This window comes from Aotus nancymaae, unplaced genomic scaffold (genome assembly GCF_030222135.1).
Source record: "Aotus nancymaae isolate 86718 unplaced genomic scaffold, 86718_ANA_hifiasm-v0.15.2.pri h1tg000062l, whole genome shotgun sequence".
NCBI classification, from domain to species: Eukaryota; Metazoa; Chordata; class Mammalia; order Primates; family Aotidae; genus Aotus; species Aotus nancymaae.
In genome coordinates this window covers 16,212,839-16,284,927 of record NW_026988476.1, presented here as the reverse complement: position 1 = coordinate 16,284,927, position 72,089 = coordinate 16,212,839, and positions in this window count along the sequence as shown.

Genomic DNA, 72,089 nt, shown 5'->3' with positions numbered 1-72,089 from the left:
AGGGGGCGTAGTTTTAAGGGCAAGAATATCTCAGCGCCACGCCCCTCCCGTCTCTCTTCATACGGGAGATTTAACGGTTTATGTTTGAATTTCGCAGGGTACGGGAAGAAACTGAGAGTCAATCACTCCAGTGGAAGTTTAAAGGAACTCCTTTCATTGGCCAGAGGAACTTGGGAAGGTGGGAATTTCTCCCAGGATAAATTCCCCTGCTCCTTCACCCACACTGGATTTTCAGCTCTCTGGGATCCCTTCCCACATAGTGGGTGCTCTCTTTCCACTCTTGGATTTCCCCTCTGTAATCCCCTTCCACACTCTTCATAGAAGTCTTTCTCTTTTTCTCCTTTTCTTCTCTTTTCTCTACCTAAAGAAAATCACCTTTCTGCAACACTTCTTGGGTCTGATAATTACTTTTATGAGCTTACCGTGCACCTGCAGTGGTCCCTTCTCTTATCCTTAAGAGGGTGGGGACCAAGAACCTACAACATTCTCTGGGAGGAGCTGTGCCTCACCAACACCCAAAAAAACTCGGTTACAATTTTATGTTATTTATTTTTTTGAGACAGAGCCTCACTTTGTCACCCAGGCTGAAGTGCAGTGGCAAAATCCTGGCTCACTGCAACCTCCACCTCCCAGGTTCAAGCAATTCTCCTACCTCAGCTTCCCAAGTAGCTGGGATTACAGGCATCTTCCCATACCAGGCCTGGCTAATTTTTATATTTTTAGTAGAGAAGGGGTTTCATCATGTTGGTCAGGCTGGTCTTGAACTCCTGACCTCAGGTTATCCACCTGCCTTGGCCTCCCAAAGTGCTGAGTTTACAAGGTATAAGCCACTGTGCCCAGCCTCATGGATATAGACTTTTAAATTCATGCATATATCAAAAGAACTGTTTTGCTTTACAAAATTCAAATGAGCCTTATTCTACAACATAAGTCAATGCATTTCATTTAAATGCAAGCTTAGTAAATTTCCCTAACAAAACACAAACTATAGTCATATTTACACACAATTATATATTAGGTTCTGTTCTAGGTCATTTGAAATTACACTATACTTTAGAGATAGCTGAGTGTATAGAAAGGCCGTTTTGTTACAATATAAAACAATGAAAAGAAAAAATGAATACATAAGAAAATGACTTGCAATTTTTGCGCTGACTGTAATTTTTGCATTGACTGTGGATGGCAACTTTAAAAAGTGATCTTTTTTCTTCCACATTAAATGGAAAGAGACATATTTATAACATGTTACTTATAGCGTGTTACCCCCACCACAAACACATAAGTGGGACTTGGTACAGGATTTAGAATGGAGAGATGGGAACAACATAAATACTGGAATCTGAGTTTTAGAAATGAGGCATTTCTATCAATTTTGTGCTTTGCACTCTGTTTTGTAACATTAAAAGTTAACATGATATATGAGACCCATATTAAAGAGTATGTATAAGTAAAATTCTAGTAGAATCTTAAAGAAAGGTAATAGGGCTCAGACTTTTCTTTCTTAATTCTTCCTAATTTTAAGAATATATAAGTAAAAGAGGGTGTTTAAAATCTGACTCTGGATCCAGATTTCCGGACTTAACTGAGGCCCTGCTACTTTCTAGTTGGTTACATTGGACAAATTGAATCTTTGCCTCCAGTTTTCTTTTCTATCAAACAAGGAAAATAGCAGTAAGTTACAGCACTGCTGTGAGGGATAAACAAGTTATTGCAGGTAAAGCACTTAGAAGAGTGCCTGGCACCCAGCCAGTGTGCGATAAACGTAGGTAAAGTGAAAGACACAGTTTATCACAGCATTTTCATAGTATTTCAGAGTAAGGCAGAGTATTTTATGATGATTAGTAGTATTTTACCAGGTAAACTATATATTAAAGGCCACAAGAGAAATGGTGACAAAAATTTTATGGAAAGTTGTTTATTGGAATGGTGCTGGCCAGCTGGTATTGGGAAATGTATGGTGGTGTTATAGGGGGTTGGAGTTGTCTTCCTGAATGAAAGGGAGGGTGATTGGATACTTGCTACTGTCATTTAATGAGTAGAAACATGAGAGGCTAACAGTCCTGCAATGTGTAAGAAAGTACAACAAAATGATAAATTGTTCTGCCCCAAGTGCTGGTATCTCCCTCGTTGAGAAATATTACTATAGGAATTAAGGTCTAAAAACAAGGAGAAGGACTTTGTGGCTATAAAGGTATGTTTAAAAAAAAACACATTGATACCTTACATAAAGTTTCTGTTTATTGAAGTAATTATATCTCAATTATTATCTGATTGTATTTATGAAACACCTTAATTGAAATGGAATAAATAAAACATGTTTAGCAAATTAGTTATTTAGTATTCAAAAGGAATGATAGCACTCAATCTAGTCAAATAAAAGCAGAAATTCAACAATCAAACTGATAAATTATCTTTAGCCATAATTAAAGTTATTTAAGGTTATGAAAGGTATGTCTTAAACTGAAGAAAAGACCTTCTAATATGAAAACAGATTAAATGATATGTCACAGAAGAACATAGGTAGGCTTTATACAATTCATTTCAGCTAGGTGCTCAAGAATAGTTTTCTTGCACCACTTTAGTGAGTTGGGAAAATAAATAGTTGAAGTTTATAGTGGTGACCATGTGTCTGCAGCATGACTTACTATGTCTACTGGTTTTAAAAGTAAAACTGAATGGTCAGTCTTTAAAAAACTAAGTAGATAGACAAATACATTTTAAAACTATTGGAAAATCAAACATTTTTAAGAGTACAACATTTTTAATTTTCCTAAAAAATATTTGTGTTGTGTGAAGTGATTTATAGTCACATTTATTGGGAGGCTTTTCTCTGATCCTATTAACTGATTTCCCCAGCTACTGAGACTTCCAAGACCAGTTGGTGCCTATATTTGACTTAAAAGCTAAGAAATAAATAAGCATTTCTTCGTTCTATGAATAAGACTGAGTAAATGTAGAGGGAGAAACTATTTGTCATTGTTAAGACACAGGTTTTTCAATATGTATAAGCGGTTTTTTAAGGTAAGAGGTTTTCTATAAGGTCAACTCTAGAAAAAAAAATACAGAACAGCATTGTCCAACAGAAATATATTATGAGTCACAAAAGAAAGCCACAAAAGTAATTTTAAATTTCAAGTTTTAAAATCTTCTAGTAGCCATCTTAAAATGAGCTAAAATAAATGAGTAAAATTTTGTGGTTTCAAAATATGCTTCTTATATCCAAAAGACATTTCAAAATATAATTGATATGAGCGTATCTCGACAGCCATTAACAACTGGAACTAAACACATCTCAAATGCTCACAGCTGCATGTGGCTAAGGACTGCTGTATTGGACGGCACAGATCCTGAGTGTCTTCTTCATCCCCGTCAGCCTCTACCAACTCTACCTGAACCCTGTGTCTCAGTGTGTTAGTCCAAACTGATACGTGCTTTAACTGTAAAATATACACTGGATTTTGAAAACTTGGTATAAACTAATGTAAATATAGTAATTTTGCATTGATTACATTTGGAACAATATTTTGGGTAATTTTGGGTATAAAAAAGAGATCATTAAAATAATACAATTTAATCAATTTCACCTGTTTCTTTTTCATTTATTTTAATATGGCTATTTTGTCTTTTTTTTTTTTAACACTAAGTGTAAGAGTCTAGTGAACATGATGTGACAGGGCTTTTTCCTTGAAAAAAATGATAATATATTTCCCCTGCCTTTTATAACAACTTCCTATCTATTTATATTCACTCATCAAATCATTTCTCTTCATTAGTGTCAATAGAAATTTATCTTACTTCCAAAACCGTTAAATAAAATTAAATATTTATTTTAATAATCACCTGAAACTAGGAATTGTAAAATATCTATTTTATATGAAACATGTATCTTGAAATAAAAGCCAATACCAGCAATCATTCAGAGAACATTACAAAAAAAGAAAAGTCATTAGAAATAATTTATTCCCAAAGAATTACTATGGCATCATTATCCTTTATTTCCTATTTCTCTAATTAGATGGTAGATGATGATGTTCTATTGTTAACCATATCAGGTTCTACAGAAGAATTTATGCATAAGTAGTTCCTCCTCGTTCCAAATCTTTATACTACATTTTTGCCATTGCCCACAGTAATTCTATTCTGGCCGCGCCTATAGAGATTCTTCACAACAAGTGAAGAAAAATGTTGAATGTAGTTACACTGTGCTGTTTCTACGATTTAATGCTTATCTGTGGGAGGTATATGTGAATGTATGTTTTATTCAATAGTTGCTCAAAGCCTACAAGAAGTAAAGAGATATGTTTGCATCTCACACAAGTAGGGAGCATGCTTGGGGGCTGTCTTAGTCTGTTTACTATTTCTATAACAGAGTATGTAGGACTGGTTAATTCATAAGGAATGAAGATTTATTTCTGACAGTTCTGGAGCCTGGAAAATCCAAGCCCAAGTGTCTGGCATCTTGCTGACAGCCTCCTTCCTGTGTCATCCCACGGAGGAAGACAAAAGGGCGAGAGAGTGTGTGGTGGGGGGTGGGGTGCGGGGAACCCATCCTTTCATCAGGAACCCACTCTGCTGATAACAAACCCACTTTTGCAGTAACAGCATTAATTCGTTCATGAGGGTAGAGATCTAATGACCTATTACATTTCAAGGGCCCCACTTCTCAACCAAATTGTACTGGGGATTAAACTTCCAACACATCCACTTTGGGTACATTATTAAAACAATAGCACTCACACAACTTGGGATTAGAATGCCAAACCCTAAAACGAGACTGTTTTGTTGTACTTGAAGTGCAAAAGTCTAGCTTGACCTGTCCTGCTGAAGTTTCCTATAGTATTATTTACACTGAATAAGTAACGCTTAGGGTACATACTCTCAGGTACGTACTGGCTCTCCCAGATAACCTAGGCATCAGGCATGAATTGGGAAAAGAGACCAGATCATATGGCCACATTACTGTGGGTAAAAGGTAGGGTTACCCAAAGTGGGGAGCGGGTAGAGACTCAGAGTCTTAAGGAAGAAGGTCCTCTTTAAGAGGAAGAAAAGCCTACTGGTAGAGCAGCATGGCTAGAAACTGAGATGAATCTACAAGAAAATTGCTCTCAGAGGGGTTTAACCTTCCTGTGACTTGACATTATAATAAGGAAACAGTCATAATTAGCAGTTTTAAATGTAGTATTTCCTTTAATTATCTCCAGCTCCTCAGTAAAACTTAACATGCCTTTCCTTTCTTTAGCATGGGAGTGAAGGAATCAAACAGAAAAGAGGAATGTGGCTGCCTCATACCCATTTCATCTTCCGAGGCCCTCACAGAGGGAAGGGAGTGCCTCTTTGCAGAATATTCAGCAGACCAGAGAGACCAATGGGTGAACAGGAGGATTTTATTAAGGTGGTCACTGGTTCAACAGATTAGTATCCCAAAGATGAGCAAAAGGAGAAAGAAAATGGGGTACTTTTTATACATCCAGGATGACCTAGCAGCTAACAGGTTTACAGAAGCCAGAAAAAAAAAAATCTGTAACATGTCTTGTGATATATGTTACATTTCAAAAACAGCATTTTTAAAAACACATTGTACATTCTTTGGGTGTTATCCTGCCCTGTGACCTTGCAGCTGGTCAACAAGAAAAGCAGGAGGCTTGAGATGCCTGGGAACTTTGCTGAGAATGTGGAGAGAACAGATAAGGTAGGTTTTACAGGGAGTTCATTAATTTTAAGCAGAGCTGGGGGTTAGGTCTTATATTAAACAGCATACAATGCAGCAACATTTATTATATAGCAACCATAAGTTATAAGATTATGTTTCTACTATTATTGCTATTATTTAATGCCCTTCTTCATAAAGGACTGCCTTGTATTGGCAGTAGAGCATAGGACAGCCACCACGAAGGAAGACCCAGGCTACAGTGATGTTAGGAACAGCATGGATGTGCATGAGCCATTGGGATGAGCCAAAAATGGTTATAAAACAATCCCTTTTCTCCTCATATATCCAGAGGAGGGTGCTTTTGTTCAAGAGAGATAATGGCATAGTGTGTACAAGAGAGGCTGGAAAATAAGATGCATAATTTTTATAATTGTTATCCCAAAGACAAGGAAGAGACCCAGAAGTTGGACTCTGAAGTCAGATAAATCCATGTTTGTATCCCATAACTACCTCTCAAGAGCTACGTGAACTGAGGCAAGCGCCCTCTCTTACCTTTGCAAAAATAAACTGAAACTAATATTAATATCTCATTTGTAGCATAAGAAATAAATTACACAATGCATATAAAGATTTTAGAAATGTCTGTCAGAGAATCAAATTTTCATTTCATAGTTGTTCATATTTTAATCTTTGTATTTTCATGTTTATGTACTATTTATTACTTTAATAATCACAAAACAATTTAGTATAACACTCAGAATAAGGACATTTCTGTGCTGTGAAAATAAAACCACACACTCGTCATAAAGAAGATGCTGTGAAATTTTAAAGTAAAATGTTGCTACTTTCAGATCAAGGTTATGGTAAGTAGTAACTCTCTAGTCAAGTTTCAAATCATTTTCAAAACATATTTAATTTTTAATTATTCAATTATCACTCATCCAAAGAAAACTTGATACATATACTTAGCAGTCATTTTTAGAGAGGTCATAGTTGAAATAGTAAATAAAAGCTGAGGAAAAACCTCAGATAAATTAAGGAACATGAGGACTGCCAAGATTTAATAAACAAGAAAGAGACTAGAAGCTTCAAACAGGTTGGAGACTAACCGGAGGCGCAATATGTTCGAAGTGAAAAGGAACGAATTTCAGGAGAGAAAAGATAATCAGGGCCAAATGCTACACAGAGAAAAAGGAGAACTGATTAGTAAATTGAATTTGGCAGCATGCCAAATTAAAAGACTTGTGTAAATGTCAATTTCAGGCTATTTTTCCAAAAACTTTGAAAAACGTCAAACAGTGAAAGAGCAAATCAAAGTCAGATGAATAAGGAAAAAGATTTTTTCCTACAGAAAAGCTGTTCAGTTTGGAGACAGAAGGGAAATTTGCAGATACCTTTATTGGCCCTAAGACATTAAGGACTTCAAGTGTTTATAATTCCTGGAGGGTTGAATCATGAGAACTCTACAAAACTGACCCAACATCCCAAGGTAGAGTCTTGGAAACAATTCAGTTAGGAAAAAGGAGCTAACATATGGTCTTCGCCCTCTGTTCAGCGTGGGCAAAGCTGCATGAGCTCAGTACAACAGCTCCCCAGTCACAAACTAAAGCCATCGGTATCATTTATAGACTTACAATTTCTGACAAGGCTGTGCAGACCTACAGGCCCCTTCGTTTCCTTTCTCATTTCCCTGTTCTGGAAAAGGGAGTGGCTACTCCTGACAGTCTTTCTCTTCATTAAACTGGATTTAGAGGGAGACTATCTGAAACATTGCTCCTCTGAGCTGGATCTTTCATCTTTGACTCCTGTAAGGTACCCCAAATATGCAAAGTTTCTACAAAGCATTAAGGAAATTTCTCATTTTACCCCTCTCTCCATGCCAATACTGATGCCAATGTGTTTTTACAGAAATATCCTTAGGATCATCATCATCATCTTACATGTTTATTCCACCTTGGTATCTCTGTTTTAGAAGATGAAAACTCAGAAAGAGCGAGTGAATTGCCCAAGGAAATTTGCTAGTGGGTGTCAAAGCTCTTTATTGAACCTATTTTCTAATTACCAGACCAAGGCTTTTTAAAGTGAATCATATCGTCTGTTAATCTTTGTGAAGACCAAGTCTTAGTAGTACAAAGCAACAAACTGTGGGATGTTTTACTGAAGAAATTAGCTTTCCTTTTACATCTGAACTATTTCTAGTAGGCGTACTCTTTCCAGTTACATGTAAAATCCTTCTCTTTTAACTGATCATTAACAATTATGAAGGGATTTATATGACAAACTATTTTTAAGTAATGTTTCCACTCACATAAATAGAAATGACTTAGAATAAATGTGACTTTTCATACCAAAGCATATATTACGCAACTTTTACTCTACATTGAATGACAGGACTTGAAAAAGAAGCCAAGTTTAGTCCGGTGTAACTCTTTTTCTGGATAAATATTAGAGATTTAGTTACTCTGCCTAGAAATTGGTATGTTTATGTTTGAGTAAGAGAAATTGAACTAGTCTTTGAGTTAAAAAAAAAAATTAATATTATTTCCATTTTAAATTTTGGAACTAATAGAGTCAAATTTTGAAAATTAGGTTTTTTTTTTTTACTTTTAAAATAAAGTTTACTATGAAAATTTAATTCCCAAAATAAAGTCTTTCTGAAATTAGAAGAAACCCTTGGACAAAATGTGATTAGCATACTGAATTGCCATTCTACTCTTTAGTTATTTAAAAACTTTCTTTTCCATATGTTCCAAATGTTTTATTTATGTCTGTCCTTAATCCATAATTCTCTGAAACATTAGCGAAGATTTTCTCACTTGTTCATTCCATGCCTTCCTCAGAACTCAGCAATAGAGAGTCCTTACTCTTCAGTAGTGCCACTGGTCACCTTCCTAAATTGATTCCTTTCTAAATTCTCCTGAGAGTCTCAGTTTCCTTCAGTGGCTACTCTAGATTATCCTGTGCCCTGTTTTCAGTGGCCACTCTTCCCTCTCAATCCCGTCTTTCTTGAAAGACTTCTAAGAATATCATGGTGATGACTCATCTAAAATTTGAGTAAATTCAAGGGCTTTACTCTTCTCATCTCTCAAATACATACACAAAAAATTAGGGAAGCCTCTCTACCTAATGTACAATTTGGCATACGGTCAAAGTTTTACAGACTTTTCCACTGCCACTGAAAAATTCAGCATAGTTTACAAACTAATTACTTACTTTTGAGAAACTGAGACCTTTTTGTAAGCCGGAGATACAGTGAATCACATTAGTAACAACAAATATCCAAAGTTAAACCAAAGTTTAATGCACATAAATTGAAAGCAGTGTTACAGGTTGTGTATTTTCCCCCTCCAAACCTCATGTTGAAACTTGATCTCCAATGTTGGAAATGGGGCCTAATGGGACGTGTTTGGGTCACAGCAGTGGATCCTTCATGAATAGATTAATGAGCTGGAGGGTGTACAAAGTGAATGAGTTCTCACTAGATTCATTCCAATATGGGTTCCCCTAATAGCTTGTTTATGAAAGGAGCCTGGCACCTCCCCTTTCCTGCTTGCTTTCTCTCTTGACATGTAATCTCTTCAAATGTTGGCTTCCCTTTCACCATGAATGAAAACAACTTGAGGCCTTCATCAGAAGCAGATGCTGGGGCCATACTCCTTCAACAGCCGCAGAAGCATGAGCCAAAGAAACGTCTTTTCTTTATAAATTACCCAGCCTCAGGTATTCCTCTATACCAACACAAAGACACTCAGATAAATGTGTTAGTTAAGATAAATTACCAATTAAGTGTCCGTAACCCATGTACAGCCTGGAAAATATGGAAATCATTAACAGAATAGTATTTTTTATGAAATCATAATCATACAGTTCAGATTTACAGTAGGTATATAAACAAAATTTGTTTCAACTTCCTTCTAAAGATACTAAAATATCTGCACCATTTGCTAGATGACCAAAAGCAATCAGTCGTTTTACTGATCACAAGACATTTTTTTAAACAAGAGCCTCCCATAAAATGAGTTAGGGAGGATTCCCTCTTTTTGCATTGTCTGGAATAGTTTCAGAAGGAATGGTACCAGCTCCTCTTTGTATGTCTGATAGAATTTGGCTGTGAACCTGTCTGGGCCTGGACTTTTCTGGTTGGTAGGCTATTAATTGCTGCCTCAACTTCAGACCTTGTTACTGGTCTATTCAGAGATTCAACTTCTTCCTGGTTTAGTCTTGGGAGGGTGTAAGTGTCCAGGAGTTTATCCATTTCTTCCAGATTTACTGGTTTATGTGCATACAGTTGTTTGTAGTAATCTCTGATGCTAGTTCTTATTTCTGTGGAATCACTGGTGATATCCCCTTTGTCATTTTTTACTGCATCAATTCTTCTCTCTTTTCTTAATTAGTCTGGCTAGTGGTCTATTTTGTTGATCTTTTCAAAAAACCAGCTCCTGGACTTAGTGATTTTTTGAAGGGTTTCTTGTGTCCCTATCTGTCAGTTCTGCTCTGATCTTAGTTATTTCTTCTGCTAGCTTTGAATTTTTTTGATCTTGCTCCTCTAGCTCTTTCAATTTTGACAAAAGTGTGTCGATTTTAGATCTTTCCTTGCTTCTCATGTGGGCATTGATGGCTATAAATTCCCTCTAGACATTGCTTTAAACGTGTCCCAGAGACTGTGGTACGTTATGTCTTCATTCTCATTGCTTTCGTCAGGACATACGCATAGGCAAGGACTTCATGACTAAAACAACAAAAGCAATGGCAACAAAAGCCAAAATAGACAAATGGGATCTAATTAAACTTAAGAGCTTCTACACAGCAAAAGAAACATTAGAGTGAACCCGCAACCAACAGAATGTGAAAAATTTTTTTGCAAACTACCCATTTGACAAAAGGCTAATATCCAGAATCTACAAAGAACTAAAGCAGATTTACAAGAAACAAACAACTCCATTCAAAAGTGGGTGCATAATATGAAGAGACACTTTTCAAAAGAAGACAATTATGAGGCCAACATATGAAAAAATGCTCATCACTGGTAATTAAAGTAATGCAAATCAAAACCACATTGAGATACCATCTCATGCCAGTTAGAATGGAGATCATTAAAAAATTTGGAGACAACAGATGCTGGAGAGGATGTGGAGAAATGGGAACACTTTTACATTGTTGGTGGGAGTGTAAATTAGTGCAACCATTGTGGAAGACAGTGTGGTGATTTCTCAAGGATCTAGAAACAGAAATACCATTTGATCCAGCAATTCCATTACTGGGTATATACCCAAAGGATTATAAATTGTTCTATTATAAAGACACATGCACATGTATGTTCATTGCAGCACTGTTTATAATAGCAAAGACCTGGAACCAACCCAAATGTCCATCAATGATAGACTGGATAAAGAAAATGTGGCACATATACATCATAGAATACTATGCAGCCATAAAAAAGTATGAGTTCATGTCCTTTGCAGGGATATGCATGAATCTGGAAACCATCATTCTCAGCAAACTGACACAAGCACAGAAAACCAAACACCACATGTTCTCACTCATAGGCAGGTGTTGAACAATTAGAGCAAATGGGCACAGGGAGGGGAGCATCACACACTGGGGTCTGTTGTGGAGTCAGGAAGATAACACTGGGAGAAATGCCTGATGTAGGTGACGGAGGCTGGAGGCAGCAAACCACCATGGCATGTGTGTACCTATGCAACAATCCTCCAAGATCTGCACATGTACCCCAGAACTTAAAGTAAATCAAAAAAAGAAGAGCTTCTATACAAAAACTTATCTAAAATCAAGAATCCATGTCTCATCATTATCTCAGGTTTGCATTTTTAAAAAGCATGTTTTATAGACAGTATGTCTGTCACTCATGCCATTAGGATATTGATGATGTGATATGTGCAATTAGCCATTTTTAGCAGATAGCTAACAGTTGTTGCTGAGCACCCTACTGGGTACGGATGGATTAGTTGGAGATGTACAAGACTCCTCAAAGACTATTTCATTGTAAAACTAGTCAATAACAGGGAATCATGGGTAGATAAGTTTCAAGATAGAGGCCAGTATAGAATATTCCTTCCTGATCCAGATTATTTTTTAGACTATAAATCAAGAACATACATAAAATAGTTACCATCCAATACAAAGTCAGAAGTTCTCAATGTATTAATTTATTTATGTACAATCATTCATTGAAAATAAGAATTAAATGACCATATGCCAAGCCCTAGGGATCCAAAAATAAATAAGATTATTCCTAGGTACAAAGATCACATCATGGAACATTTCTTCTTAAATATTTACTTATCTGGTAAGACACAAAACTGATGGCCCATATGGGATATGTGCTATACAGCTGTATAAGACAGTCTGAGAATTATGGATAATCTTGGGCCACAAGCTATAATTTTTCCTTCTTTACAATTTACAAATTCATATGGGAATACAAGTGACTGAAACTGTTATTATAGGAATAAACTTAACTCTACTAGCTTATTCACAAATGTCAACACCATAAATTATCAACCACAATGTTCTTCACATATACTTCAAGAAATGAAATACTATAAGAGTTGATACAGAATGACTTCAACAGGAGGCAGGAGACAAACAGCTGTAACTTATCTTGTTTTTTATTGTACTTTAAGTTCTGAGGTACATGTGCAGAATGTGCAGGTTTGTTACGAAGTATACACGTGCCATGTGGTTTCCTAAACCCATCAACCTGTCATCTACATTAGGTATTTCTCCTAATTCTAGCCCTCTCCCAGTCCCCCACCCCACTACGGGCCCCAGTGTGTGCTGTTTCCCTCCCTGTATCCATGTTTTCATTGTTCAACTCCCACTTGTGAGTGAAAACATGGGGTGTTTGGTTTTCTGTTCCTGTGTTAGTTTGCTGAGAATGATGGTTTCCAGCTTTATCCATGTCCCTGCAAAGGACATAAGCTCATTCCTTTTTATGGCTACATAGTATTCCATAGTGTATATGTGCAACATTTTCTTTATCCAGTCTATCATTGACAGGCATTTGGGTCAGTTCCAAGTCTTTACTATTGTGAACAGTGCAGCAATAAACATACATGTTCATGTGTCTTTATAGTAGAAAGATTTATAATTTTTGGAGTATATACCCAGTAATGGGATTGCTGGATCAAATACTATTTCTGGTTCTAGATCCTTGAAGAATCACCACACTGTCCTCTACAATGGCTGAACTAATTTACACTCCCACCAACAGTGTAAAAGTGTTCCTATTTCTCCACGTCCTCTCCAGCATCTGTTGTTTCTTGATTTTTAATGATCACCATACTAATTGGCATGAGATGGTATCTCAATGAGGTTTCTATTTGCATTTCTCTAATTACTAGTGATGATGAGCTTTTTTTCATGTTTGTTGGCTACATAAATATCTTCTTTGAGAATTGTCTGTTCATAACCTTCTCCCACTTTTAGATGGGTTTGTTTGTTTCTTGTAAATCTGTTTTAGTTTTTTGTACATTCTGAATACTAGCCCTTTGTCAGATGGGTAGATTGCAAAATTTTTTTCCCATTCTGTAGGTTGCCTATTCATTCTGATGATAGTTTATTTTCCTTCACAGAAGCTCTTTAGTTTAATTAGATCCTATCTGTCAATTTTTGGCTTTTGTTGCATTTGCTTTTGGTGTTTTAGTCATCAAGTCCTTGCCTATGCCTATGTCCTGAATGGTTTTGCCTAGGTTTTCTTCTAGGGTTTTTATGGTTTTAGGTCTTATGTTTAAGTCTTTAATCCATCTTGAGTTAATTTTTATACAAGATGTAATGAAGGATTCCAGATTCAGTTTTCTGCACATGGCCAGCCAGTTTTCCCAACACCATTTATTAAACATGGAATCCTTTCCCCATTGCTTGTTTTTGTCAGGTTTGTCAAAGACCACATGGTTGTAGATGTGTGGTGTTATTTCTGAGGCCTCTTTTTCTGTTCCATTGATCTGTATGTCTGTTTTGGTACCATTACCATGTTCTTTTGACCACTGTAGGCTTATAAAATAAAGTCAGGTGTGTGATGCCTCCAGCTTTGTTCTTTCTGCTTCGGATTTTAAGGACTACATGGGCTCTTTTTTGGTTCTCTATGAAACTTAGAGTAGTTCTTTCTAATTCTGTGAAGAAAGTCAATGATAGCTTAATGGGGATAACATTACATCTATAAATACTTTGGGCAGTATGGCCATTTTCACGATACTGATTCTTCCTATCCATGTGCATGGAATATCTTTCCATTTGTTTGTGTTGTCTCTTAATTCCTTGGGCAGTGCTGTCTCTGTTTACAGATGACATAATTGTGTATTTAGAAGACCCTATCATCTCAGCCCAAAATCTCCTTAAGCTGATAAGCAACTTCAGCAATGTCTCAGGATACAAAATCAATGTGCAAAAGTCACAAGCATTCCTATACTGCAATAGTAGACAAACAGAGAGCCAAATCATGAGTGAACTCCCATCCACAATTGCTACAAAGCAAATAAAATACCTAGGAAAACAAGTTAACAAGGGATGTGAAGGACCTCCTAAAATAGAACCTTCTTTTTTTTCTTTTCAGTGTTCCTGTGACAGACATCAAAACAAGGAAATCTAATCTTCATGCATCACTCATTCAGAGACTCAATTCCTAATATTCTACCCACATATCTTTAGAACGAAGTATTAAAATCGCCTTTTGAGTTCCACAGAAGTCATTAGTTAAGTGATTAATCATACTGCTTCTTTAGTTTTGTTCATTTAAAAAGGTCAGTAATTATAATTTACCAGTTAGAAATAAATTGATTCAACAAAGGATTTATAATTATTTATAAATAAATCTAAGCTAATACACTGCCTATTAAAAATGAGAATAAATTTTAATAACTCACCCGTAAGTATTCTAATGTAATTCAAACAGAACGTATTTGAAGGGTAGCAGCCCATGCACAAGAGTAGTAAAGGAGAATAACATCGCTAATGGTTTGATGGATAAGTGGAACATCCATTTGAGGTTTAAAAGGTAGTGTGTTGCAAATGGAATGCATTAGTGCTTAAGCACTAATATCACTCTGAATAAATCAAAGTTTACAACAGTAGTACAAACCTGAGGAACTCCTTTTGCATATATATAATTCATGTGATTCTGTGTAGACAAGGTGACCTTATATACCTTTTCTGCTTGAAACATGCTGCTGACTAAATGAAACAAAACGTATGCTAGCATTTCCTACCTAAGCTAAAAGGAAGCACATGCAACAGCTGTGCAGCTTCTAACTAATAAAGAAATAAAGGCATCAAGGGAAGTTTTAGTTTAGTACTTTAAAATTTTGCTTCAATGAATCAGACTTATAGTAAATTATTCCCTTTTTTCCCTAATTTGCTTATATTGGAATTAGGGATATTTAGTGTTCTCTTGTCAATAGACATGTATTTAAAATATGTTACATCCAAAGACATTGCTTTCACATTACCAAATAATCAGTGCCCTTTTTCATAAATTGTTTAAATATTTTTACTTAACTTTTACTTTCAACCAACAGAACAGTTAATACTGAATTTTCTTTACCATGAGAAGCAAAAAGTTATAATATCAGAAAAATGTATGAAGCCAAGCACTGTTGTTTCAAATGACAAGCAGCATAGTATTATTTTACTTGAAAGAAGAAAAACTCAACAGCCATCGCTTGATTGTTCTTTGATCACTCTGACCTTCTGCCTGGGTGTACTTTACTGCTAAGAAACAGGGAAGTGAAGCCTGAGCTGAGCATAGGTATACTGGGAAGATGAGGTGTTCACGTAAGGAGTTCCAGTTTTGCTTAAGTGAATGGAACAGATAAGTCTATTTAAGAAGACAGGAGTGCATGTCCCAGAACACTTCATGGAATAATCACTGTGGTGCTTTTCTGAAAGAAGGGTCCATATATACAAATAAAACTGGAGATACCAGAGGTTGAGCAGTTCTGGAAGATATCAGCCTTCCAGTCTACCTTTAGTTGAGAGACTTCACTGAGCATATCGGGCATTCAGTCTTAGCCGAATGCCAACCTTTAGGAAAGAATTATGTCCTAGAGTAAGGATCTCCACTAGGACTAAATTCAAAACAGTAATAAATCCATCCTATCAAAGAATACGAACAAGACATACAAGCCAGAAAAAAATAAGCTGCTAGTGGTTTCACTGCCTACAAGAACAAATTTTAAGGAGATAGCATAATTTATATTCTCTGCAATCTTTCATCAGTGATGTCCAACAAACCCTCAAAAATTACAAAACATATTAACAAAAAAAAAATATGACTCACATTAAAGAGAAAAGCAAGGAAATTTAAAATAATCATGAGATGAGTCAGATATTGTAGTTAGCAGACACAAGCTTTAATATAGCAATTTAAATATGTTTAAGAATGTTAAGAAAAAATATAATCATAATGAATGAACAGATGGGACATTTCAACAACATAAAACTGTATAATAAATTTGAAATTCTAGGGTTTTTCCAGTATAATATCTCAAATGAAAAATTTACTATATAAGCCTAACAGTAGATGGAAAGTGACAAAAGAAAAAAAAAAGAACTTAAAAAGATGGCTCAATAGAAACTACCCAATTTGAAAATCAGTAAGAAAATGATTGAAAATAAATGAGAGTTTTAGTCACTGAGGGCACAATATAAAGAAGTCTACTTAAAGGAAAATTGGGGTTTATCAGAGAGGGAAAAGAGTATAAAAGGCAGAACTATTTGGAAGAAAAATTGGCCCAAATATTCTCAAATGCAGTGAAAACAAACTTCTGACTCAAGTAGCTCAGGAAGCCTCAAGCAGGGTAATCAAAGAACATTGTACCTAAGTGCAACAGAATTAAACTATTAAGGCTAAATAGAAACAAAAAACCTTGAAAGCAAACATACTGAAAAAATACACATTATACATAGTAAACATAAGTGATGGCTGACTAAATATAAAAATATAATCCAGACTACAATAAAACATGTATTAATTGTGTTGGGAAAAAAATGTGGCCAACCTAGAATTTTACACGCAGCAAAAAATGTCTTTATAAAGGAGCTCAAGTAAGGACATTTTCAGATGAATAAATAAAAACATTTTAGATAAAACTAAGGTAATTTTTTGCTAGCTGACCTGCACTGAGAGAAATTTTTTTTATGATAGTTCTAGTTTTAATTCTTGGGGGAAGATCCATACAATTTTCCATAAGGGCTCTACTAATTTACCTTTCTACCAACAGTGTACAAAGGCTCCCTCTCTCCTCAGCCTCATCAACACTTCTTATCTTTTTGATAATAGCCATTCTACAGGTGGGAGGTGATATCTCATTGTGGTTTTAATTTGAATTTGAGAGAAATTTTAAAGTTTGTCTGGCTGAATGAAAATGATGCTAGATACCAATCTGAATTTATAGGAATAAGTAAATCAGAAATAATAAACACATTAGTAAAAATAAAAGCATGTATTTAAAATTTCTTTAACAAGACGTAACAAGTGGACACACACATATATACCACTATTTTGTAAAGTTGATATTATATGTAGATAGATGCAATAAAAATAGCACAGAGTTCAGATCATATAAGAAACTATACTGTTGTGAGAGTCTTATATTTTACCTGAAGTAATACAATATTAACTTTTTATTAGACTGTGACAAACTGAGACTATAACCCATGGGGGAACACTACATATTTTACATAAACAATATACATATTTATATTTATATTATAAATATATTTTAGCTATGCCTCTTTATTATATATAATATATATTTAGTTATATTTATAATATAAATATATAAATTTAATTTCATAAATATATATAATATAAAGAGACATAGCTAAAGTAAATAAAGGAATAAAATTAGAATACTCAAGAAAAAGTATTTAACTCAATAGAATACACAGTAGGAGGAACAGAGGAATGTCTGTGTTCTCCCTGAAGTCTTAAAACAACTTCCAATGCAACAGTATTAAGAGGTGGTGCTCTTAGGAGGTGACTGAATCATCAGGGCTTCCCTGTCATGAATGGGATTGTGACCTTTTCAAAAAAGCTGGAGGGAACTAGCAAGGCCCCATTTACCCTTCCATCCCTTTTGCCATTTGAAGACAGAGTTTGTCACTTCCAGGTGACACAGCAACAAGGTGTCATTTGGGAGGCAGAGACTGAACCCTCACTATACACTGAAGCTACCGGCACCCTGATCTTACACTTTCCAGGCTTCAGTATTATGAGAAATACATTTCTATTGCTTATAAATTACCCAGTTCATGCTATTTTAATAGTAGAAATAGACTAAGAAACAGGGATCAAAGATTATTTCTATCTTAACGATAATGAAAATACAACATATCAAGATTTGAGAGACACTGCTAAATTAGTGCTTAGAGGAAATGTATACCTTTAAAAACTTACATTAGAAAAGAGGAAAGGTCTGAAGTAAACACTGTAGGCTTACACCTTAAGAAGCAAAACAAATTTTTTTTAAGAAAAAGTCCAAATTAAGTGCAAGATGAAATAATAACAGTAAGAGCAGAAATCAATGTAAGAGAAACCTGAAAAAATAGAGAAAATAATCAGGGCTAGAAGTTGATTCTTTTAATAGAAAAATAAAATTGATAATGTACTAGAAATAGACTATACACCATTTGTTATATTGTCCATCACACACATACCCTGCAGCCTAGCAATTCCACTTATTAGTATTTACTCAAGAAAAATAAAAACATAAGTAAACATAACTAAAATAGGTGTATAGTTTTAAACATAACTAAAATAGGTGTATAGATTTATAGAATGTTTTTACTTGTGCTCAGAATAGACCTAAATTTCAAAAACAAGCCATATCTACAAAAAAAAAAGATAAATTTTGTTACATTCCTAGAACGATGCAACAGAATTCTATGAGAAAGAAAGAGAAACTGATATTTGAACACACAGTACATGCATAAATCTCTAAGATATATGCTGAGTGAAAGAAATCAGATGCAAAAGAGGAGATACTATGAGGTTCATAAAGTTAAAAAACAGCAAGACTGATAAATTATTTAAAAAATCAGAAAAGTGTTTCTCAGTGGGGAATACTGAGAAACTGTCTCAGTGGGGAACAAAAGATGTTTTTCAGTGATGGAAATGTACTATTTATCTGTATATATCATCTAATATGTCTATATAACAATATCTATCTATCATCTATCTATCTAACTATTGATCTATCAATCATTTTGCAACAGAGTATTGCTCTGTTGCCCAGATGGGAGTGCAGTGGCGCAATCTCGGCTCACTGCAACCTCTGCCTCCTGAGTTCCAGCGATTCTCATGCTTCAGCCTCCTGAGTAGTTGGGACTACAGGCAGGCACCACCATGCCCAGCTAATTTTTACATTTTTAGTAGAGATGAGGGTTTGCCATGTTGGCCAGGTTTGTCTCAAACTCCTGGCCTTAAGCAATCCACCCACCTCAGCCTCCCAAAATGCTGGGATCACAGGCATGAGCCACCACACCCGGCCAGGATATGTACTATATTTTGATATTAGATGAGTTACACAGATATATGCATTTGCCAGGCAATTAATTACATAAAAATTTGTAATTTCCATGTACTTAAAAATATGTAAATATAGTAAAACTTTCTACTGTAGGTAGAAAGCTTACTTTTTGCAGTTTTGTGTGTTAGCAATTCTGTAAAGTAATTTTTTTATGTATTCTAGGCTTGAATAAGTGAAAATATTGATGATAATGTGGGCCAAGTTTCTCATTGCTTGAGAAAGGAGTTAGATATGAAAACCTGGCAGACTAGAATTTACTGTGTGTTGTTGAAATGAAGTGGGAAATGTCAATATCAATCCATATATTTATGTATTATATATGTGTGTATATATGAATGTATTTACGCATGGAGAGAGAAAAAATTAGATATGTGCATGCACACGTTCATACCCACAGAGACATATAGTTATGCCCACTGAATAGTTCTAAAAGCAGAGACATAGCAGTTAAAACAAACATGCATAGCTCTTAGATCTTGGTTTATTTCACTAATAGGGCCTAAAGCAATGACACACCAGTATCAATTAGCACACGTAAACCTTGGTTTCAAAGCACCATTATCTTTAAAAAAAGCAGGTCTCCTTTGGCAAAATAGCTGATTTCAAGGCTAGCATTGGAAAAGCGAAAGATGAGCCTGCAACGTATCTTAAGTCTAATAGTGAAGGAACTCTATCAAAAGGACACAGAGAAGCAGCTTGAATGTACTCCCATTTGCCAAAAAGGGAATAATTTGAGTATGAAAATAAATAATTATAGCAAAGGACTGTGTTATCCATTGCATAAAATGGAGTCCACGATACTATGAAGTTATATAAATAAATAAATAACTAGACGAAGAAGGAAAATTTATTCCATAGAGCAGAATGGCAACTAGCAAATATAGAAGAAACTATGGCATTAGAAGAAGGATTAATAGATACTATAAATAGTGTATAAAAGTTTGATGAGTAATATGATATTTATAGAGTCTCAAAATTGCTACATACATATTAAATTTAAAAGACCCTAACCAAATTACCAAAGTTAACATTACTAATATTGAAATAAGCTGATATCATGTGTTTTCAGATTGGAGTACACTGAAGGAGGCAGAATATCACATCTGTGGGATTCTTGTCAAAAATTAATAATCTGAATCTAATCACAGAGAAATTCAGATAAACCCAAATTGAGGAAGATTCCTGCCTGCACTTTTCAAAATGTCTGTCAAGAAAGACAAAGAAAGCCTCCAATAACAGTGTTTAAGAGGCACAACAACTAAATGCAATGCCTGATCCCAGACTGGATCCTGGACCAGGGCATTAAGTAAACTGACATGACAAAATTTGGATATGGAATGTGGATTAGATAATACTATGATACCAATCCAAAATTTATGATTTAAAATGTATATTGTGACTATATAAGAATATTCCTCTCCTTAGGAAATTATGCTTATGTGTTCAATGGTAAAAGGGCACTATGTCTTCAATTTACTTGTAAGTATTTCAGGAAAAGATATAACAATATTAAGGGATGTGTACGTGTGTGTGGTGGGGGTGGGGGTCTGTGTGAACAGAGACAGAAATTAAAAAATAATGCAAGTTGGCCAAAATATAACTGAATACTGAGTTTGATAAGAATCTTTATAATTTTATTATTTTTACAATTTCAAACTGGCTTGAAATTATGTAAAAAAAAAAATATTGCAGACCAGGCACAGTTGTTCATGTCTCTAATCCCAACACTTTGGGAGGCTGATGAGGGAGGATCACTTGAGTGCAGGAGCTCAAGACAAACATGGGCAACATAGAGAGATCTCATCTCTATAAAAAATTCAAAAATTAGCCAGATGTGGTGGCACGTGCCTGTACTCCCAACGACTTGGGACACTGATGTAGGTGGGTCACTTCAGTCTAGGAATTTAAGGTCACGCTGTGCTGTGATCATGCCACTCTACTCCAGTTTGGGTGACAGTGAGAACCTGTCTCAATAAATAAATGAATTACAAAGAAAAATTCTTACTTTATGCAAGAGCTGTGCCTAAGAAAAATTTTGTGTGACAAACAACAATATTTAGCAAACCAAAAAGGCATTTGAATAGATAACTGAAGGAATTTCTGAGGAGAGAGACGGTATAGTAGCACATTACTTGATAAAAAATGTCAAGGAAAATAAATTTATAAAAATACAATTCAAGGTCAACAGGAATGAATTTAAGGTTTGAATTATACCTAGTGAAATAAAAATTTAAATAAATATACAAGTAACAATTTCTATGATTTCATCTTTGATAAATTTTTGTTTTAGAAATGAAATTTTGGAGAAACGTCAATTATTTTCCTCAAGCAAATTGTGCTAGCCCCAGTTAAGATTTAACATCTTAATTTTATTCACAACCCTTATAAAGATAGACACTGATCAACGAAACAATTACTAATCCCAGACAGGGATTAAGCTTTATCTAAATGGGCAGTACATGGGCCCAATGTAGAGTGAACAATAAACTTATATTTGCCTCCATTATACACAGAAGCCCAATTTTATCAGGTTTTCAATTGCCTTTTACACATCATTACCCTGCTGGCTAGGCAACTGCCCATGAATTTTGAAGCAAAGCAATACATGGGATTTCACCATACCGCTCCGGCAGAAAGAAAATTCTTGCCTTGTGCAATGAAATGTCAGCTTCATGCAATATACCCATGTAACAAACCTGCACCTGTACCCCTGAATCTAAAAGCTGAAATATAAAATACAGAAAAGATAGCTGCTTCACAGACTTGGGAAATGGAAATATCTCATTTCCATTATTTTTAAAGATTTTTACTCAATACATGATCTCTATTCCCAAATGGCTTACCCAGTCAGACTTTCAGCAACTCTACCATTACTACTTGCTCTGCTGACTTCTGAAGACCATTTTATAATGCTCTAAGGATTCTTTTATAGCCTAAGTGTATGATTTCTATAAAGAACTTTAAAAAAAAAAGGTAAAGTACCAAATTCTCTTGTATTTGCATCTAAACTGAATCTTCCTATTAATTTTCTTTTCTTTTTTGTTCTGTAGAATGTCACACAGTTTTGTTTCAAATTTACATAGAAAGCAAAATATATGTTACACTACTAGTGAGATCCTCTTTTAATGCTTACTGTTTGACTGATGAAGGAATAGACACAATATAGAAAATATGATTGAAAAAGGTTGTAAAAACTTTAGCCACTGAGTCCCATTAATTACTATTCAAAAATTAACATAACAATATTGTTTCTGATGGTAAAACTTTACAGTAAAATCTATTTTAATATGTAATATCCTCAAGCAAGCCAAAAATATTTTTAATAAAGATGGGTATGTTTCAAGAAATCTAATAGTTTTTGTCTACTTAAAACCAATATAAGTTAAACACTTATGTAGCATAAAAATGTTTACCAGTACAGGAATTTTTGTTTTGCTTTTATTTTCTCTCAAAGGCATTATTTATGTCACAGTTAATAGGACCACATTTCATTTATTCCAGTCATATTTTAACATTATTTATCAACCAGCACTCTATAAACAGTTTCACCTTATTGTTTAGGTCTTGCCTCTAGAGATTAGTTTCACAAATATTTTTTAAGAACAATGGTTATGGTAGCCACCAAAACTTGATGAGACAGCTATGAAGGACAAAATGTTGAATTTCTAAAACACATCTTTGTATTTTTATATCATTGCCAAATTAATGTAATATGAATACGACATTGGGACATTGGGATTATTACTAAAAAACATTGCTTACTGTGAGAACTTAAAATTAATCTAATTATTTGGCTATCATTTTAATTACTATAAAATTGTACCTTTGGAATTTTAAAATTATGTTTTAATAAAATATTACTTTTCATTTATTAAAAAATTATTTCATCTGCAAAGGATATCTCAATAAATTTCAAAAATCAAAAATAGTGTAGAACATATAGTATAACTGTAATGCAAATCAGATAAAACTTCAGAGAAAAAAATTAAGTAACAAGTTCAAACCCAATCATGTGTACAATAACAAAATAAGAACAAAAACTTCTCCTTACCTGACATTTAGATATAAAAACAAACAAAAATGGAGTTTAAAAACTTCCAATGAATGTTTAGAGAAATTTTGTTTTTAATCGTTAAATTTTTAACATGCTTATAAACCAGGAGGAGACCCCTGATCCAGCAATCCCCTTACTAGATATATATCCAAAGAAAAATCAGTTGTTCTACCAAAAAGACACATGCAATTGTATGTTCATCATTGCACTATTCACAATAGCAAAAACACAGAATCAATCTAAGTGTTCACTGATGATAGACTGGATAAAGAAAATGTGGCACATATACTCAACAGAATACTCAACAGTCAGAAAAAAATGAATCATGTCTTTTGCAGCAAGATGAATGCTGCTGGAGGTCATTATCCTAAGCAAATTAACATAGTTACAGAAAACCAAATACCACATGTTCTCACTTATAAGTGGGAGCTAAGCATTGGATATACCCGTCATAAAGATGAGAAAAACAGAACCTGGGGACTACTAGAAGGGGCAGTAGTAGTAGGGTGGAGGGGCCAAGGGCTGAAAAACTACATATTGGGTGCCATGCTCATTACCTGGGTGAAAGGATCATTCATGCCCCAAACATCAGCTTCATGCAATATACCCATGAAACAAACCTGCACCTGTGCCTCCTGAATCTAAAAGTTGAATCATAAAATACAAAAAAGATAGCTGAACAAAAAAAAAAAGCTGTAAGAAATATCTCAAATTAGGAATATTACAGAAGGCACCACAGTGATCTTTAGATGCTTCCTCAAGAATCTTGCCACAGAATATTAAGTCATAACCAAGAATCATCAATCATTTTTAGGAAACTTAAGACATTGACAGACACCCAACAAATACAACATGCAGAAGATACACCTAAAGAAAGAGACTTGGCAGAGTAATCATAACGGTAATATAGAATAAGTATGTTTAGTACATTAACAGAGACAAAGAAGGGAGTATATTCAAGATAAAGTATAGTGTTACAAAGTAAGAAAAATGTACGTAAAGAATCAGCCACAAAGTTATAAACATTTAAAAAATATTTAATTGTTGAACTAAGAATCTCCTTAGAATTTTAAAAGAATGGGCACAGTTAAAGTGTCTTTGAAGTTCAACTTGAAAATATATTTATGAATATTATATTAATGCCATATGATAAATTTGAGAAATGAGAAAAATATCAGAAGTTTCAATTCTATCTAATAGGGGTTTCGGAAAAGGAGCCTTGTCATTTTGGCAACCTTGAGAAATGCAGTGACCTTCCAAATGCAACCTGAAGTAACCTTTCCAGATAAGGAACCAAAGGAATACCTTTTTCCCTCCCTACTACCTTCGGTTCTTCCTTAGCCAAAACCCATATGAAAATGGAGCCCAGGAAGTCCTCCTGATATAATCACACAAGTCTGCTCCCTGGGTCAGACGGCAGTAGTATTGAAAATGCAGGGAAGTATTCAGGAGGTATAGGAGGAAGAAGCAGAAGATAATCACACAGTGAATTTGACCCAATTCTATTCGGATTGTCTTTTTTTGTTAATTCGCACAATACAAATTTTTTGTCTTCTCAACATTCATGATTTTCCTTTCTACTCTATGGTTTATTTTGGTCCACAGAAAAACTTACTTTATTTATCCAATTTATAATCTTTCTCTTTAGATTGTTTTTCTAAGTCATTTTTATTCAGTATCCCAATATCCTTTTTAATCCTCACAGTAAACGTATGTTGTACATATGACTGTCGTTCTTATTTTATGAATGAGGAAACTACCTCAGAGAAGTCAAATAACTTGACTGAGATTACACAGCTGAAACTCTAGATCCAATCTGGATCTAGAGATAACAGTCTTATCCACAGTCTATGTGGCTCCTGATGAATATTTTTTATGTACATAATTTTACTTTTATATGTATCTCTAAGCTAAATTGTTAGATTTAAACTTACAAGATCAGACTGTGTAAGTATTAAATATAGATAAATACTGTCAAATTTCCTTGCACATTTTTTATATTCCATTGCCCTTCTTGAATACTATTGCTTAAAAACGCTAATCTTAAAAGTCTAAATGGTATGATATTGTCTTAATATAAATGCATTTAATTATCAGTTAGGTTTAGTATATTAAGATTTTTGGTCATTGATGATTTTTCCCCTGAGGATCTCTCTTTTTTTTTTTTTTTTCTGAGACAGGCTCTTGCTCTGTCGCACAAGCTGGATACAGTGCCATGATGCTGGCTAACTGCATCCTTGATCTCCAGGGCTCAAGCGATTCTCCTGCCTCAGGCTCCCACATAGCTGAGATTACAGGCATGCGCCACTATACCTGGGCAATTTTTTATTTCTTTAGAGATGGGTCTCAGTTTGTTGTCCTGTCTGGTCTCAAACTCCTGGGCCAAGTGATCCTCCAGGTTTTGTCTCTCAAAGTGTTGAATTTACAGGCGTGAGCCACTGCATTTGGCCAAGACTTCTATTGTGATTTACCTTTCTCCTTCTTCTATTTGACTACTTGTCTTTCCATGGTGATTTAAACATTAGGAACATCTATCCCTTACTATCAGCCTTGGCGTCCCAGTCCTACCATTGATATTTTGCTTTTGTCTTCATTTTGTTGTTGGTGTTTTTGACAAATGAATTAGAACTTCTGGGTAATTAAATGTATTATTTTTCTTTCTAGTTTTCTTTTGTGGCTTTTGAGCCACGTATATTATTGCTATTACAAAGGATGCCTTTTATTATATTTTAATTATTTGTTAATGATTATGGTTTTTAATAGAAATCACATGCCCATTCCGTTGATTGAATTATTTTAATGTTTCTCATATTTTTCAATTTACTCTTAGGGTCACAAGTATAAATCAAAGCTCCAGAAATAACCAACTTTTTCTTCTCTTTCCCAATGATTATAATTCTCATTTTGTTGTATGAACTAATTGCATGACACAGTAATTTTGAAATATGTTAAATGACAGTAGAAATAAAAATCATCTATTTTTAAGTTCTTATTTTAAAGGCAAATCTAATGTTTCACTATTATGAATGATGCTGGCTTTTTGAGACATTTCCATATTGTCTGAATTTATCAGTTCCTTTGTACAAAGTATTTTTAACAAAAATGTCCATTGTTTTCAAATGCATTATTAATGTTTGCAAATGTTCTTTCATCTGTTTATGTTACAAAGTATCCAGATACCAGACATCTGTGTAGTCTCCAATTTTTTCCCACCATAAATCAATGTAACAGAACCATTTTACCTTTCCAGCCTCTACTATTGCATACTCCCTCATTTTCCTACCTAAAAGTCTTTGAATTACCATTCAACATCAAACTGAACTGTCAGTCTTAACTGTATATGCACTATATTTGTAACTGTAATTATTAATTTAGCATTTTAAGTTTGTTTATGACTCTCTAACATTTATCATTTTGTGTCATCATTTATCTGTCTGCAGGTCAACTTCTATGAGACCACAGAGGAAGTCATAAATGTAATTCTGTGTTACTCATCTTTTCCCAATACTTAGTTTTTGCCACATAGTAGACCATCAGAAAACATTTGCACAGTTATTAAATAAGCATCTGAATAATTAAGCATTGAGTACGGAAATATATGAAGAGATAGACAGTGTAGGACTAGGTGGAAAGGATATCCAGGCCCTGTAACGATATTCGAGATTTGTTCATAGATAATCGGGAGCCAGTGAAATGTTAGGAAGGCTCATGCCATGATTATCATTGAGTTTATCTTTACTATCACTTTATTTACTATCCACTTCTCATAAAGATCTTTGTTTATACATTCATAGGACATGCACTACTATATGTATGATACTACACATATAATACATATTGCATATGATACATGTATATAGTAATATAAAATTAAGTAAGTCCAAATTTCATGATGGTGGTAATATGTGACAATGAAAGAATTTAGTAATTCAACATGATTGTATGATAATAACAGCAGCAAGGGCAACAAGAACTGCCATTTACTGAATGACATCTCCAAAGGATCAATAAAATACCAGGTTATCATAACACACTTATATAAATAACCTATTAAAGTATTAATCCCAATTACAGACATCACAACACAGATTTATAAAGGAAAATTAGGTTATGCAGTATTTCACAACTATTAAGTGGTGGAACTAGAATTAAACCCACGTATATTTCATTCTCAAGTTAATTTTTCATCTCTTACAGCACAAGCAGTGATAATCTATGTTTTCTCTTAGAAGTAAACTAGTTATATTCCACTCAACAAATAATTTCTAGATTCTTCATAAAAATATTTTTGAGAATACAGTGTAACTTCACTGAGGTTACAAATGAAATGCATTTATTAAAACAGTTAAAGTAGTTATCTTGTTTAAATGTCAAATCATAGCCTAATTACTATTAGTCTATTAATCTTTTTCTTTTGGAAATAAAAAAAGGCAGCTCATTCAACTTAATAAACTAGTTTGAGAAGTTTAAGCAAGTAAGACCAGGTCCTAGAACAATTTCTTCTTTTTTTCTGACTCCATGACGCCTTCAAGGCAAACACTGTTTGGGTCCCATGAGATGGAGACAGGAATTATTTCATATTGCCCTAGTCATGAATCGAAAAAACAAAGACTTTAAGTACACTGAACACTTTCACTCAAGTAATTTTTCTAAAAATTTTGGAATATAGTCTACACTACACTACTATCTTAAGATAATTTAATTACATAACTATAATAAGGGTTATTTTATGAAACTGCTTTAGGAGATTACTGCAACTGGGAATTCATAAATATCTTACAATATTTACCTTAGTGAAAATAAAACCAAAGAACTAAAGATATAACATGTATTGTTGCAAAGAAAACCTTTAAAAAGAGGATGTACTGCTTTTGTAAAATATTATAATTTTTCAAATAGCATAGTGTGTTTCTGAATGACACTGCAGAAAATAAGTTTATATGCCAATGCTCACTGTATTAGTATTTCAGTATGCATTACTACATCACAGAATTACTGATGAGTTCTTTATGAATTCCATTTACAAAACATAATTATTTTAAGAGCTCATAGTCAAGCTATCCATCAAATCATTAATGTTGTACTGTTCCCTTATGAATGCTCCAAATCTACATCTTTCATTCCTTGTATAAGTTTAAATAAAGTCTATACTAAACTGTTCTATTACTGAATGCATTAGCAAATAGCTGTAGCCTGGTGATTCTGTAGCTATTTTATGTGAGGATTTGCCAAACATGCCCTACAGAAATCTTTCTCTTAAATGTGATGATAGTTTTGGGAAAATTATTTTAAAATCAAAGTCAGTTTCCTATTTTCCAAAGTGAATGGATATTTAATTCCCTAATGCAAAATAGCCTTTTATGTGTTTTGAATAATGCCTTTCTAAGGCAGTACTTGTAATTATGCTCAAGCATCAGTGGAAAAGAAGAAAATAAAATCAGACACTGAGAATAGAATGTCAGAGCATTAAGATGTCAAGATATTTATGTTCCCAAGGTTATTTACATTAGGACATTACATTTAAAGGTCAAGGTAAAGTTCAGTGAGAACTGTAAGTCTTTAAATTTCTGCCAAATCCTTTAAGAAATGAAATAGAAAATGTATTGTTTAGGCTTAGAATCACTTGGTAAAATGAAAAGCTTTCAATGCTTTAAAGTGCAGATCTTTACAAGAACAAACCATTTCCTCAAAATCCATCCATTTTCCTATGTCTGCCCCTATTATTACAAGTCTAATCAAATTCAGCAAATTAATCCTGGAAAAACACATTTATAGTGCAAGTTTTCTTAGGAAAAGTTAACAGATGAAGACAAAAGGGATTATGTTGTAATTTGTTAATGTATTTTCTTGATCATCATTTGGCAAGGACACTTAGCCAGAGAAGTCCTGCTACCCCTTAAAAAAGTTATTACCCAGAATGTACCAAAATGAATACACATATTCTACCTGAAATGGGAGAAAGTGATATCCAGTCTTATGGTTTTGAATTGTCTTTTTAATGAGCTGGTCAATTTATTAATACTCAACTTATATAAGTTATATATTTGTTTGTGTGCATATACAGAAAATACCATCAAAAATACTTGTAATATCTCAGTTTTCAAAGTGAATCACACTTTCTTCCTGAAACAATAACGTTTGAGAAAAATCTTGCCAAGGGCATGGGAAAACAGAGAAGTGAGAACAGAGAGGCTCCTATCTCTAATCCAATACCTTCCTATAGGTGTGATTTTGACAAAATAAGTTAACACTGACAAGACACTACTTAACCTAATGTAAATTGTGGGAGTTTTTACTAATTAAAGATGGCAAATAGGTTTTTCTTTATGTGTCAATTCTGAATAAATGGAAGTGGCTGCATGAAGTACCTGTTGCAAAATTAGTCACAGGCTTATTTGAGCTTCAAGGTTTGAAGGTAAGAATGTGATGTATTAGATACATCTGCCTTCATCATGGGATGGGTCAGTGGTGACATCTGCACCTGAAATTAACCAATCCTGGGCTACATGAAAGCTAAATCTCTCCTAGATATGTCTATTAATATAGTAGGTCTGTAGATGCACTTAAGGGACTACACACACACACACACACACACACACACACACACACAGACACTCTCTCTCTGTTAGTTGACTTTTTTTTTTTTTGAGACAGTTTTGTTCTGTTGCCAGGCGCCAGGCTGGAGTGCAGTGGCATGAGCTTGGTTCACTGCAACCTCGGCCTCCTGGGTTCAAGCAATCAAGTGTAAAGTGTACAAGAACCTGAACAAGATACAGGTTCTTTAAATAGAGATGATTTGTGTAGAATCCCTATGACAGCACTCAGCACACAGTGGATACCCAGCAAATGTTATCTTCCACCACTACTTATGTCAAATTCTTAAAGACTTGTTTTAATCCTTTAGGACTTTCACACTGAATTACCTCAAGGCAATTCAAACATAGCAGTAAATAACTTAGGATCCCATTAAAATAATTAAACTTTGAATCAGATCTCATGGAATTTAGAATTTACTTTAAAGATTGAGATTAAAATAACCTATGACCACCACAGAAGCAAAGATCTTGTCTTATTAGACTTTGTATTTGACACTTAACACCTGCATGATAAAGACTCAATGAGTTGTTAATGGATTGAATATAAATTGAGACAAATCACTTAATTTGTCTGTTTTTCTGAGACTAAAGTCAATCTCCTAGACAATAAAATAACATAAATTTTTCAACTACTTATGAAGCTCCCCGTTTAGCACTTAAGAAGTAGCTAAACATTTAAAAATATAACAGTTTGAAACAATAGTAAGTACAAAAACAAATACATATTAAAAAATTAAAAGTAAAAAGACAAGCATCCTTTTATTGTCTGTATTGCTGCTAGGGATAGTATAAATTTAGCCATACTTTCATCCTCATGAAGCTGAAAAGAAGAAATGTGTAGGGAACATAAGCTATGTTTTTTCTCAGAAGGTTTCAGATTTTCTAATTAGATTTTAATTTTTCAACCAAGAAACAAGATATATGTCATGAGAAAGCAAAATCATATTGACACTGCACAAAATAATTGCTATATAATAAAAATGAAACCAGTGAGTGTGCATGCTTATACTATCACACATAATTGAAGATTAATTGAAATTCTTGTAATTATATAAATGCCTGAGTTGAAATTTCTTTCTACGTTAATATACATGAGGGAAATATTTAGCAGCTGTATATTTATGCCACCAATACCAACTGGAAGAAATAGCACAATATATGATTATATTTGTGTGCAATATAAAATCACAATGGGACCAAGCTGAAAAAATGGTGATTTGAGTCTCCTTCAGTGTTTGGTGTTTTCTGTTTTGTGGTAAGAACAGTTAACATGAGATCTACCCTCTTACCAAACTTTTTAGTGTACTATACAGCACGATTAAGGCACACAGTCATCCATCAGATCTCTATAACGTACTCATCTTGCAGAATTGAAACTTCATATTCATTGAATGGACTCCTCAAATCTCCTTCAGTCATAAAGTCATTATCAGAACTATAGCATCTAGATAGTTAAGATTCCACTACACTCCGCATTGCTTAGAGCAGGTCTAACCCCTACTTTTGTCCATTATGAGAACCACCTTTAAGGAGTATGGTGATGTAACTGATATGTCCTCTTTAGTAGCTTGAGTTACAGTGTGAGGTCACAGCACCCATTTATGAAGTCACCAAAAATAACATCTTCCTTCCCAGCACCCAATCCTTTTCTGAAATATGGGGCCTAATTTCTGTGACAGGGTAATTATAAATGAGAATGCTATGCAAAATAGTGGCGCTATCTTCCCTTCTCTTTGCCAGCCATGTGTACAGTAAGGAGCAAACAAAATGGCACTGGCCTAGTGTAAAGCCCATTTGCTTAATAAGATTGCGGTGAAGGGGCCAGCCTTCCCCACTTGCTATGTAAACGTCACACCTGATGAGCCAATCTGTGGGTCCTATGTAAATTAGACACCACTTCGTCAAGCCTGCCTGGAAACCTCAGGGCACTCCACCACAGGCCAGTATTCTCCTCTCAGAAGCCCCTCTCTCTCACTAGAAAGAGTGTTATTCTCCTTTCTCTTTCTTTTGCCTATTAAACCTCTGCTCCTAAACTTCTCATGTGTGTCTGAGTCCTAAATCTTCTTGGCACGAGACAGCAAACCCCTGGTACTTATTCCAGACAACAATGTCACTTCATATGAACTTCGAGTGGTAATGATTTGTCAATATATGATCATCGATTGTAAAAAGTATACCACTCTGGTGCAATACACTGATAGTGGAAGGGGCTATGCATGTGTGGGGTCAGCAGGAAAGCAAAAACTGTGTAGTGTCCATTCAATTTTTCTGTGAACCTAAAATTGTTTTAAAAATTAAAGTCTATAGGAAAAAATAAAACATCTGGAATATTTAATGCATCCCTAACATCAAAGTAATTATTGTACATCAACCTAATGTGAGGTATTATGAGCTATGTAGCAGCAAAATAGGGAATGTTTTACAACACAGCAAGTGGAGACCTAAACACCAAGGTTTATATACACTATTATTAGAGCTGTGGAAAAGACATATGAAAATGGACATACATTGAGAATAAACTTTTTTTTTCCTGGAAAAAAACAGCCAACTGTTTTAATATTACCTAGAGTTTTTTTTCTTTTAAGAAGACCTTCCCCCAAATTATTAGCAGGAATAATTTCTTAACTAAGTAACATAATTCTGTAATGTGTTTGGAAAAACATGTAAGATGAGTCAAGATGAAGAGCAGTGAAAAAGTGGTCCCATCAGGTATAAAAAACAACCGTAGACAACCATGGAGATTTTAACCCTTCCTAGGGTCTGATTGGCAGAGATGTCCATGGAATTCTCAGGAGACAACTATTTGTCTGGAGACATCACTACAAAGGTTCTGTAAACCAATTTTTTTAATGCTTTTTTTCATTATACTTAAAGTTCTGGGGTACATGTGCAGATTTTGCAGGATTGTTACATAGGTACACACACGCCATGATGGTTTGCTGCCTCCACCCCCCCATCACCTACATCAGGCATTTCTCCCAATGTTATCCCTCTCCAACCTCCCCATGCCCCAGTGTCCCTCCCCTGGCCCCCTATCCCCCAACAGACCCCAATGTGTGATGTTCCCCTCCCTGTGGCCATGTGTTCTCATTGTTCAACACCTGCTATGAGTGAGAACATGCAGTGTTTGGTTTTCTGTTCTTGTGTCAGTTTGCTGAGAATGATGGTTTCCAGATTCATACATATCCCTACAAAGGACATGAACTCATCCTTTTTTTATGGCTGCATATTATTCCATGATGTATATCAGCCACATTTTCTTTATCCAGTCTATCACTGATGAACATTTGGGTTGGTTCCAGGTCTTAGTAAACAGTGCTGCAATGAACATACATGTGCATGTGTCTTTATGATAGAACGATTTATAATCCTTTGGGCATATACCCAGTAATGGGATTGCTGGGTCAAATGGTATTTTTATGTCTAGACCCTTCAGAAATTGCTACATGGTCTTCCACAATGGTTGAACTAATTTGCACTCCCACCAACAGTGTAAAAGTGTTCCTATTTCTCCACATCCTCTTCAGCACCTCGTCTCCAGATTTTTTAATGATCACCATTCTAACTGGCGTGCGATGGTATCTCAATGTGGTTTTGATTTGCATTTCTCTAATGACCAGTGATGAGCCATTTTTCATGTTTGTTAGCCTCATAAATGTCTTCTTTTGCAAAGTGTCTGTTCATATCCTTCATCCACTTTTTGATGGGGTTTTCTTGTAAATTTGTTTAAGTTCTTTGTAGATTCTGGATATTAGTCCTTTGTCAGATGGATAGATTATAAAATTTTTTTTCCCATTCTATTGGTTGCCACTTCACTCTAATGATAGTTTCTTTTGCTGTGCAGAAGCTCTTAAGTTTAATTAGATCCCATTTGTCTATTTTGGCTTTTGTTGCCAATGCTTTTGGTGTTTTAGTCATGAAGTCCTTGCCTATGCCTATGACCTGAATGGTTTTGCCTGGATTTTCTTCCAGGGTTTTTATGGTGTTAGGTCTTAGGTTTAAGTCTTTAATCCATCTGGAGTTAATTTTAGTCTAAGGTGTCAGAAAGGGGTCCGGTTTCTGCATTCTGCACATGGTGAGCCAGTTTTCCCAACACCATTTATTAAACAGGGAATCCTTTCCTCATTGCTTGTTTTTGTCAGGTTTGTCAAAGATCAGTTGGTTGTAGATGTGTGACATTATTTCTAAGGCCTCTTTTCTGTTCCATTGGTCTATATCTCTGTTTTGGTACCAGTACCATGCTGTTTTGATTACTGTAGCCTTGTAATAGAGTTTGAAATCAGGTAGCGTGATGCCTTCAGCTTTTTTTTTTTTTTCTTAGGATTGTCTTGGCTATGCAGGCTCTTAATGAACTTTTGAAGTAAAGCAAATGTGGGTATATGGGTCATTTTTATTGTTTTAAATCCTCGTAACTATTGTACCATGCCACTTAGTATAAATGCATTTCCAAAGAAGAACTATGTTATTGTAGGACTCATTCAGCTGAGACTGCATGGTAAAAATATTATCAATGCCCCATGTAGGACACTATCCTCTACTGTAATTATAGAGCCCCAAATCAAAATTCGACAAATATTAAAAGAATATTTAATTATGTGCTACCAACCATGTAAGGCACTGTTTATAGAATTCTGAGCAAAGCCTTTCATGTCTCTACCTATTGGAGGTTACATACTTATCTGAGGAAGTATTAAAAACATGTTGGATAATAAAAATTCCCCATTGTATGTATTCTACAAAAGTACACAAAGCTTACCTTAGTAACAAATAATGAGTATTTTTGATCTAGCTAGGTTAGTGAGGAAAAACTTCTTGAAGGAAGAGATACGAGCTGAATTCAGAGGTGAGTCAACATAAGGTAGAAAAGAGAAGCGAAATAATTTCAACAGAAATAATAAAGCATCTAAAAGCCTTGAGACTAGAAAAAAACTGGCAAATAGATGAGACAAAGATAAGTTGGGTATAGCTATAGTGGGCAGTGAGATTTGAGAGGTAAGTAGGGCCTAATTAATACATGGTTTCAGGAACCTGATGAAGATTATCATCCTAAGTGCTATAGAAAGCCTTTGGGGGATTTCCAGAAAAGGGGTGAAATGTTTAAATCTAACTAATGAAAAGATCATGTTTAATAAAAGCTGTAGGTATTGACGTAAGAGCTATTTCAGTTTCTCAGGAAAGAGAATGGGCTATTTTCAACCAGACTGGTAGTGACAGAAAAAAATGAACAGATTTAAAAAGCAAACTAAATTCATCCAGTGGACTGGATGGATGGATGAAGGATGGAAGGATAAGAGGCCAATAAGATACAGGTCAGTTTCTCTGACATGTCCTAGGAGGATTTTCCGAAGTTATTTTCAGTATACCACTATCTACTTTGCAACCTATGCTTCATTTACTGACCACTCACCATCCCCTGAATATGGCATACTCTTATATATTTTCTTTCTCCTGTCCTTAAAATACTCTGTAATTTTGCTCAAGATTAAATAATTTAAACTTTATCTCTTTTGTAACTTTTTAAAGATTTCATTCACAGTAAATTCAGCTGTTTTCTGTGATACCATTGTAATTTTCATATGCTTTATCACGTTACAGACTGAATTGTGCCCCCTACCAAATTTACATGTTGATGTTCTTTTCCCCCAGTACCTTAAAATGTGACTGTATTTGTTGATAGAGCCTTTAGATGTGTAACTAATGAGAAGAAAAACCAGGGATACAGATGCATGCAAGAAAAGTAATGTGAGACACAGTGAGAAAATGGCCATTGAAAGCCAAGGAGAGAAGCCTCAGGAGAAACCAAAACTACCAATACCTTGATCTTGGGCTTCTAGTTTCCAAAACTAGGAAAAAATTAATTTCTGGTCTTTAAGCCACTAGGTATTTTGTTTGTGGCAGCCCTAGAAGCTTCATTATATTGAATTTATGTGTACCTATCTTTTTTCAAGTAGACCATGAATCATAAAAAGGTCATTGCCTTCCTGCTTTGAATTTCTACTGTCCAATACAGGGCCTATATACTAAGTTCGTAATAAATTTAGCTTTATAAATAACTTCCAAAATAACTCTCCAAAACATTGTCTTTATATCCTACTCATCTATCTCCAAGAATTTAATTAAACTTCTCTCTAGACCTTCCTCTACCTGGAATTTGAGTAACAAATTTCCACCTACCTTCTGTTCATTTCATTGGCTGTCACAACTCCACTTCGAACTAAATTTATTCATAACTCATTTATAGTATTTGTCTCCACAAGGTAACTTCTCTTAATTTCTATCTCCTTATACCTAAGTTTGGAGTCTTTGTTTCATTTCACGTATCTGTCCACTCCATCCCACAGATGGTGATACTTGCCCAGAATGTTTCTCCAATGTGTATACATCTTCCTTCTCAGCACTTCTCTCAAATCAGGTTTCCTGTCGCTGTGTACTACTGTAATGGCCATTTTCTTAAGCTTTGTTGTATTTCTCCCTTTTCAAATCCTTTTAAGATACCAATTATTAGTTTATCACTTATATATTCAGGTATAGAAAACATCAAGGCCCATTAAAGAATACCCATCAATTCATAATAAAGGAAAGAGAACTAACAAGGGGCTGAGACTAAAATTTCTAAAGTGTAATAAAAGATTACAGATGGAGGAATATAAATTAATAAGCAGGAAAGAACACAGATGTATGAAAAATGACAAAATATGGTAATGTCAAAGTAATTAACACCTTTAAGTCATGACTACAAGCCAATGAGATGTAGAATCTGTATGTGGCCAGTTTTCAGTTATCTAGGAAGTGTCTATGTTGCTGAGGATTATCGCCTATCCCCTCTTCTGAATACCAATCTATTTCCAGTTTGCTCACCATTTTATTTTTTATACAATAACAGGACTAGCAGTAATAACTGCATTATACAAAGAGTGCACATCTCCAGAAATGTTATGAAGATTTCTTATCGCTATCAACCAACAAAGATGTCTGGAGGATTATCTCTAAATTCCATTTTTCAGTAGAACATCTGATTTGGTAATAAAGTTTATATGAAGATGGATAATTCTCAAATGTTATAAAATGTTATTCTTACTGAGCCTGAACACAAGATCCAAATTTATGCAAAACCCCAGAAATCTATATCACTTCCTTCTTTTCCCCTTGTCAAACATACGGACGACTCAACATCTTAAGCTATCTGCTTCGGTTTTATTTTTCAACTTAGCTTAGGCTTAGAGTTGGTATTTTTTTCTGGTCCAACTTCAAAAAAGAGGAAGAGCTATCTGATGAGACATTTGTTAGCATAAGAGAAAAAGAAAAATGAGTGTTACTTTAAGTGGCTTCTAGTGTTTATTTTAAGCTAAGTTTCAGAACTAAACTTCCATTTTCTAATCACCTAAGAGAGGCAATACACAACTTAGTATTACTAAAGGAACACATGCATTTATTTCTAACTGTATCTAATTTACTCCCTTCCATTATGCATGCTTAGCTGACTTGGATTGTGTGTGTGTGTGTGTGTGTGTGTGTGTGTGTGTGTGTGTGTGTATGTGTGTGTCTGTGTCTTCATCAAAATCTAAAAAAGACCAAGTGAATTATTTAATTTAGACCCCAATTATAAAAGTATTTAAGACAATTTAGACCCCAATTATAAAAGCACTGTACTTTAAGGGAATGTCCAGTTTTGAGTTTATCCTATTAATTGTTATTGTTACAATAACAAATCAAATGCAGGCTGTATGTACTCACATGTGATTATTGCAATGGTTTCCTCTACAGTCACTGTTCTTCCAGATTGATGTTTTAAAAGCAAAACAACTGATCTTACAACTTATTTTCTATTTTCCTACTTGGTTAAAGTTTACATTAAATTTCTTTCAATGTATATATGCAAGAGGATCAAAGTGGTCAAGGAGGTATCCAATATATGATGTTTCCATTCTATTTTTAAGATTATTTTTCCTGAACACAGATTTCTAGAAAAAAATAATTAGTAACCAATACTCCAATTGGATGAAAATATTTCACTAACAAGTTAGTTTGTCTAAGGTGTTCATTTGAACACCAGGTAATAATATCCGTATAGGGACTGTACAATCAAGTTGAACTACCAGACAAGTGAGAAAAGCAGTCCAAACTATTTTTAGTCTTAAAGATATTTTAGAAAAATTTTACGCTGATTCCTTTAACCCTTAGAAAAGATTCACTGAACATTTCAGGCATTACATGAGTTATTTCCTTATCTTCCAATTATAGCATTAAAGTTTTCAACTACAATTCCACATATCAGAATATTGTTCACTTACCCCATTAGACTACAAATTTGAAATAATTTCATTGACTCCACTTTATAGCCATCATATACTTTTTATTCATATCTGTTTCATGTCAGTACATACATTAGGCACCTACGTTTAAGTAGAACTTGTCAACACTCTGAAAAGAACACATAAATTAACTTTAATGATATACCCAACACACTATTTTATGTGACTATAGGTTCCATTTTTTTTAATCAGCTACTCCACAGTCTGAATTACTAAACCGTTTACAATGCAGACAGCATGAAGTCAGGTTTCACAGAGATTTCTGAATAACATGGACATTATGACACATTTATTAATAACTACGCATGCTGAAATAAGCAATGCCATTTTTGCAATATGTTCTCTCTAGTGTGAACAAGTGAAAAGATTTTCAAAAACCCATGTAGCATACACAGCATGCCCACGGCAGTAAGAACGGATTCATATGTGCACAAAATTTAGACAAGTATGAAAAGCATTTCCCACTTTGTAAACCCTGCTTTTCCATTCTTTAAACTTCCTCAGGAAAGACTGAAAAGTATTTCTGCAGGATTTAAAACTCCCATTATATTCCCCCTTTTCTCTGACATTAGGAATTTTCAACCATTCTAAGAAAAGCATTTTTAATAACTAACGTGTTGTTAAGGACAATCCAATCTGTAAATAAATAAACTGTAAACTGCATATTGTCCTAAATGATTGAAGAATTTAAGGCTTCTTGAGTTAGAGTGATGTATTTAGTCATTAAAATTAATATTGATAGTCATGGTTATTTCCAAATAAAGTTAAAGGTGATATAAACTCTCATCTATGCATTTTAAATAAGTTTTAAAAACTCACCCATCATAACAAATACATTTTGTATTAGTGTTTCACAGTCCATACGCTGGTCCACAGTAACTTATAACCCTTCCTCACTTCCTCTGAGCCTTCACAGAAGCATCCTCAATCTGCATTTCTTCTAATAATCTTGTAGAAGAAAATTAGTACCATCCTCTTCTAAATCTTCTAATACCATCCTCTTCAAAATCTCCCTAGCTTCTGCCCAATTCCAAAGCTGAAATCACATTTTTAAGCATTTATTAGATCAGCAGCACTTCACTTCTAAGTATCAAATTCAATTTTTGATTACTGCAGTCAAATTACCAGAAGTGTATATATAGAGAGCAACAAACATTTATTATTTCAGTCTTTCTGTGGGTCATATGTTCAAACACAATTTAAACAAGCCCCCTGTGCAGTCATCAAGATGTCAACCAGGAATCAAGTTTTCATGTTGATTGTGGTCTTCTAAGCTCAAGTGATTGTCTACAGAATTCATCTTCTTGTAACTATAGAAGTCATGGTGGCTTGCTTCTTTAAGACCAGAGCAAGATAGATTCTCTGACTTCTAGACCTTCTTTTAAAATGCCTGCCTGGGTTTGTTATAAATAGCTTTTATTATTTTGAGATACAGTCCATCGATACCTAGTTTATTGAGAGATTTTAGCGTAAAGGGCTGGTGAATTTTGTCGAAGGCCGTCTCTGCATCTATTGAGATAATCATGTGGTTTTTGTCTTTGGTTCTGTTTATGTGGTGAATTATGTTTATAGACTTATGTATGTTAACCAGCCTTGCATACCTGGGATGAAGCCTACTTGATCGTGATGGATAAGGTTTTTGATGTGCTGTTGCAATCGGTTTGCCAGTATTTTATTGAAGATTTTTGCATCTATGTCCATCATGAAGATTGCCCTCAAGTTTTCTTTTTTTTGTTGAGTCTCTGCAGGGTTTTGGTATCAGGAAGACGTTGATCTCATAAAATAATTTGGGAAGGATTCCCTCTTTTTGGATTGTTTGGAATAGTTTCAGAAGGAGTGGTACCAGCTCCTCTTTGTATGTCTGGCAGAATTCAGCTGTGAACCCATCTGGACCTGGGCTTTTTTTGGTTGGTAGGCTATTAATTGCTGCCTCAACTTCAGCCCTTGTTATTGGTCTATTCAGCGTTTCAACTTCTTCCTGGTTTAGGCTTGTGAGGGTAAAAGTGTCCAGGAATTTATCCATTTCTTCCAGGTTTATTGGTTTATGTGCATAGAGTTGTTTGTAGTAATCTCTGATAGTAGTTTGTATTTCTGTGGAATCGGTGGTGATATCCCCTTTATCTTTTTTTATTTCATCTATTTGATTCTTCTCTCTTTTCTTTTTTATTAATCTGGCTAGCGGTCTATTTTGTAGATCTTTTCAAAAACTCAGCCCCTGGATTTACTGAGTTTTTGAAGGGTTTTTTGTGTCTCTATCTCCTTCAGTTCTGCTCTGATCTTAGTTATTTCTTGTGTTCTGCTAGGTTTTGAGTTTTTATCTTGTTCCTCTAGCTCTTTCAATTCTGATGATAGGGTGTTGATTTAAATCATTCCTTGCTACTCATGTAGGAATTTATTGCTATAAATTTCCTTCTAGACACTGCTTTAAATGTGTCCCAGAGATTCTAGTACGTTATGTCTTTGTTTTCATTGGTTTCGAAGCATATCTTTATTTCTGCCTTAATTTCATTGTTTATCCAGAGGATATTCAGGAGCCAGTTGTTCAGTTTCCATGAAGTTGTGCAGTTCTGAGTTAGTTTCTGAATCCTGAGTCCTAATTTGATTGCAATGTGGTCTGAGAGATGTTTGTTATGATTTCCGTTCTTCTGCATTTGCTGAGGAGTGATTTACTTCCAAATATGTGGTCAATTTTGGGGGTGGGAATAGGGAGGGACAGTGCGGGGTGGTGAGGTTGGGGAGGGATAACATGGGGAGAAATGCCAGATACAGGTAACAGAGGGTGGAGGCAGCAAGCCACATTGCCATGTATGTACCTATGCAACAATCCTGAATGATCTTGATCTTCGTATGTACCCCGGAACCTAAAGTGCAATAATTTTATATATCTATATATATATGTATATATAATGCCTGCCTGATTAGATGAGGCACAGACAAATGATCTCCATTTGCATTAACTAGAACTTACCTAATTAGAATTTTTTTTTTTTTGAGGTGGAATCTCGCTCCGTTGCCCATGCTGGAGTGCAGTGGCAGAATCTCGGCTCACTGCAACCTCTGCTTCCCAGGTTCAAGTGATTCTCCTGCCTCAGCCTCCTGAGTAGCTGGGATCACAGGCATGTACCACCACACCTGGCTAATTTTTGTATTTTTAGTAGAGATGGGGTTTCACCATATTGGCTAAGGTGGTCTTGAACTCCTGACCTTGTGATCCACCTGCCTTGGCCTCCCAAAGTGCTGAGATTACAGGTGTGAGCCACCTAACTAGAAATCTTAACTGGATCTTCAAAACCCCTTCACTAACAAATAATGTAATCATGCAAATAATATGCCCTCACCTTTGCCATATTCTATTGCTAAAAAAAAAAAAAAAAAAATTACATGTGCTACCCACATTCAAGATGAGGACAATACACATAGATTTGGGTAACTGTGATTATTCTAAAATTTTGCCTACCATGCATTTAAAATTAAAAAGTGGCATTATGATTAATATGGAAAACATTGAGATTACTCAAAAAAATTAAAAATACAACTACTATATGATTCAGCAATCCCACTGCTGGGTATATATTCAAAAGAAAGGAAATCAGCGTATCATAACTATATCTGCATTCCCATGTTCATTGCAGTACTATTCATAAGAGCCAAGATAGGGAATCAAACTACATGACCATTGAGAGATAAATGAATAAATAAAAAGTGATACATACACACACACATACACTGAAATACTATTCAGTCATAAAAATAATAAAATCCTGTCATTCGCAGCAACATAGATGGAACTGGAGTTCATGTTAAGTCAAGCCAGGCACAGAGAGACGAATACTGCATGTTCTTACTTATATGCAGAAGCTAAAAAAGTGAATTTCATAGAAGTAGAGACTAGTATGGTGGTTACCAGAATCTGGGAAGAGAAGGTAAGGGAGGAAATGGAATGAAGGTAAGTTTGTTAAAGGGCACAAAAACAGAATTAAAAAATAGGAATAAGTTCTAGTGTTCAATAGCACAGTAGGGAAAATATAATAAACAATCATTTAGTGCGTATTTCAAAATAGTTACAAGAGAAGAACTGTAGTATTCCCAAAACAAAAAAATGATCAATGTTTGAGGTGCTAGATATCACAATTACGCTGATTTGGTCATTACACATTTTATACAGGTATCAAAATATCACATGTACCCCCAAAGATGTACAATTATTATATATTAATTTTTTAAAAGTAGTCAACCAGGCTGGGCGTAGTGGCTTACACCTGTAATTCCAGCACTTTGGGAGGCCAGGGTGGGTGGATCACTTGAGCTCAGGAGATCAAGACCAGCCTGGGCAACATGGTGAAACTCCGTCTCTACAAAATACAGAAAATTAGCCAGGCATGGTGGGGTGCACCTGTAATCCCATCTACTCTGTAAGCCAAGGCACAAGAATTACCTGAACCACAGAGGCAGAGGTTGCAGTGAGCCGAGATTCTGCCACTGCACTCCATCCCAGGCGACAGAGAAAACTATGTCTAAAAAAAAAAAAAAAAAAAAAAAGGAAAGGTAGACCAAAATAAAAAATTAAAACTAAGATGAATAAACTAGACACAAACACAGAAGAGATTTCTATATTATAAAATAATCACTGTAACTAATATTGCCAGTGAAAAGGACAATTTTCTAGAAAAACATATTAGTATAAAAGATTAAAGATGAGAAAAACCTGACCTGATCAATGATGAAGAAAGAAATTCAAAGTGCTATAAAATAGTTGACCCTTGAACAACACAGGCTTAAAGTGAGTTTACATTTTAAACTATTAATACAGTTTAGAAATGTTATCTTATTAATTCATTTTAAACATACAGGCACATACTTTGTTATCGGCTTTGAGTTTGTTTATGTTTTTTATTTACATGAGTTTTTATGTAGCTAGAAAACTGTCCTTTTTTCTGTTATGTGTTGTATCTCCAGTTTTTATTTCCTGTTAAAATTTTTGTATAGGTAGGTATTTATTAGTATAAATGTTTACTTTTATAGCATGTATTGAAAGCCTTTGGAATTTTTTCAATTTCTCCGTCTTTATAATATATTCTTACTCACCAGGAAAATATTGGTTAAATTTTCATTAAATAGGATGTGTTCATTCCAATGGTGAATGTCATTCCAGTGGTGAATGTCAACTCTTGATTTGAATGTTGGTAATTTCTGCCATAACTTACCAGAGCCGTTCAATCTTACCATCCCTTATTTCAAGGTTCCTCCATGTCAAACTGGCAAGAAATTAGATATTCAGTAAAAATGAACAACTTCAGAACCTTAAAAGAAGAGCCTGTGTTTGCTAGTCTTAATTCTTCTGCAATTAGCAGTCTCACATATTTGGGATTCCAGCTACCACAGTGAGACTGTGCCAAGAAATGAATCAGGATTTTCAGAATTTTTTTTAGCCCAGAAGCAGATGATATTATGAAAGGATAGTGCTGAATCAAAATCCAGTCGGACAAGAAATAGTTAAAAGGATTGAATGAGCAGATGAGTGAAATGAATTGTGGTTATTTTAGAATACTATTAGCATTTACAGTTTTTTCTGTCTTCCTAATAAGTATCTGTGGAAGTCATTTTTCTTCTTGATGTATCGCTTTCTCACGTTAGACACGCATTTTTTATTTGTTTAGTTTTTAAGATGATTTAGCAATGTGAATAAATTACTATTATTTTGATAAATCGACAGTGGTTTATCAAAAAAAATTATTCGATTTTTTTTCAAGAAAAAGTATTCTCGAATAATAATCTCATAATAGTGAAGAAACTGTGAAAAAGAAACAAAAGATCTCATATTCCCATTTAAAAAGTTTTAAAGCAACAATAAATGCTATTATTCATTCAACAAACATATTTGCATTTCTACTATATGCAGGGTAGTCACAAAACTAAACTAATACAGAAAAATTAAGTATAAAACATGTTTGCCTTTATGAAACTTATATTCTAATAAAGGGAAAGCAATAATGTTTAAGAAATAGGCAAATAACCAAGAACATTTCTGGATATAAAAGGTACTTAGAAGGAAATTCACATGGCTGATTGAAGGAACCTGAAGAAACAGAGGAACAGGTCAAGAAAATTCTCTTTGAGGAGCTAACACCTAAAGATGAGAAAAATTCAGTTATGCAGAGATGCCAGTAAAAACCAATGAAATAAATTTGTACACAAACTATAAAGTCAATTACTTCAAAAAATTAGTTACAACAATACATGTAAATATTTATGTTATTACTTATGTTTAAGCACAAAAAGGAAAGGAAAACACGAATGAAAAATTTGATAGATTTTACTGTTCAAAATGTGATGTTTTAGTAGTAGGAAAATATAAGCAAAACGAAATGCAAAAAGATGAGGAAAATAACTTGCTCACTTATAACTGAAAAAAATATTTATTATACATTCTAAAACAATAAAAATATAGTATCTCAGTAGAAAATGACCAAAACACATGAAGAAATTCACAAAAATAATATAAATTGACATGTTTTAAATATTGAAACTCTTTTAACCAATTATCTGAGAGCTGAAATAATCACATATAACTAAAAAGAAAACGTAAAATAAAACGTGGCCTTCCTTAGCATGCTTTAAAAAATCCTCTTAAACATATTGCAGGACAGATGAGTCACTTTCTGCCTTTTGCAGGGCAATTTACAATCATAAAAGGTTTGCAGCACAACGTATTACTAGAAATTCAGTATAATTTATTCTAAGAAAAATGTACATGTTATCATGAAGATTTAGAAGAAAGTTTCTTTCAGATACTTTATTTAAATTGAACTTGTAATTAATCAAACAAAAAGAAGTAGTTAAAAAATCTTGAAAGAAAGACTCAAATGTGCTACTCTTAAGAATAATGATTTTAAAGAACATGTATTTTTAAGAAACTTGAAAATACATAAACTGGCAATTAAATTTAAGCATATTTCGCAGATAGCCTCTCATGAACAAGAAGGAAAGATTTACAAATGCATGCTATCACTTTGCTTAAAGGCATTGGAGAAGACACAAGACAGTGAAGAATTACTAGAACAATATTTCACTAAAGAAACACATAGAGAAATTTTTTCAGCAGAAGGAAAATATTACCAAGATACCTCATAAAAAATAGATTTAAGAAAGTATGTAACGGAAAATGGGAATATACTACCTATATTTAAAAAACTACAATGATTGCAGGGAAAACAAAGATATGTACAAACATGCATGTGTGTTTATGTATTTATATATATAATTATAAATATATAATACATAACATATTATGCATATTATATAGATTATATTTATTTATATATATTTATAAATATGAATGCATTTACACTTACAAAGTATATTTTGTATATTTATAAATATATACATTCATCTATATAAATGTTTACATAGAGGTATAAACTTGTAGATATCTCCATCACTGGGTCACCCCAGAATACAGTAAAAGTATAAACACTAGACCTTGATAAATCAAGAATTTATAATTTCTAAGGTAACTACTAAAAGAATAGCCATAAAGTTTATAACTATGAAATAATAGAAGGAAAAAAAGTAAAAGGTATTGAACAATTAAAAATAAGTCAATAAAAGACAGGAAACAGAATGGTTGAACCATAGAGAAAAGAAACAGTAAGATGATAAATTTAAAATCAAATATAGGTAGAATTGAGTTAGGTTATTAAAAATGAATTGAGAAGTTCTGGTATCTGGAAACAGCCAAATAGGTTATGTAAACATCCTTCTGAGAGACTTCTCTTCCCAGGTCCGTGAGGGGTGTGGTTTTAAAGGCAGGGGTTTCCCAGCTCCAGGCCTCCATCTGGGAACCAGAGGAGTTTCAAATATAAAGTTCTCTGTCTGAGTTTCCCACACCCTGCCAGGCTAGGTAGAGAAAGCCAGGTGAGGCTCTTTGTCCCAAAAAGCCCGACGAAAGCTCTCCGAGGAGGGGGCTCTGTGATTCAGAGTTGAGGACCAAGCAGGCCATCCCATATCAGAGTCAAAGATCAATCACTCCAGAGGAAGTGTGAAAGCACTCCTCTCATTGGACAAGAACATGAATGGGGCGGGAATAACTCAAGGGTTAAAACTCCAGCTGCTCCTACCTATACTGATTCCTTCTCTGAGTCCCCTCCCACCACAGTATGGGAGCTGTCTTTCTTTGTCTCTTTCTAATAAATCGCTTTTCCACAAAACTCTTTGGGTCCACTATATTTATTCTAACAGCAAACTCCCCAGCCTCCAGGGCCCCTTTCCCCATTCTTTGGGGTTAGCCAGGTCAAGAACCTCTTTAGAACCAGGAGCTGAGTACGCTCCCCTGTTACACTACTACAGAAAATAATTATAGTGTCTCAAAAAAAAAGCAACCGTACAAAGACAACTATTTAAAGAATTTAGAAAGTAACCAAAAGCAGCTACAAATTGTGTGTTGGTTCCTAATAAGAAAAAAAAAAAAGGTGGCATAAAACTGTAGCATTATTGGCTGGAAGTATGAGAGGATCTAGTTCAGTTCTGGTAGAGTGACTAAAGAGTTAGGATAGGAATTCTGGACAAAAGAAAAGTTAGAAAATGAATGAGGTTTCAAAATCTACATATGATTGGATTCACATTTTTGGCTAATGACTGAACTAAGCATACAAAGGGGAAAATGCAATAGGTCCAACAACATTTCTCAGTTAGAAACAAAACACTGTGTAGATATTTTGGTTGCTACTCATTGCATAGGAGGCAAAGTTTAGTTTGAATCCAACCAAGTTAAAATACCTGCTATAGAAGTTTAAATAGCTTGCAGAGACACTGAAATACAAGATCGCTAGAATGTATTATTCAAATTGTCACATACAAGAAAAAAAAAATCATGGGAAAATGAAAACATGACAATAATCAAGAAAAAAGAGGACTCAGTACAAACCAACTGTGATAGGACTCGGAAGATGTGGTTATTATAATATGTTCAATGATTTGAGGAAGTTTTACCTTAAGAAATACACAGATTGGAAATGTAGTAAAAAGTAAAATATATTATTAAAGGGACCAAATACAAATTCTAGAAGTAAAAGAACAAGGAATAAAATGAAAGTATACAATGAATGAACAGCAAATTGAAATTGGTTGAAGAAAATATAAGTGACTTAGTGATTTACCAATAGGAATTTTACTGTCTTAGAAAAACGGGAAAAATGGAGAAAAATAAGCAGAGCCTCTGTGACTTATGGAACAACTCTAAGTGGTTTATTCCATATGTAATCAGATTCACAGGTGGAGTTGGGTAAAAAGAAAAAATCTTGGAAAAAATTTAATATCTCCAAGTACCACAAATGGGCCAAAACATACAAATTACCAACTCAAAAAGCTCTGCAAACACCAAGTAGCACATAGATATGAGGAGACCACATGCAGACAAATACTAGACGGAAATCCAGTGATAAAGAGAAAATCTTGAAAGAAACTTTAAGAAAAAGATACATATACAGAGCAAGAAAATATATGATACCTGATTTTTTATTAAAAAGATTAAAGGTCAGAAAGCAACAGAAAACCACATTTTAAATGCAGGCATAAACAAAAAAAATCAAAAATATTGTATATGATAAACCTATCCTTCATAAAGGCAAAATCCTTAATAAAATTTTAGCAAAAGAGTCCACAAAATCATAATGCTTCATGACCAAAGGGTTTATCTAAAGAATGTAAGGTAGTTAGCATATTTTAAAAAATCCATGTAATTCACCATATTAAAATATTGGAAAGAGCAAAATCATGTAATTATTACAGTAGACACTTTAAAAGTATTTGAAGGAAACTTTAACCCTAATGAAGACACCTAGAAAAAAGCCAGTTACTATTATAATGAATGGTTAAAGACAGAACACTTTTCAAGAAATAAACAATAAAAATTAGAAAGGAGAAAATAAAGCAGTTTTGCAGATGACTTAATGGCTTAACCGAACAATACCAATTAATCTACCAAAAAAAAAAAAAAAACCTACTAAAACCAATAAATAACTTTGGTAAGCTCATCAGATACCAGGTCAATGAACAAAAAACAATTTTATTTCTACACCTAAGCAACGGATAAATAGAATTTTAAAGATAAACTCTTGCCTTTTACCAAAGTATCAAAAAGCACTAAATACTAAAGAATATATTTTAAAAATATATTTATTTCAATAGAAACTACAATTTTTTTTTAAATTATCAGAAATTTTAAAAATACTATGTTTAAAATAAGCAACAATATAAAAAATAAGCAATGATATTGATAAAATTTAACTGTTTCTAAATTTGTTTACAGATACAACTCAAATCAAAATCTAAGCAGATTTACTTTAGAAATTAAAAATTGATTCTAAACTTTATAGGAAATACAATAGACCTTGAATAGCCAAAACGCTTTTGAAAAATGAACCAGTTGGAGGCCTGACATCTACCATTTCAAGATTTACAATATAGCCATAGCATTCAAGACAGCGTTGTGTTAACAGGAAGATGGACATAGAAATCAAAGGATAGAACGGAATTCAGAAATAGGGAATTCAATGACCAAGGTAATAATAGTCTTTTTAACAAGTAGCACTGAAACAAATGAAAATTGGTATCTTAGAAAAGAACCTTATCTCTTGTACCATATACAAAATTTAACTTAAAATGTTAGGGACTTCAAATGGTAAATTATTAAACTTTTAGGAGAAAATGTTTGTAACCTTGTGTTATACAAAGATTTCTTACGTAAGAACCCAAAAGAACAAATTTAGAAATTGACAAATTGTACTTCACAAATATTGAAACTTTCTACTCTTCAAAAGTTAGTATTAAGAAAATGGAAAGTCAACTTACAGAATGGGACAAAATATTTCTGATTCATATATTTGATAAAGGACTTACATCTAGAATATGAAAAGTAATTTTAGAAGTCAATTTTAAGAAGACAATCAACATTTTTAATGATTTTAGATATAAATATAGAAAGCCAGTAATACATAAAATACATTCATTAGTTTTTAAGGAAATATTTAAGATACCAATGCATAGACATTAGAATGTCTAAATTTAAATAGATTGGCAATATAAAACAATTTTTATGATAGAAGGCAACTGGAAATTATCCCCTTTTGTAATGTAAAATGCTATTATTATTTTGAAAAAGTGTTTGGCATTTTCTAAGACAACTCAATTTACACTTATTATGCACTTCAGTGATTCTACAAAGGAAAGCATATGTACACAAGAAAACCTTTTACATAAATATGCATACCAACTTCTTTTTCATAACCCAAAATTAGAAACAATGCAAAGTTGATTAGCAGGTAAATAGAATAAAATCGTGGTAGAAGAGAGGAGGAACAAGATAATAGAACCCTCTAGCAATAATCTCTCCAGAGAAACATCAATTTTAACAACCATCCATGCAAGAAAACACCTTCACAAGAGCTAAACTGGTGACAGATCACAGTACCTGGTTTTAACATAATAATTAGGAAAGACACATTGAAGAGAGCAGAAAAGACAATCTCACATTGCCTACACCACTGCTCCCACAACCCCAAGAAAATCTGTCCACTTGAGGGAGTAAGAGGAAAGTGTACACAGACGTATGCATTAGAAACTAGTATCAGCCTTGTCAGAGTTAAAACACAATACCAGGCAGAAAACAGTGGCTCCTAATTCCAGGACAATGCCCCCAGACAAATCTCCTGGACCTACCATGGGCTAGATGGGAATCTGATGCCCTAGTACGATGGACAGAAATCCAAGCCCGCTTTACCACCAAATGACTGAAGTGACTTGGACTCCAAATAAAAGTAAATTTATTTGTAATTAATTTGTAATTTATTACTTTTATTTGGAGTCGAAGTTGACTTCAGTCAGTTGGTAGTGAAGTGAGTTCTTTGCATGCTTGAAGTATCTAACTTCCCCTTCTGTCACATCTCTTCTACTTCTGATGAGAGAAAAGTTCTCTGTTTTTAAAGGTTTATGTGATTAGATTGGGCACACAGATAACCCAGATAATCCAGAATAATCTCCTTGTTTTAAGGTCTATAACCTTAATAACACCTGGAAATTTCCTTTTGCCATGAAATATATTCACAGGTTCCAAGGATTAGGGTGTGAAGGATTTATTTTTGAAAGGAGGGCATTCTGTCTACCATACAGACACACATGGTATCATATAAATTTTTTTAAATGACTATGCTGAGCAAAATAATCCAGACACATAAAGAACTCATACTATACCATTCAATTTCTCTGATACTCTAGAAAATATGAACCTGGAAACTATCATTCTCAGCAAACTGACACAAGAACAGAAAATCAAACACCACATTTTCTCACTCATAGGTGGGTGTTGAACAATGAGAACACATGGACACAGGGAGGGGAGCATCACACACTGGGGTCTGGTGGGGGGAAATAGGGGAGGGGCAGCGGGGGGTGGGGAGTGGAGGAGAGATATCATGGGGAGAAATGCCAGATATAGGTAAAGGGGAGGAAGGCAGCAAATCACACTGCCACATATGCATCTATGCAACAATCTTGCATGTTCTTCACATGTACCCCAAAACCTAAAATACAACTAAAAAAAAAAAAAGAAAGAAAATTACATCTGAAGGCAGTGTTGGAAAGCAGATCAGTAATTACATGGGTCTACAGGTTTACTCACTGAATAGGGTAAAAAGGAATCTTTTGGGGGAGATGGAAATATGTTTTACTGTTGTTTACATGGGTGTGTTCATTTATCTAAACTCTTCAAACCACGTACTTCAGTTGTGTTCACTTTAGGTAAAATATGCCACAATATATTTAATTTCCATGTGTAATTCACATTAGCAAAATTATATGGTTAATAGATGTAGAAAAATATTCAGTATTATTCAGCATTGATTCATGAAAGAAATAACAGTGATCTCTATGTTCATCTACATAGAAAAATACATTGTGGTATACAAAGCAAAAGAGTAAAACAGCAACAGCAACAACAATACAGCTATAAGCAAACACATGGACAGTTCTCAGAATAGCGATGTGATAAAGAAACAAGACAGAAAAGATGAAATACAATATGATGCAATTTTTGTAAAGTTTAAAACAGGCAAAACTGAATTAGCTTAGAAATTTGCACAACTTTTCATTATAATGACCATTTAAGAACGGCCAAAAGAAATTTTAAGGTACTAGAACACAATTTGTCCTCCTTTCCAGAAACTGCATGAAAAAGTAACAGTAGCTTAGAACAAGATAGCCATCTGAATGCTGTCAGGAAGAATTTTTTCCACTGAGAAGGACAAGGATATTGAGTAGACTGGCATGCTCCTAACGGATATTCAGGCCGAATGTACTGAGAATGGAAAGAGAAATGATGTAGACACTGGGGCTGAACGGGAAGGAAGCTGGGATCCCTGCATGGGATTGCTGAGTGCCAGGACTTATTCCTAATCCTTAATGTCTCCTAAAGAAAGGGTGAGTGAAATATATGGGCAATGGCCCACTCTCGCCACATACCTCTGAGAACCTAGCTGCAGGCAGCCCCTTGACTCTGGTGGACATTTGAGTTGGCAGGGAGAACTACCCAGATAGCAGGTGGAGACAGAAACTCAATCAACATGGAGCCCAGGTGCTTTAGCGGAGGAGATAGCTGCAAGGGAACACAGCCTTAGGTGCCAATCCCACAACGTTCTCAGTATTCCTCTAGGTGGCTTTGATTTTGTTATCTGCCAGACCTGGAGAGAGCAGGGCTTTCTTTCCCATAAATGGAGACAACTCTGATCTGTGTGTCCCTCTACTGAATGGCCCCACCTAGAGTGTCTGTTTGGCTATATCAGCTCATAACACAGTCTTAGTTGCCCCACTGGAGCACCTTTCCTAGTGGCCACCACCATAGCACTTTTGCAGGCAGGCCCTGCCACCCCACCAGAGCACTTTTGCTGGTAGCCCCACAACAGAGCATGTTGCACTGTGGCACTCCACATTACCCTGTCAGAGTACTTCCACCTGGGGTCTTCCCAGCCATGCCACTGTAGCACTTCAACCCACAGCCACCAAAAGAGCACCACTGCCCATGATCTGAGAGCACCTGAGCCTCCCCACAGCACATCTAGTGCCTGACCTCAAGTGGTCAGAGGATAAAGCCACAGGCCTAATCCAAGACTCCCAGAGTTAAAGCATGTAGCAGCCCAGGAGTACCAAGCTGAGCCTTGGCACTCTCAATGCATCCAGAAATGAAGCCATTTGACTATACTCAACATGCACCACACTCATACCCTCAAGGGCAATAAATAACATAAAAACAAAAAGCACTGTCCAAAGGATAAGAACTTTAAAGGATAAAGGAACATTAGCCCTCACAAATGAAAAAAACCAATTCAAGAACTCTAGTACCTCTAAAAGCTGGAGTATCTCCTTATCTCTAAATGATCATACCAGCTATCTACCAATGGCTCATAACAACATTGAAATGGCTGAAATGTTGGAAATAAAATTTGGAATCTGGATGGCATCAAGCTCAACAAGATATATGAGAAAGTTGAAACCCAACAGAAGGAAAACAGTAAAATGATTTGAGAATTGAAAGATGATGTAGCCTTATTAACAGAGAATCAAACTGAAGTTCTTCAAATAAAAAAATGTACTACAGGAATTTCACAATATAATTGGAAGCATTAACAACAGATTAGAACAAGCTGAGGAAAGAATCTCAGAGCTTCAAGACCACTCCTTTGAAGCAACATAGGCAGACACAAGTAAAGAAAAAGACTTTATAAAAATGAGTAAAATCTCTAAAAAATATGCGATTATGTGAAGAGGCCAAACCTGCAACTCATTGGCATTCCTGAAAGAGTGGGAGAGCAAGCAACCTGGAAAACAGACTTGAGGATGGAGTCCACAAAAATCTTCATAATCTCACTAGAGAAATTAACATGCAAATTCAAGAAATTCAGAGAATCCCTGTTACTTAAGGGAGTGCTAAACATGGAAATGAAAGAACAATAATACCTGTCACCACAAAAACACACTCAAGTACTAGCCCATCGATGCTATAAAGCTAGTAACACAAAGACAAGATCAAATCCTTAGGTATCAATATTGACCTTCAATGTAATGGGCTAAATGCCCCACTTAAAATGCAGAGGGGCAAGTTGGATAAAGAGCAAGACCCAACTGTCTTCTGTCTTTAAGAGACACATGTAATAAGTAATAACACCCATAGGCTCAAAGTAAAGGGACAAAGGAAGACCTACCAAGCAAATGAAAAACAAAATAACAATGGTTGCTATTCTTACATGAGATAAAGAAGACTTTAAACCAACAACAAACAGGAAAAGAAGAGCATTATATAATAATAAAGGATTCGATGAAAAAGAAGAATTAACTATCCTAAATTTATACACACCCATCACTGGAGTACCTAGATTCATAACACATCTATTCGAAGAGATTCAGATAACCACACAATAGTGGGAGACTTCAACACTCACTGACACCATTAGACAAATTATTGAGGCAGAAATCTGACAATGATATTCTAGACTTAAATTCAACACCTGACTCATCAACACTAATAGACATCTACAGAACATTCCACCCAACAAGAGAATATGCATTCTTCTTATATGCACATAGCACATGCTCTTTAACTGACTATATGTTTAGTGATGAAGTCTCACAAATTCAAAGCAATTGAAATCATACCAACCACACTCTCAGACAACAGTGCAATAAAAACAGAAAGCAGTGTCAAAAAGATCTGTCAAAACCATGCACATGGAAGTTAAGCAACTTGCTTCTGAATGATTTTTGAGTGAATAATAAAATTAAGGCAGAAATAAAGAAACTCTTCGAAGCTAGTTAAAACATTTGTAAACTATGCATCAACAAAGGTCTAATATCCAGCATCTATAAGGAACTTAAAGTAACAAGCAGAAAAAAATAACCCTAATTAAATAGTGAGCAAAAGACATGACACTTTTCAAAAGACATACAGCAAGCAAGCATATGAAAAAATACTCATCATTAATCATTAGAGAAATGCAAATCAAAATTGCTATGAGATATTACACAAATCAGACCAATCAGATTGGCTATTATTAGAGTCAGAAAAGAACAGATGTTGGAAAGGTTGTGGAGAAAAGGAAATGCTTTTACACTGCTGATGGGAATGTAAATTAGTTCAGCCACTGTGGAAAGCAGTTTGGAGGCTTCTCAGAGAACCTAAAACAGAATTACCATTTGACCCAAGAATCTCATTACTGGGTGTATGTCCAAAGGAATAGAAATACTTCTACTATAAAGACACATGCATGTGTATGTTCAATACAGAATTATTCAAAATAGCAAAGACATGGAATCAACCTAGCTACTCACCAATGATGGACTGGAAAAAGAAAATGTGGTACACATGCACCATGGGAATACTATGCAGCCACAAAAAGAAATGAAATCAGGTCCTTTGAAGCAACATGTATGCAGCTAAAGTCCATTATCCTAAGCAAACTAACAAAAGAACAGAAAACCAGATACCACGTGTTCTCACTTATAAGCAGAAGCCAAACACTGAATACACATAAACACAAAGATGAGAACAATAGACCATGGGAACTACCTGTGAGGGAAGAGTGGGAGTGGAGAATGGGTTGAAAAACTACATATGGGGTACTGTGCTTACTACCTGGTTGATGGGATCATTTGTACACAGAACCTCAGCAACACACAATTTACCCATTTTAACAAATCTTCACATTTACCCACTGAACCTAAAATAAGAGTCAAGAGTAAAAAAGAAAAAGGACCATGATGGTGCCTAGAAGGAAACATAGGTAAACTTCTGCTCACTTTGGTTAGGCAAAAATTTTTTGGAAAAGTTACAAAAAAATCAAACCATAAAGAAAAAATAATAAATTAAATTTCATCAAAATAAAAACTTACACTTACCAAAATAACCATTAAAAAACAAACAGGCAAGCCACAGAGTGGGAAGAAAGGACTTGGATTGAGAATAAATGGCAACCTAATGAAAAAATAGGTAAAGTATTTAAGCTGGCCTTCCACATACATTTTTGCATTTGTTGAAACTGATTCAATCCTTAAAATCTGAGCATATTACTGTATACAAACACAACCTAAATAAAAGTGGAGAAGGATAAATTCATTTTAACATATCAGCACATTTTGTGAATTACTTTAGTAATTATTAAAGGGGTCACTACTAAAACAGTCTGCAGAGATGGTGAGAATTTTCACTTTCTCTGTCTTGGAGTCTCCTAATTAAAAATATGCCTGTTTTTTCAGATGAAAAATAAATTTGTGAATTGCAATAATTAAATAAAGTGGAATTATTAAAGCTGGTTTTGTTTTAAAGTTCCAGTCAAAAACTTTAGCTAAGCTAAAGATAAAACAGTCAAATTCAGAAAAACATTTTAGACTTCAGAATTGTTTCAGCCTTCCACTCTTAAGCAAGAAAAACATTATGAAGCTTTGCAAAAGCAGAAGCTTGTTCTAGTTTTTAGCTTTCAGAAATATTATACAATCAAGATCAAAGTTTTATATTTTATGCCATACCTATGTCTTCCATTAAGCCTACTGCTCTTTTCATTTTCAGTTGTGATAATTTAAATTCAGAGTAACTAACTGTTCTCACTGAGGTTGTCTGGGTCAGGATATTGTTAGTTTCAATCAACCATTCTTTAGGTATATACCTTTAAATAAATTTCTAAGTGGATATAACCACATTAAACCAAAAGCTTAATTCCCATCCCAGTAGAATAATAGTTTAATACTTAAAACAAGGAGGTAAAGATACGCAGATCACTTGAGTCCAAGAGTTCAAAAGCAGCCTGGGCAATGTAGTGAGACCCCATCTCTGATCTATACATATACACAAAAATCAGCTGGTCATGGTGAAATGTGCCTGTAGCCCCTGCTACTCTGGAGGCTGAGGTGGGTGGATCACCTGAACCCAGGAAGCGGCAGTTGTAGTAAGCCATGATCTCGCCACTGCACTCCAACCTGAGCAACAGAGCAAAACCTTGTCTCAAAAAGGAAAAAAAAAAATGCTTACAGTATTTTTTTTCACTCAAACTGTGTAATGTGGCAATACAAATCAAATGAATCCAATTTTGTGTAGAATTTTTTCTTTTAAAATTTGAAAGTAATAAGTTATAAGGCAGTTTTAGCCCAAATTATTAAAAGATACTTTATTTTTTAAATTGCTTTTCTGAATTAGTTCTTTCTATCAACCCATATTTTCCTTTTATTTTACTAAAATATCTTTTCAGAGTTTCCATTTGGGACACTTACCCATGTAATTTAATTTTCTTTGTATATCTGAAATACAGAGTACACATACTATTTCTTCAGGAAAGCACATGAGGAATACATTTTTGAATAATCCAAAAGATATTTCCATTCTGAATGATCAAATTTGGTTACCTAGACAGACTCAATTTACCAGCGTGTCAGTATTTCAACTTCATTTTTCAGTGTGAGGATTTGAATAGTCAATATATATATAACTAGATCTTCCATTTATTGAGTGCTTATCTCATACCAGACACCACTCCATATGCTTTACATATAATGCTGATTTCTTCTGTATTAAATCCACTTCAGGTAAAAATTACTTTTACCATTTAGCCCTTAGACTGAGGCTCAGGGATAGTAAGCACCTTGCCCAAATTTGCACCATAAGAAAGTGAAAGAGATGGAATTCAAGTTCAGGTCTTTTGACTTAGCCATTACATCACATTTAACCATTATATCACACTGCCATCACAATTTCAGAAAGTTTTCAAATGTCTTTAATTTACCTTATTATTTCCCTCAACTCACTTTTCAATGATTAATTCATAAGGAAAGCAAAAAGCATTTGTTTTCTCAGCAATGGTTAATACCACTATCAGAATGTTTATATTTATCATTCCAAATGCGTTCCTGATCTACTTTCTGAAAGTGAAATCAACAGATATTATAATTAAAATTAGGGCAATATTTTTCAGGTATTCTTAATTCTTCTTTAATAAACAATTATACGTGTTTTTTAATTAATATTTTATAATTCAGTATTTTCTAAACACCTATGAAATTAATGCTCTAATTATCAAAACTGATTTCTATACTATATTTCTATGGAATTTTATATACTGTTAGCCGTATGCTCGTTTACACATTATATGCCAAAGAGAACTGTTTTAAGTTCTTGCTTTTTCACCGATTACATCCATTTTTCATCGTGAGCCAAATGAAAGCTGAGTTGATGGTTCATAAAATCCCCTGAAGTGAATTCATTTTAGGTTGCTCTGCCATTTTATTTTCGCACATGACATGTTTTACAAAGGCCATCAAGGTCATGTTTTCGTTTGGTGTGAATTAAAAACAGATAAAATCTGAAATTTGGCAGTATAAAATTGTAAATATCTTGTTGACACGCCATTTAATGAAGCTATTTATAACTTCACATTTTACTTAAAGCAATCTCATGCCACATTTTGAAATTTGCTTGTTTGTGGATGACGGAAATTCTAAATAATATTCAATTAACCTTTGTGTAAAAGGCAGGGTGATATATGGAAAAAATATATAGAATGTCAATGGAAAGTACCTAATCTCTTCAAATGCCAGTCTCTTCAGCTGTAAAAACATAAAATTCTGCTTTTTCAAGGTTGTTGAGAGGACTAAGTAAGATAAAACAATTATATAGCAAATGACTTGTGCGTAGGGGTAACAAACAGCAAAGAACTCTCATTGTTATTTTACTCCTAAATTTACAGAATCAAACATAAACAACAACCCTTTATGTTTTTACGTAAATGTTGCATATATTTTATATACATTATCTTTACAACAGTATGAGAAAAAAGTGCAATTTTATATTTCACAGAGTAATAAGAAACAAAGTCTACCTGAGCTAACAGCAACATAGTAACATAATAGAATATTGAGGCTCTTGTAGAACACTTCAAAAAGAAATACTGTACCATCAGCAGTCACTTACAATTTCTTCCCAGTCCACCTCTGTATTAGTCTGTTCTTCTATTACTATAAAGAAATACTTGAGGCTGAGTAATTTATAAAGTGGTTTATAATTAAAGAGGCTCCTGGTTCTGCAGGCTATAGAATCATGGCAGAAGGTGAAGGGGAGCAAGCCTGTTACATGGTGAGGGCAGGAGCCAGAGAGAAGGGTAGGGAGGTATCAAACTTTACTGATTTAATTTTTTTATTTTTTAATTTTATTTTAGGTTCAGAGGTACATGTGCCAATTTGTTACATAAGTAAATCTTGGGTCACATGAGGGCGTGGTTTACAGATGATTTCATCATCCAGATAATAAGCATAGTACCTGATAGGTTTTTGATCCTCATCCTCTTCCTACCCTCCACCCTCAAATAGGCCCTGGTGTCTGTGTTCTCCTGTTCCCTTATTTGTGCCCATTTGTACCAATGTTTAGCTCTCACTTAAAAGTGAGAATGTGGTGTTTTTCTGTTCCTGTTTTAGTTTGCTTAGGATAATGGCCTCCAGCTCATCCATGTTGGTGCAAAGGACATAATTTCATTCTTTATTATGGCTGTGTATTACTCCATAGTGCATATGTACCACATTTTCTTTATCAAGTCTGCCATCGATGGGGAACTCTTTTAAACAAACAGATTTCCCATGAACTACCAGAATAAGAACTCATTCATCACCAAGGGGATGACATTAAGTCATTCATGAGGAACCTGCCCTGATAATTCAATACCTCTCACTAGGCCCTACTTCCAACATTAGGTATCCTATTTCAACATGAGATTTGGAGGGGACAAACATTCAAACCACATCAACCTCCCATCCCTGAGCAATTGTTTATTTCTTTTGCTTCTTTAGAGTCATCTATACTACACATGTCATATAAATGGAATCATACAATTTGTGGTTTTCTAGGACTGATTTCTTTCTCTTAGCAAAATATTTTCAGAGTACGTCCATGCTGCAGCATGTCTCATCAGTACTTCATTCCTTTGGTATTATGAAATATTTTATTCTATGGATATACCATACTTTAGTCACTGATATTCATGGATATTTGGATTATAGCACTTTTTGGCTATTAGGAACAATGCTGTGTAATAAAGGTTATGGCTCCTTATTTGATATTTGACACTTCTTTAAGTCTTACATTTTCCTCTTTTCTTTCTGCTCCACATCTGGAAAAGCTGATTTAAAGAATTTTGAGTACTCTATTCTTTGGAGTCAATATGAATTTCAAGTCATGTACAGGAAACCTTAAGCCAAACCCAACACTGCTGTTTATACATGAGAAGACAAGTTCAAAGTGATTAAGCCCCAGTCACATAGGGTGTAGTCATTAAACATCGGTCTTATCTCATCTTTCTTTTCTTCATTTTTGCTCTTTCCAATTTAGGGTCTCCTTTAGAATCTACATTGCTGTTTTTAAAAGTACAAATTTTAAACACAAATTAAATCCAGTGGTATTCATGTACATGTAATTAAAATACTTTTATTTGAGTTCCTGATTTGTTTTGTAAATCCAGACTTTTTATAACATGATTATTTTTATGCATTTGCTTATATTTTCACAATTGAACATAGGGGATACAGAATATACCAAAGTATCACTATAATGATGGTATGAAAATGAAGCCAGTAACATGACAAAATTATATTACCTCATCTCCTGACATTTGGTTTAGGAAGACACAATGATTTGATCTATTTTACAAACTATGTAACAGGTTAACGTACAGTGAGGTCAGCAATACGGTGGAGTAGGAAGCCTTGGATCCTCCTCCTTCACCCCGAAATACACTGATTCAGCAGCAATTCATGGACTAATTCTCTTTGTGGTAAATCAGAAATTAACTTAAAGTGTATTGTTTCTGTTCTTGGAGGAAGCCAAACCAAACTTGTAAAAGCCAGCAGAAAGATTTGAGACACTCCTATCCGGCCCAGTACAACATGATCTGGGAAAAGTCCTCTAGCTCTCAGACACACCAAGGGAAGGAAAAAAGTTGGGCAGCACATTCTGTGTTTTAACTTTTCTGAGGGGCTCCCCAGAGGTTTGGCTTCTATCTTGCCAGGCCTGAGCTCTGATGGCTTCAGTCACCTAGCAGAGAATGAAAGTGATAGCTTGAGCTGGTAGACACTACCGATCCTCATCCTTGCTTAGTACAGAGTAAGGGGATAAAAAATCCACCTCCCAGCTTCCCTTGGGGAAGAAATGGGTTGGTAGAGGTTCACAGAATCTGTGTCAAGACTGACTATTATGAGTCTTTCCCTGTACAAGACCAATATTTGAGGACTGAGAGAGATGTCTGCTTTGGTGGATAATGTAAAGATGCACAAAAAGTCAAGGAAAATAAAGACATCAGCAAAAATGTTTTATACAAAATAACAAGATAAATCTCCAGAAATCAACCCTAATGAAACATAGTTAAAAATTAACCTAAGAAAAATTAAAAATATTTTTCATAAGAATGCTGCTTAAGATCAAGAGAACAATGCATGAAAAGTGAGAATTTCAACAAAGAGAAAATATTAAAATATGTCAAACAGAAATCATGGAGCTGAAGAACATAGTAACTGAACTGGAAAAGTTCACTGGAGGTGTTCAACAGCAGACTAGATGAAGCAGAAGAAAGGGTCACTGAAGTGAAAGATAGGTCACTGAAAATAATTCAGTCAGAGGAGGAAAAAAGGAATTTTAAAAAGTGAAGAATATTTAAGGGCATTATGGGATAGCATCAAAAGCACTAATTTAGGCATTATGACAGTCTTAGGAGAAGAGAAAAAGGGTAAGAAAGATTAAGCAAATGAAGGCCAAACACTTCCCAAATTCTAGGGGGAAATGGACATCAAGGTCCAAAAAACTCAAAACACTACCAAATAAAATGAACCCAAAGAAATTCACAGTGAGATACATTATAATCAAATTGTCAAAAATCAAAGATAAAAGGAGTATTTTGAAGTGGCAAGAAAAAAACAGGTTGTCACATACAAGGGAGATTACATGAAGACTAACAGTAGATTTTCTAGCAACACTGTTACAGGCCATAAGGGACTACAATGATGTATTCAAAGTTCTAAAAGAAAAAATCAGCCAACCAAGAATACTGCACCTTACCTCAAAGATATAGAATCACAGTATTCTATATATTGTTACTGCAGTATTCTTATACTATACTAGTCTTATAGTATTATATTACAGAATACCACACTATACCTCAAAAGAATAAATCAAAAACTGTCTCCTACATGTAATGCTGAGGAAGTATATCACTATTAGACCTGGCTAACAAGAAGTGTTAAAGGGATTTCTTTAGGTTTAAATGAAAAGACACTAAACAGCAATATCACAGTATAAGAAATTATGAAACTCATTGATATAAGTAAATATATATAGACAACTATAGAATACTGAATTACTGTAATGGTAGTGGGTAATTCACTTTTAATTCTAGTTAAGGATTTAAATAACAAAAGTATTAAAAATAACTATACCTAAAAAAAGTTAAAAGATTTACAGTATGAATACAGGAAAATTTTAATAACAATGATATAAAATATATGGGGGTGAAGAAGTATAGAGATTTCATATGCAATTGAACTTGGGTTTTTATCAGCATAAATATACTATTACAGACTTATACAGACTGTTATAAAATATTTTATGTAAGTCTCAAGGTAACAGAAAAGAACGTATAGAACTTACACAAAGAAAATGAGAAAAGAATCAAGCATACCAATAAAAACAAACCAAGATACAAAGTTAAGACAGCAGGGAAAAAAAATACAAAAGAACTACAAGACTATGGAAAAATAACTGGCAATAGTAAATCCTTTGCTATCAATCACTTTAAATATAAATGAGTTAAACATGTCAATCAAAAGACATGGTGACTGAATAAATTTTTAAAAAACAAGATCCAACTGTATACTGCCAAAAAGAAACTGATGCCACAAAAAGTAAAAGAATAAAAGACTATTATAAATAATTATATACCCACAAACTGGATAACCAAGAAATGGATACATTTCTGAAACTATACATTCCACTAAGACTAAATCACGAAGACACAGAAAGTCTGAACAGACCTATAACTAGTATTTCAAAACCCTGTGATGACGTACAGTGCTAGGACCTGATGACTTCACTGGTAAATTCTACCAAACATTTAAGGAGCAATTGTGCCAGCACTTCCCACACTCTTCCAAAAGATTGAAGTGGAAAAATCACATCCAAATCCATTTTATTCAGCATTATTCTGATACCAAAACAGACAAAAACACCAAAGGGCGAATGAAAAGCTACAGACCAGTATCTTCGATGAATGTATATGCAAAATATTCAACTAAATACTACAAGACCAAGTAGGATTTCCTGCTAGGATATAATAATAGTTCAACATACAAAAATAACTGACCACATAAACAGAATAAAAAACAAAATGCACATGACTGTTCAAATATTTTCAGAAAAAAAGTTTGACAAAATTTAATACCATTTCACAATTTTAAAAAGTCTTAAAGTAGGAATAGAAATAGTTACCTCAACATAACAGAGGCCATGTATGACAAGCCCACAACATCATATTCAGTGAAGAAAGCTGAAAGCTTTTCTATGAGATTACGAACAGGGCAAAAATGTCCACATTCATCATTTATACTCAGCAAACACGGCTGTCCTAGCCAAAAGAATTAGGCAACACAAGGGTCTAAAAATAGGTGTCTGATTCAGAATGGAAGAAGTAAAATTCTCCCTGTTTGAAGATGACAGAATCTTATATATGGAAAACCCTAAAGCCTCCACCAAAGAACTGTTAGAACTAATAAATTCAGTCGAGTTGCAAGATACAAAATCAACATACAAAAATTAGTTGCATTTCTAACTAAAAATCTAAAAATGCAATTAGAAATATAATCTTTATGCTCGCATAAAAATAATATCTCAGAATAAACTTAATTAAGGAGATGAAAGACTTGTATACTTAAAACTTAAAAAAAAAAAAAAAAATGAAGAAACTAAACTTACCACAAATAGGAAAATACCCTGTGTTCATGCATTAGATCATAGAGTATCAAAATGTCAACACTACCCAATGTGATAAACAAATTTAGTGCAATCCCTATGACAATCTCAGTAACTTTTTAACAGAAATATAAAAAACAATTACTTTTATGTATCTGATTTTTAGATATAGGGCCCTGTTCTGTCATTCTGGCTGTAGTGTAGTTGTCTGAGAATAGCTCACTGCAGCCTCCAACTCCTGAACTTACGTGATCCTCCCACCTCTGCCTTCCGAGTAGTCTTTTGAGTAGCTGGACTACAGACACATGACACCATACTCAGCTAACTCTTGTTTTTAAAAATGTTTTAGACATGGGGTCTCACTAAGTTGCCCAGGCTGGTCTCAAACTCCTGGTCTCAAGTAATTTTCCTACCCACAGTCTTCCACATAGCTGGAATTATAGGTGTGAGCCACTGTGTCCAACAGAGAAAACAATTCTAATATATGGAACCACAAAAGACCAACAATAACCAAATCAAGTCTGAGAAAAAAGAAAACAAAATTGAAGCCATCACAGTTCCTGACTTCAAATATATTTCAAAATCACAAAGACAAATACATGTAGATCAACGAAAGAAACTAAAAACCAAGAAATAAGTCCAGACATCTGGTGTCAATTAAACTTTGACAAAGGTGTCAAGAATATACAATGAAGATATCCACATGCAAAAGAATAAAATTGGACTCCGATCTCACCAGCATACACAAAGATCAACTCAATATATATTAGAGATTTAAACATAAGACTTGAAATTGTAAAATGCCTAGAAGAAAACATAGGGAAAAAGCCTCATGATATTTGTCTTAGAAATTATTTAATGAATCTGACATTAAAAGCATAGGCAACAAAAACAAAAATAGACAAGTGGGACTATATCCAACTTAAAAGCTTCTGTACAGCAAAGGAAATAATTCAGCATAAAGAGAAGCCTAAGAATGAGAGAAAATATTTTCAAACCATCTATCTGATCAGGGATTAAGCTCCAAAATATCTAAGGAACTCCTATAAATCAATAATAAAACAATCCTGATTATAAATGGGGCTAAAGACTCAAATAACATTTCTCCAAAGAAGATATACACAGGCCAACAGCTAAATGAAAAAAGGTACTCAATGCTACCACTTACCACAGATATGCAAATTAAAACCAAAATGAAATATCGTAACATACTCAGCAGTATGACTATTACCACACACAAAAAAACATAGTATGAGTTGGTATTAAGGTGAAGAAATTGTCACCCTTGCATGGTGTTGGTAGAAATGCAAAAAGGTGCAGAAACCTTGGAAAACAATATGGAGGTTCCATGAAAAATTAGAAACACAACTATCACATAATCCAGCAATCCCACTGCTGAGAATTTATCCAAAATAATTTAAATCAGGATCTGAAAAATGATACTAGCATTCTTATGTTTATGACACCAACAACAGGACCTAACATGTGAAAACAATCTAAATGTCTGCTGACACATGAATGAAGATACAATGGTATATACACACAAAAGATTAAAGACATCCTGCCATTTGCAATAACATTTGCGAACGTTGAGGACATTATACTAAGTGAAATAACCCAGTTGTAGACAAAAATTCACTGCATGATTTCACTTATATGAGGTATCTAATATAATTAAATTTATAGAGTCAAAGAACAGAAGGGTAGTTTAGAGGCAAAAGGAGAGCTGTTGATCAGGTTTCAGTGAAGCAAGATGAATAGTTTCAGAGATCTGCTTTACAACATTGTACCTATTGTTAGCAATAATGTATATACACTTAAGCATTTAAGACGGTAGATGTCATCATAAGTCTTCTTACCACAATAAAATCATAAATACATTAAAATACAGATACACTAAAGTTGGAGTAATCTATAAAATACTGACAAATGACTATCTCATTTATAATATGCATATAAATGAATATTAACATAAATTACAAATATTTGCCATGATGCACTTGAAATTGTTGATAAATTTCTCTTATATTATCACTGATAAATTTTCCTAATGTTATTATTATCCAAGTTAAATGTAGCCAAAATCTTCAGGCTTTTCTCAAAATATTTTTATCTTGCCAAAATTGCTACCATCATTTTGGAATTCTTCCTGTCATCTCTGTACTCTTTGTCAGTAAGGAAAAAGATGGGGAGCGGCTGATGTAATGAAAGGACAGTGCTTTCATCTTATAAAAGTGTTTGATCTTGGAGACATGCCATACACTCAATGTCAACTGTGCCTACTTTCCTATGAGTGCAGTCGTGGTTACTGAAACATGACTTATTTGACATGACGTTGGCTGTGAAATGGAGGAACAAAGAACAGCTACGAAAATCTATATTAGCTTAAGTTTCCAGACCTAATACGGAAAACTTTATATCAGACAGTATGTTCTAGTGATGGCCATAGACCATGCCATTACCTCCTTTGAATTATCTCTTCCATCAGTTGTTCACTTACTCTTGGAACTACATTCTTTATGCTATGCAATGCGTTAGCCCTTATCATTACTCTGTAAAGGGATTTTCTATGATCATGCAAACCAATGCACTAAAACAGTTTACCTACCTTTAAGCCACATATGACCAGAAGGGGAAAGAAATCACTCCTAGAGATTAACGCTGGAGCAGAGATCGTAAACATTCTTTGCACTTCTCTTATTTATATCTATCATTTAAAGAATGCTACATTTGCAGCAGATGAGCATTTCACTTTTGGAATAAATATTTTCACTTAATTTAATGTTCCACTCCATATAGTATGTTTATAATCTTCTTATTCATTAATATACTCAAGAAAATATTCTCATTTTCAGCCAAAATTTTTATCTATTCTATGAACTCAACAAATATCTGAGAATCTATCCAGATTCTACAACATCTAGTATACGAAATATAAGGAAAAACTACTGAAACTACTGAATCCAAACTGGAATAAATATCATTGTTAACACATATCATTAATTACTATATTCAGGACAAGAGAATGTTTACATAAGGAACCGATGTACGAAACATGTCAGTATCTGATCTTCTATTTGAGAATGCAACAAGCATATGAAAGAATTTTAGTATACATTATGTCCTGTTACCATTTGATAATGTGAGAAAAAGTTCTGCAATATATATTTAAAATTCTGAAAAATCTCGGCCGGGCGCGGTGTCTCACGCCTGTAATCCCAGCACTTTGGGAGGCCGAGGCGGGTGGATCACGAAGTCAAGAGATCGAGAGCATCCTGGTCAACATGGTGAAACCCTGTCTCTACTCAAAATACAGAAAATTAGCTGGGCATGGTGGTGCGTGCCTGTAGTCCCAGCTGCTCAGGAGGCTGAGGCAGGAGAATTGCTTGAACCCAGGAGGCAGAGGTTGCAGTGAGCCGAGATCGTGCCATTGCACTCCAGCCTGGGTAACAAGAGTGAAACTCCGTCTCAAAAAAAAAAAAAAAAAAAAATTCTGAAAAATCTTTGCAGACCAAGATATGGCACTTTAAAAGTATATTCTATACTTATAGTCAACAATAACGTATTGTACACTTAAACATCTGTTAAAAGAATAAGTCTCAGGTTAAGCATTCTTACCACATAAAATAATTTCTAAAAGCATATCCTAAAAAAGAATGTGTAAAGTGTTACAACCTAGGTTTTTTTTAAAAAATTGGCAAACTGTGCATTATTATGTAACTTCAAATTATGCTTTTGAAAAATCCTGCCTTTGTTAAACTGTGATAAATTCATATTGCCTTGTCTTCAAACACAGACTAATGAATACATCCTGATAAAAGTAACAAAATGTTCATTTTTAATAGAATTGTAGTCTTACAAATTATTAATACATACTTTACAGTATCTGCAATATTATTGTGGAAAAGCATTGTACACAACTGTGACTATTAAACTTCCTTAATTGTCACACTCATCCAGTTTAAAGACACATATTTAATCATAGGGACTGTTTTTTGTGTTTGACATAATCCAATTTTTGAGAAGTCTACTTTGAGAACCTACAGTATCTATAGCATCTCAGTAGTACTATGAAGGTATATATTTATGTAAACTCAAGTAAATTAGAAAACAAACACATATATTATGTATTTTAAAAGGTTATTCTCTCATTAATTTTTACTTACATTTATAATCTTTTCCACCCCTTTGACACAAAGTTGTTGGGTTTTGTTTGTTTTTTGAGACACAGTCTGGCTCTGTAGCTCAGGCTGGAGTGCAGTGGCTGATCTCTACTCACTGCAACCTCCGCCTCCCGGGCTCAAGACATCCTCCTACCTCAGCCTCCCGAGTAGCTAGGACCACAGGTCCATGGCACCATGCCAAGCTAATTTTTGTATTTTCGTTAGAAACAGGATTCCTGACCTAATGCAAAGTTTTAGTTACTCTGGGAAAGCAACCAAATGATGTTTTGAGTTTTTAACATTAAATGTATATAAATTATCTATGTATTTTAAAACTATATTTGATACCTTGTTTATATCCCTCAAATTACAAGACTTACAGTAAAATGTTATGGGGGACGAGAAATCCCAGGAACTATCTGGATGTAAATGTGGTGAATTATTTGGTTGTCTTGAAGGTAAATACAATTTAAAGAGAGCTGGATTGTTCCATTTAAAGAAAGACGGTAAATATGTCTAATGTCTTCAAAAAAATAAGTGCTTATCAAAAATGTGTTTCACAACTATGTTCTAATGCCACAACATATGTGTAAGCATAAAAGTGTCCTCAGGTCAGTGGACTTCGTAATCAGCTAATCCTGGTTTCAAATTCCCATGTATCTGGAATACTATGCAGCCATAAAAAAGAAGGAAGTCATGTCTTTTGCAGGAGCATGGATGGAGCTGGAGACTCTTATCCTTAGCAAACTAACACAGGAACAGAAAACCAAACATGATGTTTTCATTTATAACTGGGAGCTAAATGATAAGAACTTAGAAACACAAACAAGAAAACAACAGACACTGGGGTCTACCTGAGTGTGGATGGTGGGAGAACGCAGAAGAGCAGAAAAGTAAACTATTGGGTACTCAGCTTAATAACTTGGACACGTAATAATATAGTTAACAAACTCCTGTAACACGTTTATCCATGTAACAAACCTTCACATGTACCCCCCAAATCTATAATAAAATTTTTTTATAAATTCCCATGTATCATATATCAGCTAAATCATTTTGGACAGATTATTTAACCTCTAGTATGTCACCGATTGTATAGTAGGAATAATAATATATATACTTCACAGTATTGTTGGATCATTTGAGAAAGCAAATGGAAAGGATTAAGCAAGCACTAAGCACAAAGTAAACATTTAATAAATGTTAGATAATTTTTTCATCCATAGGCGGAGTTATATATAGTGAATAATAAAGAAATTCAGACTATATGATTATTAAGGTAAGGAAGTTATCTACCCGGGATCTCAAAAAATCTTCTTCTACAAATACCTTCTTAAACTGTTAAAATTGTTTCTTCAGTAGGCTAAGTATGAACCTTACATCTCAACACACTCACATGTTTCTTTAATGATTGTCAATTTCCACTTGCATCTACCTACTATTTAACAGCTAGTAGTAGCCTGCTCAAGGAAAAGATTCTTTTCCCAGAGAGATGCAATGTTCTCAATTCAAATTAAAAATTGTAATATGAGTTTTCAAGTCTATTATTATTTCATCTTAAATTATCTTTATCTCCCTAGCTAATGATCCAAAGTATTGGATTCAATCTTATTAATTACTTGCTGGTAATATCTCTGCAGCACAGCAAAACCAAAAAACATAAGACTTAGAATGAAAATATCTAATTTTAAATCTTTTCTCCATTATTATTCCTGAGCTTCAGGTTCTACATTTGTAAAAGAATAGCTTCTGTTCTTGTCTCACAGGAGGCAGTCAACATTCAGTCATGTGATGGGGATAGTGTAAAACACTGAGGATACAACAGTGAGAAACACCTTAACAAAACAGAGCTTAGACTCTACTGAGGAATCTCAGAAAATGGACCAAGCCAGGTGATGAATGTCATCACTGGGAAGCTCATGCTTTAGTTTTATTGTAAACCTAATACAGAATATCTCTTCTGCTAAAATATCTTTCCCTGTGCTCACTAAAATGTTTCTCCAATTTAAAACACTGGAAGATCCATCATTAAAAGTCATACTTTACCAATTTATCTACAGTATTTTCTATAGGCTCTTTCCACATTTTATGTGTACCAACATATTCTTTCATTCATCTAAAACTATTGCGGATTTTTATTGCATGCACCTTTCATCTGTATTTGTGTGTGTGTGTACATATATACACATATATATATTTAGCTATGTCTTCCTTTTTCGTCTTATTGACTATATTTCACTATCTTCTATGACTTCATTTTTCTATTTTTATATAGTAGTGTTTTTAAAAATAAATTATGGCAGAATTTTGTAAATGAAGTAATATTTTAGGTAGACAATTATTCTTGAAATACTTTACTTGCAGATTTAAAAAAATTCTATCTTGAGCTTATTCTGATTTTTGAGCACTAAATTCTCATTGGGATTTATAGTGACAATCCAGATCAAAGTGAAGAGAATAAAAGTTGTTCTGAAATTTTTGAATTATTTAAAACTTTCACTTAGGTTTTTTTTTAACTTCTATTTTAGGTTCAAGAGTACATATGCAGGTTTATTATATAGGTAAACTCATGTCATGGGGGTTTATTGCATAGACTATTTCATCATCCAAGTACTAAGCCTAATTCCCAGTAGTTTTTCCTGCTCCTCTCCCTCCACTCACCTTCTATCCTCCACCCTCAGGTAGGCCCCAGTGTCTGTCGTTCCCCTCTTTGTGTTCATAAGCATTCATCATTTAACTCCCCACTTTTAAGTGAAAACATGCAGTCTTTGGTTTTCTGTTCCTGCATTAGTATGCCAAAGAAAATGGCTTATACCTCCAACCATGTTCCTGAAAAAAGATGTAATCTCATTCTTTTTTATGGCTGCATAGTATTCCACAGTGTATATGTATATTTTATGCATTCAATATATCTTTGAAAGGCATTTAGAATGATTCTAGGTCTTTGCTATTGTGGATAGTGCTATAATAAACATTCACATGCATGTGTCCTTAGAGTACAATAATTTATATTCCTTTGTGTCTATATCCAGTAATGCAATTGCTGGGTCAAATGGTAGTTCTGTTTTTAGCTCTTTGTGGAATCGCCATACTGCATTCCACAATGGTTGAACTAATTTACACTCCCACCAACCATGTGTATTACATTTTCCCCATAACCTCACCAGCTGTGTTATTTTTTGACATTTTAGTAATAGCCATTCTGACTGATGAGATAACTCATCGTGGTTTTGATTTGCATTTCTGTAATAATCAGTGATGCTGAACTTTTTTTCATACGCATATTGGCTGCATGTATGTCTTTAGGAAATTTTTCATGTCATGTGTCCACTTTTTAATGATTTTTTTTCTTGTAAATTCACTTTAAGTTACTTATGGATGCTTGATATTAGACTGTTGTCAGATGCATAGTTTGCAAATATTTTCTCCCATTCCGTAGGTCGTCTGTTTACTCTGTTGATGTTTTTCTTTTGCTGTACAGAAGCTCTTAAGTTTAATTAGATCTCACCTGTCAATTTTTGCTTTTCTTATGATTCCTTCTAGTGTCTTTGTCATGAATCCTTGGGCCATTCCAGAATGATATTGCGTAGGTTATCTTCCAGGCTTTTTACAGTTTCAATCTTGAGCTGATTTTCACATATGGTGTTGTAATACTACCCTGGGCTAGAATCAGTGACTCCATCTTAGCTGTAAACTCCAACCTGGCTTCCCCCTCCCTCCCACAGCCCCTCTGAGTGCATAACTGGGTCATGTTGTACTTAGAAGTGTTGAAGTGTACTGGTCCTAACACTTGTAACCACTGTAACCACATCCTGCTTGGCATACCTCGCCCCCTGCTACTGTAAAAAACAAACTTCCCTTTGATCATTGTGTAGAAGGAGCTGAACACTCCCCTTCTTGGTGACACCTGTGCCCACATCCTCTTCCTCTAACCTGCTTTTCTGCTTCTGTAAAATTCCAATTCAGCTTCGCTCCCCCTCCCCTACCTAAACCAAGGTATAAAAGATAATCAAGCCCCTTCCTCCGGGTGGAGAAAATTTTGAGCATTAGTCTCTCAGTCGCTGGCTAATTAAAAAAGGACTCCTAACTCGCTCAGTTACAACAGTGTAAGGAAGGGAGTCCAGTTTCAAACTTCTGCAGGTGGCTAGCCAGTTATCTCAGCACCTTTTATAATGATAAATAGGGGTCCTTTCCCTCCTGCTTGTTTTTGTCAGCTTTGTTGAAGATCAGATGGTCAGAGGTTTCCAGTCTTATTTCTGTTATTTGTCTTCTGTTCCATTGGTCTTTGTGTCTGTTTTTGTATTTCTTTATTATATAAGCAATACATATTCATTGTTGAAAAACAAACTAAAGGGAGTTTAAAGGAATCACCTGTAATTTTATACTACTTTTATATTTTGATGTGTATGCTTCATATTTTACTCATATAGGCATGTCATCTTTTTAAATAAAATCATATTCTTAGTTCGGGAATTTGTTTTTTATATGTGTTGAACATATGTAATAATTTTAATAGCTTCCAGAGTATTCCAGTAACTATTCCTAATTTTATTTACCATTCCAATAAAACAAGACATTTACACGGTTTTAATTATTTTTTGATATAATTATTATGGTGAGCCTAAATCTTTGTCCAATTATCCAATCATTTCCCTTTATAGAAATTTCTAACACTAGAATTCCTGTCCAAAGGATAGGTATATTTTTAAATTTCAGTACACCTTAACAAAATGCCCCAAA